General features: G+C 47.9%; 1 protein-coding gene across 2 annotated transcripts; it reads right to left on the bottom strand.

Moving 5' to 3' along the window:
• Nucleotides 1–13,952: 13,952 nt before the first annotated feature.
• On the bottom strand, nt 13,953–64,253 carry LOC141201585 (uncharacterized). 2 transcript variants are annotated; one of them, XM_073663576.1, is made up of 7 exons: nt 64,014–64,253; nt 27,076–27,225; nt 26,771–26,950; nt 26,559–26,682; nt 26,378–26,475; nt 18,302–18,392; nt 13,953–16,256 (listed from the first exon to the last, which is right to left on the bottom strand). In XM_073663576.1, exons 1-7 carry the CDS (start codon nt 64,041–64,043, stop codon nt 14,476–14,478), a joined length of 2,454 nt encoding a protein of 817 aa, XP_073519677.1. In that variant the 5' UTR covers nt 64,044–64,253; the 3' UTR covers nt 13,953–14,475. The 2 variants fall into 2 exon arrangements, with proteins under 2 accessions (XP_073519677.1, XP_073519678.1); XM_073663577.1 differs by having other exon boundaries at nt 13,953–16,253.
• Nucleotides 64,254–72,089: the final 7,836 nt, after the last annotated feature.

The following is a 72,089-nucleotide window of genomic DNA, read 5'->3' as shown; positions in this document are numbered from 1 at the left end:
AATGTTGTACCATCTTGGGTATTTACTGGGACTGTTCTGTTTAATGTCCGTTTTTGGTTCAATAAAATATTGCCACACTGCTTTACCCTCACACTGTGTTGTCTGAGTAGTATTATTCCAATGGAAGACCCCAGGTCTTCACAGTCCTTAGCTAAAGATAGAACTTTTTCAGTTGTAGTTTCACACAATTGTGTTCTCTTTTTATGTAAACATGTTAACTGTAGCATCGGCGTCTCTGCCCCCTGCCAGGCAGAGACGCCCTCCCCCTTACCGCCGCGGTCCTGGTCCGGCGTCTTCTGGCCTCCCTGCTGGTGCACGCGGCTTCCCGGGCTTAGGGCGCGCTCCCTCTCTCTTAAAGGGGCCACGCGCGCCGTCCTGAAGAGTCCCTGGCCGGAGGACTTCCCATATATAAGGCACCTCCTCCAAAATGGAGGTGCCTGTGCAATGGTTGTTGTTCCGTGTGCTAATACTTGCTTCAGCCCTCAGGTCCCGCTGCCTGTCAGTCCTGCTCGCCAGCCTGCCTGTCTGCCCGTCAGTCCTGCTCGCCTGTCTGCTTGTCAGTCCTGCTCGCCAGTCTGCCCGCCAGTTACCTGTTGTGCCTGCCTGCCTACCTGGAAGCACCTGCCAGTTACCTGTCGTGCCCACCAGCCTGCTTACCTGGAATCACCTGCCTGTTACCTGTTGTGCCCGCCTGCCTGCCTACCTGGAGCAGCTGCCTGTTACCTGTCGTGCCTGCTAGGTTGTCTACCCGGACCACCCATCAGTCTTCCTGCCGTGCTCATCCGCTGTATCGGTCAGTTCCTGCCATCTGACCCGTGGGAGTCACCTGCTCTCATACAAGGTCGGTCCCAGAGTGGCACCTGGTCCCCCTGCTCAGTCCCTCCTTGGTTCACGGAGTCGATTGAGCCGCCGTGCGACCTTGGTCAGGCCGAGTAGGTTCTTAGTCATGCCCCTCTGGTCCCTCCTTGCACCGCAGCACAGAGGTTCCACCACCCGGACCTGCAACAGTTTGCACAGCCCATGGAACCCGGTAGCCCCCAGGCTCCTTTGCTCTCTGACCTGTACCAGGAGATTTCACGTCAGAGATCCCAACAGGAAACTATCCTGACCTACCTGCGGTCTGTCAACTCCGGCCTGGACACGCTGTCCACCCCATCTGTGTCTGTCTCTAGCAGAGCGGCACCCGCTCCGGCGGCGCCTCAACCTACTAGCACTATGGCATCCGGCTCTGGCCCCCGGCTCTCTGCGCCTCCACGTTTTGGTGGTGACCCAGTCTTATGTCAGGGTATTCTAAATCAGTGCTCGCTGCACTTTGAACTCCTGGCACATCAGTTCCCCTCCGACCGGGCCAAGGTGGCGTTCATCATGTCTCACCTCACCGGGGAGGCATTGGCATGGCTAAACCATCTGTGGGAAAGAGGGGATCCCCTGGTATCCGATCTTCCGGCTTTCCTCACTGCCTTCCGGAAAGTCTTCGATTAGCCCGGACGAAAAACTTCTTCTGCCTCCTCAGTTCTTCGTCTCCACCAAGGGAGTCTCACCGTGGGCCAGTATGCCATACATTTCCGTACCCTCGCATCAGAGCTTGCCTGGAACAATGAGGCCCTAGTGTCCACCTTCTGGGAGGGTCTTTCTGGACGGATCAAGGATAAGCTAGCCGGTCGTGACATCCCTTCCACCCTGGACGACCCCTTGTTATTAGCTACCCGGATTGACATCCATTTTTTGGAACTAGCTAAGGAGACTACCCAGGAGAGAAGATTTCCGTGTCTCGCTCCTGTATTCCAAAAGCCTGCCTCCCAACCAGCAATTCCCCGGGCATGCTCACCTGAACCCATGCAAATTGACCAAACCAAGATGGTCAAGTCGTGCCAGGAGACGCGCAGAGCCGAGGGGAGTTGCTTCTACTGTGGCAGTAAGGAGCATCTGATCCGTTCCTGTCCGGTGAAGCCGGGAAACTCCAGTGTCTAGGACCGCTTGGAGAGGTCGTCCTAGACAAGAGTAAATCCTCTCCGTCCTTGACTCTATCTGTTTCTGTTTCCTGTGGTGAGACCCGCTTCTTTGAGACCGCTCACCTGGATTCCGGAGCCGCTGGGAATCTCATTTCTCAGGCCCTTGTGGAGCGGTATCAAATTCCTACCATACGTCTGGCTGAACCGTTGGCGGTCGCTTCCATTGATGAGAGACTTCTTCCGGAGACCATCTTGCTCATCACAGAGCCTGTAACCCTTCAGGTGGGAATGCTGCACTCGGAGAAGATCTCCTTTCATGTGCTGTCCGGTCTCTCTCACTCCCTCTTGCTTGGTCTTCCCTGGTTTCGGAGACATGAACCCGTCCTGAATTGGAGTTCAGGTGAACTGCTCTGTTGGGGGCAGGAATGCCATGAGTCCTGCCTGGTTCCGGTTCGTCCAGTTCGACCCCCGTCTACCCCGGCTAATCTACCTGGTCTGCCGGCACCTTACTGGTCCTATGTGGACGTCTTCAACAAGAAGGAAGCAGAGACTCTACCACCTCATAGGCCATATGATTGCCCCATCGACCAGGTACCTGGTGCTTCTCCTCCCCGTTGGCGAATCTACCCCTTGTCGCTGGCTGAGACCCGGGCCATGTCTGAGTACATAGAGGAGAATCTTGCTAGGGGATTCATCCAGAAATCTACCTCCCCGGCTGGAGCAGGATTCTTCTTTGTTAAGAAGAAAGATGGCTCACTACGTCCCTGTATCGATTACAGGGGTCTTAATCAGATTACTATCAAGAAAAAGTACCCCCTGCCTCTCATCTCGGAGCTGTTCGACCACCTTAAAGGCGCGAAGATCTTCACCAAGCTCGATCTTCGTGGGGCGTACAATTTGGTCCGGATCCGCCAGGGAGACGAGTGGAAGACGGCATTCAACACCTGGGACGGTCACTATGAATACCGCGTGATGCCCTTTGGTCTCTGTAATACCCCAGCCGTCTTCCAGGAGCTGGTTAACGACATCTTCCGTGATCTCCTGTAATCTTGCGTGGGGGTTTACCTGGTCTTCTCTCCGGACCTGCCCACACACCGGAGGGATGTTTGTCAGGTTCTGCTAAGGCTCCGGCAGAATCGCCTATATGAAAAATTTGAGAAATACCTCTTCGAGCAGACCTCCTTTCTTTTCCTGGTCTATATTATCTCCGAGACTGGTTTGCGGATGGATCCCGAGAAGGTTTCTGCCGTCTTAAAGTGGCCCTTACCGGAGGGGTTGAAGGCGATTCCTGGGCTTCGCAAATTATTACCGCCTCTTCATCCCACATTTCTCCTCCCGGACCGCTCCCATCTCCACACTCACCCATAAGGGAGCAAACCCCAGGGAGTGGACTTCCGAAGCGGAGGAGGCCTTCGTCTCCCTGTTTCTGCCGGTTGTACTGTCATTTGGGTGGTCGCTGACCACTTTTCTAAAATGGCCCACTTCATCCCTCTGCCTGATCTCCCATCTGCATCTGTGCTCGCTAAGGACTTCATCCATCATATCTTTCGTCTCCACGGCCTACTCCTCCACATTGTGTCTGATCACGGGGTCCAGTTCACTTCGCACTTCTGGAGAGCTACGTGCAAGCTTCTGGATGTCTCCTTGGATTTTTCCTCTGCTTATCACCCTCAATCCAATGGTCAAGTGGAACGTATCAACCAGGTCCTTACCAGCTTTCTTCGGCACTTCGTCAACGCTCACCATAACGATTGGGTTGAGCTCCTACCCTGGGCCGAGTTCTCCTATAACAATCATGAGAGCGAGTCTACTTCCAAATCCCCGTTCTTTGTGGTCTACGGTCAACACCCCCGGATTCCGTTTCCCGTCTCTTCTTCAGTGGACAATCATGCTGCAGAGTCTCTTGTCAGTGAATTTTCTATTTGGGAGGACACTAGATCTGCACTTCTTCAGTCCTCCGAGCGGATGAAGAGACATGCTGATAACAGACGTCTGGATCCACCTCAATTCCATCCAGGAGACAAGGTCTGGCTCTCCTCTAAATATGTTCGTATCAAAATACCATAGTATAAGTTGGGTCCGCGGTTCATCGGCCCATTCGAGGTTTTGAACCAAATCAATCCCATGGCTTACAAGCTAAAACTCCCGGCCACCCTACGGATTCCCAACTCCTTCCACGTATCTCTCCTCAAACCAGTTGTCCTTAATTCTTTCTCTGACGATCCAGGTACCACCCCAGCTCCGGTCTCCGCTGAGGACGTCTGTGAGGTAGAGAACATTTTGGCCACCAAAAGGGTAAGAGGAAAAACCTTTTTTCTGGTGGATTGGAAGGGGTTTGGCCCAGAAGAGAGGTCTTGGAAACCCAGGGAGAACATCCATGCCCCTCATCTTCTTAAAGAATTTCTTGCAGGCCTAAAGAAGAGGGGGCGTAAAGGTGGGGGGTACTGTAGCAGGGGGCAGAGACGCCGTCCTCCTTACCGCCACGGTCCTGGTCCGGCGTCTTCTGGTCCCCCTGCTGCTGCGGCACGCAGCTTCCTGGGCACGGTGCATTAGCCGGGGACTCTTTAGGATAGCGCGTGTGGCCCCTTTAAGAGGGAGTGACCCTCTTAAAGGGGCCATGTGCGCCGTCCTAAAGAGTCCCCAACCAATGGCCGGAGGACTTCCCATATATAAGGCACCTCCTCCAAAATGGAGGTGCATGTGCAATGGTTGTTGTTCTGTATGCTAACACTTGCTTCAGCCCTCAGGTCCCGCTGCCTGTTAGTCCTGCTCGCCAGCCTGCCTGTCAGTCCTGCTAGCCTGTCTGCCTATCAGTCCTGCTCGCCAGTTACCTGTTGTGCCCGCCTGCCTGCCTACCTGGAAGCACCTGCCAGTTACCTGTCGTGCCCACCAGCCTGCTTACCTGGAAGCACTTGCCTGTTACCTGTCGTGCCCGCTAGGTTGTCTACCCGGACCACCCATCAGCCTTCCTGCCGTGCTCATCCGCTGTACCGGTCAGTTCCTGCCATCTGACCCATGGGAGTCACCTGCTCTTATACAAGGTCAGTCCCAGAGTGGCACCTGGTCCCCCAGCTCGGTCCCTCCCTGGTTCACGGAGTCGATTGAGCCGCCGTGCGACCTTGAGTAGGTACTTAGTCATGCCCCTCTGGTCCCTCCTTGCACCGCAGCACAGAGGTTCCACCACCCGAACCCGCAACATTAACATAATGTGCATACAATTATTTAAATTAGAGTCCCATTCAAGTGTAAACGTATTTTCATTAGGAAATGTTTGTAGAACTGTCCATGTCCATAATGGATCCTTCTGTTTGTCTAATAGTTTGTAACATGAGCCGTTACCTTGATGATAGTCGATTGTAAAAGTATTCCATGATGTAGATATATAGATAATTCCCTCTGCAGCCGGGCTCTCCTTTGACAATTGCCAGACCGGGAGCCGATTCCAATGTACTGCTGCTGTATCCAAGATAAAACACTAGGGAGAAAGTAGTGCAAATAGGGTCTTACCCAACAAACATTTAAGAGTATTTGAATCATATTGTGCTAACCTGATCGGTATTCTTTTCTTTGGCGTTTTAAGTTTGATGTTCAGCTGCTGCAGATTCATGGGTTTGTCAAAACCGATGAATATCAGGATGTGGAGAAATTTGTGGATAATTCCCGTGCTGCTGGTTTATTGAAGACGTCAATTCAGAAACGTTTATTAAATATAATAATTGAATATGGAACGTGCAGATCTCTCAGATGTTTTTTTATATCAATTAATCTGTCTCTTTGTTTCTGCACTTCTATAGAATAATCTGGAAAGATCTAGATTTTGGACCCATTGATTGTTACATCTGGGTGATCCCTTGCCTGTCGCAGGATAATATCTCTGTCCAGGTAGCGTAAAACTTTAGCCAGCACAGGTCTTTGTGGAAGCCCAGGAGGAAGATGAGCACCCTATGAGCTCGTTCTACAGCTTATAGGAGGGTTAAGGTTTCAAGCCTGATTATTAATTTCAGCCAGTTTTCAAAGAATTCAGTAGGAAAGGAGCCTTCTATTTTTTCAGGTACACCAATAAGTGGTATATCATTGAGCCTTGACCTATTTTCAAGTTCATCTGCTTTGAGCAGGGGGTTGGACCAGATGACCCAGGAGGTCCCTTCCAACTCTACCATTCTATGATTCTATGTTTCTGCCAGCTGTGCTGATATTTGCTGTTCTGCAAGCCTGTTCTCCTTGCTTTTATTGGCTATCTGGTCCTCAATGGCGCTAACTCTGCCTTCCACTGCCCCTCCTCTATTTTCTGCAGTTTGTGTCTGTGACGGATCAACCCCGTACTCCAAGATTTTGCCACATGGGGGTTGTCGTAGCGCCTATGCATCTAATGGGACATAATGTTATAAAGTGGGGTGAATATTGTGGATCACATATTGTTGGACATTCTGTGATGTGACCGAAGCACTCCTGGCCCCCACCTTCCTGTGCTCACTTAGCAGTGGCAAACAGACAATGTGCTGATTAATGGGTTGTTGCATAACTGCTGTCTGGGAGCCTACTCTGGGTATTATTTGGTGAGAACAATGGGTGCTAAAAATAGCTTGTGTGATTCTCTATAAAACCTGCTTGTGAGAATAAAAGTTAGTCCATCTTGGAGACACTGTGCGATAGTCATCTTTTATATATCCCAATGTAAGAAAAGCCTTTCCATGTCAGGGGTCTGCAGAAGAAGATTGGACATCTGCAGATGGGGTAACTAGCTCCCGTCACACTGGTGGCAGCGGTGCGATGCGGTCCATCTTCTTCAGGAACCAAGGACTGAATGGAAGACATCTACCGGAAGCTAAAGAGGAATACGCTGAAGAACCTTGTGGAAGCTAGAGGGTTAACCGCCAGCAACAAAACAAAAGCGGATTTGATAGCAGCCATTATGGAGCTCGACAACGCAACAACCTCCAACGGGAACGTGGAAGAGACTGAATTCCAGAGGGAGGTAAAGAGCAGACTGGCACTTTATGCTCCCAACCCGGCAGTAAAGATCATAGATAAGGTGATGGCTGATACGTACTGATCTGGATGAAAAGATGGAGATGGAGAGGGCAGAGCGGATGGAGCTAGCCAGGATGGAGATGGCAGAGCGGACCAAGATAGAGCTAGCCAAGATGGAGATGGCGGAGCGGAGAGAGAAGATACAGCGAGCAGGGGGAGCCCTGGCTTCCTCCCCGGTACCAGCAGGAGTAAGCCACAAAAAGATCCAATACAATGCCTTCCGACAGTTGGGGGAGGCAGAGGAAGACATTGATGGCTTTCTGCAGGACTTTGAGCGGCAGTGTACCCTTCATAAAGTGGAGCCGGAGGATTGGGTCCAGATTCTGGCCAGAAAACTGACAGGCCGGGCAGCGGATGCCTATCGCACTGTATCGGATAAGGACTGTATGGACTATAAGCGAGTCAAAGAAGTGATCTTGGCCCGGTATGCACTAACACCACAGGCATACCGTCAAAAGTTCCGCAAAACCACAAAACGGGAAACGAATACCCACGCAGAATGGGCCTGTAAACTATGGTGGTCACTGCTACAGTGGGTACAAGGTAGCAAAGCAGACACGAAGGAGGATGTCCTACAGCTCATCGCGTTAGAACGATTCTTTACTGGGTTAACTCCCGAGACGCAAGAATGGCTTCGGGACCGACGACTCTTGAGGAGGCCGCACGGCTGACCGATGAACATTATGATGCCAGGAGGGCCCAATTGTCAGGGTCCAAAACTGTCTCAAGGGGCCCTCCCATGGGTCTGGAGGCCCCTAAACAGAAGCTTGGCGGGGGACCCACCAATACCCCGGCCTACCAGAGTCCTCCTGGGGTGTGATGCCACACCTGCCATCAGCTGGGTCACCTGCAGAGACACTGTCCCAACCGGACCCAGCGCACCCAGTGGCCAAAACCGGAAATGGCTACCTTCAACCAGGCCGCTGTACACTGCTACCAAGGCGAAGCCAACCCGGCATCGGTGGCTATGGCTAATTATGGGATGGAAGAGATAGAGGGAGTGCTGCATGAAGTGGACCCTGTGCAGGCAGCCCAGGCAGATAATCGACAACAACATCGACAGTCGGTGTGGATTAATGGGAAACGGCTGCAGGGATTAAGAGATTCTGGAGCTACTCTGACCCTTGTGAAGTCACATCTCGCCCAAGGCCAAAAGACGGGTCGGACAGTGGCGGTCCGAGTAGCTGGGGGAGCCATACATCGACTGCCCACGGCCAAGATTCACCTGAACTGGAGGGGTCGGGGATGGCCTTGTCGAGACCGGCATGAAGAAGGATTTGCCTGCAGATGTCCTGCTGGGAAATGACTTGGGGCCCATGTTGTCTTCCTTCTCGGTCGCCCCCCTGGCTGAGACATATCCTGTGACTACCCAGAGACAAGCTCGAGCTGCGGAGGCGGAATCACACTCGGAGGAGGCCCAGGTAAGACACTACAGCCCTTCGCGTATTCCCATAGCCAGACACATTTCATGGGACACCCCAGCAGAATTTAGGAGGGAGGTACTAGAGGATCCCTCATTGCAGGGTTATCGCGGGAAGGCACAGGAGGGGAGAGGGGTACTGGAAGGTGAACAGTTTATATGGCATCAGGGACTCCTCTACAGGGGTTACAGAGCAAACTCACTCAGGGACGAGCCCCACTATAAAACGACAGCTGGTAGTTCCCAAAAAGTATAGGCAGGAGTTGCTGCGAATTTCTCATGACATACCCTTGGCGGGGCACCTCGGAGTTAGCCACACCAGGCATCGTCTGACACAAAACTTCTTTTGGCCAGGGTTATCCCATGATGTTCGTCAGTACTGCCAGACCTGTGACAGTTGCCAGCGCATTGGCAAGAGGGGAGATCGCTGCAAGGCCAAATTACATCCCCTTCCCATTGTGGAGGAGCCATTTAGCCGAGTAGCGGTCGATCTGATAGGGCCGTTAGCCAAACCCAGTCCATCAGGGAAAAGGTATATATTGACAGTGATAGATTACGCCACGCGGTATCCAGAGGCGGTTGCCTTACCTAACATACTGGCAGAGACGGTGGCGGCTGCTCTGCTCCAGGTTTTCTCACGGGTTGGATTTCCCCGGGAGATTATCTCGGATGAGGGCACCCAATTTACGGCAGAGGTGACCAACCAACTGTGGAGACTGTGTGGTGTAAAGTCCATTAGAAGCGCCCCATACCATCCGCAGACCAATGGGTTGTGTGAGTGCTTTAACGGAACGTTAAAACAACTCATTGGGACGTTCACCAGGACCTACAGGGACTGGGAGAAATTCTTGCCGCACCTCCTGTTCGCCAATCGGGAGGTGCCCCAAGAATCTACGGGGTTCTCCCCAATTGAACTGTTATATGGGAGGCGGGTGAGGGGGCCTCTAGACTTAGTGCGGGAACTCTGGGAAGGGGAGGAAACCATAGCAGGAACCATTATCGTGCCCTTCGTGCTGGAACTCCGGGACCGCCTGCAGGAGTTGACTCAGGCTGTGCGCGTGAACATGCAGGCAGCCCAATGGCGCCAGCTCGTATGGTAAGATCAGAGGGCTAGAGAACGCACCTTCGAGATAGGACAGAAGGTCCTGGTATTAGAACCGGTTAGGCAGAACAAATTCCAGGCCGCATGGCAGGGGCCTTACCGGGTAGTGGGGAAAATAGCCGACACCACTTACAATGTCGCCGATTGTGACGACCCCAGGGTTATCCGCATGTTCCACGTGAATATGCTGAAGCCCTACCGGGAGCGCCCTGAAAAGGTAGCTGCCATCTGCGCACCCGAAACAGAGGATTTAGCCGAACTCCCCTTGCCTGATGTCTTAGGTGAGAGGACTCAGTCGAAAACCTGGGACCAGGTACACTTAGGAGAAAACCTAGGGGCCCGGGAGAGCAGGCCGAGGCATTGCTGAGGCAGCGGCAGAGGATGTTCTCAGAGAGACCGGGATTCACCCGACTTGCACAACACAAGGTTGAGACACAAGATCAGACCCCCCTGAGACAACCCCCCCTTCCGCGTCCCGGAGTCTGTACGAGAAGGGATGCGACAAGAGATACAGGAGATGTTGCGTTTAGGGGTCATTGAGGAGTCAGATAGTCCCTGGGCGTCCCCTGTAGTGTTAGTGCCTAAGAAAGATGGGACTACCAGGTTTTGTGTAGACTATCGAAAGCTAAATGAGAAAACTGTGATGGATGCGTATCCCATGCCGCGTGTGGACAAGTTGTTAGACCGGCTGGCTGGGGCAAAGTATTTGACCACCATCGATCTATGCAAAGGCTATTGGCAGATCCCCCTAAGTCCTGATGCTATTCCCAAGTCTGCATTTCTCACCCCGTTTGGCTTATTCCAGTTTCGGTTTATGCCATTTGGGATGAAGAATGTCCCCGCGACCTTCCAGAGGCTGGCTGACCGGCTTCTGGTCTCCAGGACTATGCTTGTGCCTACCTGGATGACATCGCCGTCTACAGCGCGACATGGGATGAGCATCTAAATCACCTAGAGACAGTATTGGATAGGATCCACAAAGCCGGAATCACCCTGAACCCCAACAAGTGTCATGTAGGCAAAGCAGAGGTGCAGTATTTAGGACATTGGGTGGGGGGTGGAAAACAACGACCGGAACCCGCCAAGATTGAGGCCGTAGCCAAGTGGCCCACCCCACGTATTAAAACCCAAGTCATGGCCTTTCTAGGGACAGCAGGGTATTATAGGAAATATGTCCCCAATTACAGCAGCATTGCCAAGCCCCTCACTGATCTGACACTTAAGAACCTCCCCCGCCAGGTAACCTGGACCCCCGAGTGTGAGGAAGCCTTCCGCCAGCTAAAAGACGCTTTCACAAATACCCCGATATTGGCCGCACCCGATCCAACTAAACTTTACCTGTTCACACAGACGCATCTATGTTTGGGTTGGGGGCAGTACTGAGCCAAGTCGGGCCGGACGGCCAAGAACACCCAATAGCTTATCTGAGTCGGAAATTACTGCCTCGAGAAGTCAGCTATGCGGCCGTCGAAAAGGAATGCCTGGCAGTAGTATGGGCTGCCACGCAGCTCCAACCATATTTGTATGGAAGACAGTTTTCCCTCATAACGGACCATAACCCCCTGGTATGGCTTAATCGGGTCTCCAGGGACAATGTCAGACTACTACGGTGGAGTTTGGCGCTACAACCGTTAGACTTCACCATCCACAATAGACCCGGCAAGCAAAATGGTAACGCCGATGGACTAAACCGACAAACTGACCTGCTACCAACCTCATGAATCGTGGACCTCCTCCAGCTGATCCGTCGGGGAGTAGACTGGGCAGGCCGATCCTGTCCGGGAAGGGGGAGCATTGTGACGGATCAACCCCGTACTCCAAGATTTTGCCACATGGGGGTTGTCGTAGAGCCTATGCAGCTAATGGGACATAATGTTATAAAGTGGGGTGAATATTGTGGATCACATATTGTTGGACATTCTGTGATGTGACCGAAGCAATCCTGGCCCCCACCTTCCTGTGCTCTCTTAGCAGTGGCAAACAGACAATGTGCTGATTAATGGGTTGTTGCATAACTGCTGTCTGGGAGCCTACTGTGGGTATTATTTGGTGAGAACAATGGGTGCTAAAAATAGCTTGTGTGATTCTCTATAAAACACTGTGTGATAGTCATATTTTATATATCCCAGTGTAAGAAAAGCCTTTGTCAGGGGCCTGCAGAAGAAGATTGGACATCTGCAGATGGGGTAACTAGCTCCCGTCACAGTGTCGTATACCTGCTATCTCATCTTTAAGACCACCAAAATGTACATTGAAAGCAGATGGAGAGAATTTACAATGTACCACTGCAATGAAAACGTCTTTTAAAGTAGGTTCCTCAGGTACATGTATGTCCCATTGGTGCAGATTAGGCCGTCGGGCAGTGAGTATTGTACCACATGCAATTTTGTGGTCTTTTCATCCCCTTCAATGCGGCTGCCTCTCCCATCTCCTGCACACCCAACTCCTCCACTTGGAACCCATGCACAGGTGTGGGTAGCTGCTATAAGAAGGCCACTGTCACCTGATGAGACCTGCGTTTCTGTTCAAGCAAATTGCTACAGCCTGGCCACCACTTCCCTCCGCCTCGTCTCCCCTGCTCAATCTGTCTCCAGCATGACAACCGTGGTGTCATCTTTGAGCTGAGAGCCTGCTTGTCCCACAGTCTTTGTGTGGCTTTTCCTGGTCATTTTTTTTCCCTGGAGCAAAGTACCTCCACACTCAGAAAGTTAACTGGTAGATGTATGACAATTTTCAGGACGGTCGTCAGGTCTTATATAGGATAAATAGCTAGATGCTCGGCAGGAGCTCTGTGAGGAGCTGCCCACTTTCTAAAGACTATAATACTTTTCCAGCAACGGACCACCATTTTTGTTAATATTATTATTGTGTATTAGTGATTTACTTGTTATGTTTTATATAGTTCTGCTAACTTGTCTGTATGTGCACTAGATTCACTTGTAAAATGTCCAGCATTCCACTAATCTCATCTTTATCTCAGGAGTCCATTGTCTCAACAGCCAATAATCTCATTAGGGGACTGTAGATTGAGACACAGTGGAGCAGTCATCACAGGGGGTCTTACATGCAGTATCAGATGAAGGCTTCTAGACTATTTTTCATTGTTTTTAGCTAACAGTGAATGTTTAAGGGGGGAGCATGTGATCACTTCTGACCTGGGAGGGGACTGAGCCCAGTGGAAGAAAGGACAGACATGTTTGAGGGAGAGTTGTGTGGAAGGATTGAAAGGAAGAGGATGGAGACCGTGGACTTGGAAGGAGGAATGGATAAACATGTTACCATTATGGATTATGTTCTTTGGATTTACACTTTCTTACAAGGACTGCTGCTACGGGATACATGTGCTTTCATCGTTTTATCTGTCGTCTAGAGGATCATGGACTGTGGCTACAGACTATAGTGGCTGGAGATACGAAATCTGTGGGCCAACCTAAAGTTGGGAGACAGTGAGTATGGCCTTATACAAAGCCAGTGGAACTACTGAACCCAGATTGGGAATTTGAGGACTGAGAGAACGGTATTTTGGCCATTTTCTTGGAATTGCTTTGTTACCGTGGCTGTGATCAATAAAATGTTGTTGCATCGTTAACCTGCCTAGGTGATTACTTACAACCTACAACCTCAGATCTTTACAAGCTCCTACATCTGCTTGTTCACATATGTCGTCAGGGTTGTTGCATGAAAGTACTGCTGCTTTCTGTGTGAGTGGGATAGTCATGCAAGAGAATATTGCTACAAAAAAAAGGGACTGGCCTCTCTGACATTTACTTCAGAAAGGGAGTAAACTGTCCTGCATCCAGAAGTTGAGGATCCACCTAGGCAATGGTGGTAACAAAATCTTATCAAGTTGGGCCTAATGAAGAACTTTGCAAAGGCTATGGATAAAAATGTAAAAGCATTCATGCATCTGATTGATAATTTTCCAAGGTTAAGTGAAGCAAATATAAAAATAAAAGAAGGAGTCTTTATTGGACTTCAGATTTTTAAGCTTTTTCAAGATGAGGAGTTTCTTCAGTTGTTGCAGGGCAAGGAAAAGGCTGTATGGTCTAGATTTGCATTTGTGGTAACTAACGTTTTGGGAAACTCAAGGGCAGATACAGTAACTATGAAGAGTTGGTGTCATTTCTCCTCAAAACATATAAGGATCTTGGCTGTAACATGTCCTTAATGATTAATTTCTTACATTCTAGACTTTTCTTACACCAAACTGTGGAGTAGTGAGAGACGAGGGTTGTGAGAGATGTAACCAAGATATTGCAGCTATGGAGAAAAGATATCAAGGAAAAAGGAAATCCATCAACACTTGCAGATTACTGTTGCATAATTTTAATAGATGATTCGATACAGGAGTACAAGAAACAAGCAAAAAACAGTTGTCACTGAATGAGGACTAATTTTGTAGTGCAATTTCTGTAACTGTTTAAAATTCGCAATAGGGTTTAGACAGGTTTTAGTTATTTGAATTGTTCTAAGTTTTCTCTAAATAAATATCAGGAAAGTGGCATAACAAAATATTCTGCATCTGTATATTTACAAGAATAATAATGTTTCAAAGTACTGAAGCTTTTATCATTAATTATATGTAGCAGTAAAAGGAAAACTCAATTGTCCAATTTAAATTCAGGAGGTCAAACTCATTAAGAAATGGCTCAGTTCATAGCAGAACCTGACAACTTTTAAAAATATGTAAAACAGTGTTACATAATCTGAAAGGTCATTGAGCTAGGTTCTTCAGCTGCTCAGTAAGGAAGTGCAGCCTCTGTACAGGTCCCAGTACCTTCCTCTCCTCTGCACCAATCAGCTAAGTGTGGGGCTGGAGGAGAGAGCAGTTCTCTCACTGATCAGGAAGGACACTGTCTCTCATTGTTCTCGGTCAAAGGAAGCTACCTCCAGTCTATAGTATGCACTCATTTATTAGCAAGATTTTTTCTTGCTAAAAGTGTGTCTTTTCAAGTAAAACATTTTCCACATTAAGGATATAAAAAAGGCTTCTCCCCTCTATGACTTCTCTGATGTCTATCAAGATGCGCTTTCCGGTTAAAACATTTCCCACATTCTGAACAGGAAAAAGGCTTTTCCCCTGTGTGAGTTCTCTGGTGACTAAGAAGATTTGATTTCTGGTTAAAACATTTCCCACATTCTGTACATGAAAAAGGCTTCTCCCCTGTGTGAGTTCTCTGATGTGTAACAAGATCTGATTTCTGGGTAAAACATTTCCCACATTCTGAACATGAAAAAGGCATCTTTCCTGTGTGAGTTATCTGGTGTCTATCAAGATGCGTTTTCCGGTTAAAACATTTCCCACATTCTGAACATGAAAAAGGCTTCTCCCCTGTGTGAATTCTCTGATGTGTGATAAGACTTGATTTCACTGTAAAATATTTCCGACATTCTGAGCATGAAAAAGGGTTCTCTCCTGTGTGAGTTCTCTGGTGCTTAACAAGATTTGATTTCCCTGTAAAACATTTCCCACATTCTGAACAGGAAAAAGGCTTTTCCCCTGTGTGAGTTATCTGATGTCTAACAAGAGCTGATTTGTTGTTAAAACATTTTCCACATTCTGAACATAAAAAAGGCTTCTCCCCTGTGTGAGTGCTCTCATGTGTAACAAGATCTGATTTCTGGTTAAAACATTTCCCACATTCTGAACATGAAAAAGGCATCTTTCCTGTGTGAGTTCTCTTATGTCTATCAAGATGCGCTTTACGGTTAAAACATTTTCCACATTCTGAACATGAAAAAGGCTTCTTCCCTGTGTGAATTATCTGATGCTTGGTAAGACTTGATTTCTCTGTAAAATATTTCCCACATGCTAAACATGAAAAAGGCTTCTCTCCTGTGTGAGTTCTCTGGTGCCTAACAAGATTTGATTTCCCTGTAAAACATTTCTCACATTCTGAACATGAAAAAGGCTTTTCCCCTGTGTGAGTTCTCTGATGTCTAACAAGAGCTGATTTGTTGTTAAAACATTTCCCACAGTCTGAACAGGAAAAAGGCTTCTCCCCTGTGTGAGTTCTCTGATGTGTAACAAGATCTGATTTCTGGTTAAAACATTTCCCACATTCTGAACATGAAAAAGGCATCTTTCCTGTGTGAGTTCTCTGATGTATATCAAGATGCGCTTTCCGGAAAAAACATTTCCCACACTCTGAGCAGGAAAAAGGCTTCTCCCCTGTGTGAGTTCTCTGATGTCTATCAAGATGCGCTTTCCGGTTAAAACATTTCCCACATTCTGAACATGAAAAAGGCTTATCCCCTGTGTGAATTATCTGATGTTTGATAAGACTTGATTTCTCTGAAAAATATTTCCCACATTCTGAACATGGAAAAGGCTTCTCCCCTGTGTGAGTTCTCTGGTGACTAAGAAGGCTTGCTTTCCTATTAAAACATTTCATACACTTGAAACAAGGAAATCTATTCTTTGCTGTGTGAATTTTTTGATGTTTAAGAAAAAACTTTTTGAGGGGAAAACTATTTCCATATACTGACCGTGAAAATGGCTTCTTAGCTTTAGGAGCAGTTAGTTTTTTAATGCTTATTGTGTGACTTTGATTTTCCTTAGTAGTCGGTAATGAATCAGAAGATAGGACCTGTTTGAAAGGATAAGATGACAGATCTTTGCTGTGAAGGGATGATGGTAAATTTGGAGTAACAGCATTCCCTTCAATTGTATCCTGTGAGATCTCCAGCTCATCTGATTTGAAAATTGAAGATGTCAGCCGTCCCTCTGATCTCCTAGTACAGTTATCTGCTAAGTAAATAAAAATTATATTTGTATAAAATATTCTTGAAATTTATATTTTTGAACAGTTCTACTTAAACTGTTGGTACAAATGGCAAGTTATGTAAAAATATTGAATTATTCACCAAGACAGTCTGATAGAAAATCTCATAGCATGAACCAGTAGAGCTTGGTGTTCAACTGTTTGTTCATTCTGCCTCCCAAATATGAAATATGCGAAAATAATACCAATAAAAATTTCTACTCATCTCACAAAAAACAAGCCTCCACTCAGGCCCTTCATCTGTCAATGGAAAAACAGAGGTTTCCACATGATTAGTGGCTCAAAAACTCTTGAAAAGAAACATGGCTTCCATAAACCAATACAGCAAAATCCGCTCTTCCAAAGTCAAATATGATCCCTACTTAACTCAAATGGAAAGCACCACACCCTATTAAAGCTCACGCATAATGCCGGAAGCAGCCTGATACAGCCTTGTTCTCCGCTGGTTAGGTCCTCTGTGTTCAGCTCCCGTGTTGTGTATTTTCTTCTTAGTTTCTTCTTGTGATCCCAGCCCGTTTACTGACTACTGTCTTCTGATTTCGCATTTTCTCTGCCCTCCTTGTTCTCATCCGGCAACCTGACTATTCTTCTTGTCATCTCACACCACAGAACAGCAGGCAACATTAAGTCCAATCCTAGGGGTCTTTGTGTAAGTACAGATCAATGTAGAGGGGTTAAAGGGTGATGGGCAAAACTTTGACTATAGACAATAACACATCTAATGGAAAGATAAAAAAAAAAGCAACTAGTGGTGAAACCTCTCTGGGATAATTAAGAGTATGCATCTTGGTAGCTCCTGGCAATTTAAACTATAGTAAGGGCCAATATTTTCTGTCAGATGAGTATCAAGAAGAAATATACATTTAATGCAAACTTTTTATAATAGTGCAGAGCTGAGGTGTCTTAAATGTAAAACTTGGGCATTTGGAAGAGACAATGGAGACCTTTTTTGGAAGACTACCATTGAGTTACAGACTCACATAAGTGAGGCAGGCCAATCCCAACACAATCAAACTATCGTACAGAATGAACCTGTATAAAAAAAGAAGACAGAATAAAAAAAAAACACTTTACATCCCCAGCAAGAATGTATGTTTGGGAGAGGGGGACTCCAACACTAAATCAGAGTTGCACTTATTTATGGTAGACCGTTGGAGCTACTATGAGTCCTGACCAGAAGAGTAGAGAAAGTAGTAATGCTCCCCATTTCAGGATAAATTGTATGTAAATTCTTTAGGATCGATAATATAATTTATGACGTGGAGTGAATCCATGAAACCAGGGCTCGAGTCATGCCAACATATCTCCTGCAAGCATGAATACATTTTTTACAGCCATCAGCCACTCACAGCTTAGAGATATATCATGGCAAAGTTGTGACGTTTTTGTATACTTTATCTATTTGAAGTTATTTGGTTTAAAAATAAATTGAAAAGTCAGGGTAAAGGGAAACTCCGTTGTTATTATACAGAAATTCACACTTGGCCCTCACTGCACGTTTAATGTTGCCTATCATAAAAGCGAGGTTTGGTCATAAAGACTGGACCTGGTCTTGTAGGGACCATATGAGCACATTCAGCAGCACAGAAGGGAGAGAAGGAAGATTCATCTAATAAGATATCAGGGTTCTAAGAAGCCAACAGCGTCATTACCCTCTGCTTTCTCTCACAGGCCCATCATAATATTTTTCTTCAAGTGATTTTCTAACTTGTCAGCACTTTCTACATATGCTGTCATTTGCATTGGTAGTTTACAGATCTGGGCAGGTAACAGTCAGGATCTTCTAATTTCAGTTGGTAGGTGGATCTTCCAGGTTGTAAGTTCTATAGAAAAGGGATTTCAATGCCCAAAGTCATTTGAACTGTTTTTGGTGGAGGACAATGTTTTGGTCTAGAGGCAAAATGGTGATCACACGATCGTGATACAGCTGGACTACATGACCAGTAAACCAGCCACAGCCGGTGACTGAGAAGAATCTGTGACTTCTCAGCGTTTAGTGGTCACTACTCACCTGGGTAGCCATATGTAGGAATCTCCTCTTTACACCGCTCATCACCCCTCACATATGTCTTTGTAGTTTTAATATGGTTCAGATCTTCACCCTGAAACAAATATTGTACAAGTCACAGACAGATGGAAAAGTCACATATATGATCAGTAGTGATGAGCGAGTACCGTAATATCCGTAATCGCTATACTCATAATGAGTACTTTGCAATAATCGCGTATTCATTCCAAATAGCGAGTACAATGTAAGTCAATGGGAAATGCTGGACCCTACAAAGAGGTCTGGGGGCCTGAGGAAAAGGCAGGAATGGATAGGAAAGTGATGAAACAGAATGGGAAGAGCCTGGAGAATATGCCTGCATTTCTGACTCACATATGGTTTCTGGGAATAAGTTTGTCGCAGTATTACGCCACTTTACAGACACATAAGAACAACTACCAAACCTAACCTAAATTGCATTTAACAGGCCAAAAAGATTATGAAACAGTTTTTCCTGCACAATCACTTGTATATAAGGCTATATAAACTAGAGAAACCTAAAAAATATCCTTTTAGCCTTTGTTCACACATAATGTTGTGGCTTTTTTTCGCCTTTTACAATTGGGAGGGCCCTGAGTTATACATTTTGTAGGTCCCTCGGACATAAATCATTTTTCAGTTCGCTATTCCCCAGCACTTTACAAGCACAGCTAGAAAGTACTAGTAGGTATGTAGATCTTTTACTTGAGAGGCCTCAGGTGGCTCTGTAACATGCGACTTGGAGGGACAGCTGTTACTTAGACATTTGGGCGGTCCCTCCATCATTGACACTCAGATAGTGGAATACATATTCAATAGCAGTTTACAATGTGCCCATTGTAGCGTTGGGCTTGACCCTCCTCCTCCTCTTCCACCACCACCACCATGTGATACTGCGGCCCTAAATTCAAATGTTCAGAGGCCTTTTAGTAGGCAGGAAAGCTGAGTTTTGTGAGAGCCCTCGTGTGGCCCTGTAACATACATTTTGAAGTGCCCTACTCTAGAGATTTTGGAGGTCCCTCGTGTACATCTGAGAGTGCCATCACTTACTCATATTGTAGGGCCCTCACTGTATTATTTAACTCATTTAGGGGCAGAGACTACAGAGAAAATATCCAAGAGAAATGGAGTACTAGTAGGTAGCAGTGAGTGCAGCCTGCGATCTTCAGGTATGGCTGAACTTAGTGAACCGGAAAAATAAAGCTGCACTAGTTAACTGGATGACGAGCTCAAATACAGTGCCTACAAGTAGTATTCAACCCCCTGCAGATTTAGCTGGTTGACACATGCGGAATTAACTTGGCATTGTGACATTTGTACTGTAGATCAGCCTGGAAGTGGGAAATGCACTGCAGCAAATTTTTTTTTTTTTTTTTTTTTTTTTAAACGTAAAAAGTTAATTCAGAGTGTCATTTATTATTCAACCCCTCAAACCACAAGAATTCTGTTTGGTCCCCCTAAAGTATTAAGAAGTAGTTCAGGCACCAAGAATAATGAGCTTCACATGTGTGGATTAAAGATCTCTTTTGCCAGCCTTTCCTGACTATTTAAGACCCTCCCCAAACTTGTGAACAGCACTCAGACATGGTCAACATGGGTAAGACAAAGGAGCATTCCAAGGCCATCAGAGACAAGATCGTGGAGGGTCACAAGGCTGGCAAGGGGTACAAAACCCTTTCCAAGGAGTTGGGCCTACCTGTCTCCACTGTTGGGAGCATCATCCGTAAGTGGAAGGCTTATGGAACTACTGTTAGCCTTCCACGGCCAGGACAGCCTTTGAAAGTGTCCTCCCGTGCCGAGGCCAGGCTTGTCCGAAGAGTCAAGGCTAACCCAAGGACAACAAGGAAGGAGCTCCGGGAAGATCTCATGGCAGTGGGGACAGTCAATACCATAAGTAACGTACTCCACCGCAATGGTCTCCGTTCCAGACGAGCCCGTAAGGTACCTTTACTTTCAAAGCGTCATGTCAAGGCTCGTCTACAGTTTGCTCATGATCACTTGGAGGACTCTGAGACAGACTGGTTCAAGGTTCTATGGTCTGATGAGACCAAGATCGAGATCTTTGGTGCCAACCACACACGTGACGTTTGGAGACTGGATGGCACTGCATACGACCCCAAGAATACCATCCCTACAGTCAAGCATGGTGGTGGCAGCATCATGCTGTGGGGCTGTTTCTCTGCCAAGGGGCCTGGCCATCTGGTCCGCATCCATGGGAAGATGGATAGCACGGCCTACCTGGAGATTTTGGCCAAGAACCTCCGCTCCTCCATCAAGGATCTTAAGATGGGTCGTAATTTCATTTTCCAACAAGACAACGACCCAAAGCACACAGCCAAGAAAACCAAGGCCTGGTTCAATAGGGAAAAACTCAAGGTGTTGGAGTGGCCTAGTCAGTCTCCTGACCTTAACCCAATTGAAAACTTGTGGAAGGAGCTCAAGAATAAAGTCCACATGAGACACCCAAAGAACCTAGATAACTTGGAGAAGATCTGCATGGAGGAGTGGGCCAAGATAACTCCACAGACCTGTGCCGGCCTGATCAGGTCTTATAAAAGACGATTATTAGCTGTAATTGCAAACAAGGGTTATTCCACAAAATATTAAACATAGGGGTTGTATAATAATTGACCCACACTTTTATGTTTAAAATTTAATAAAATTCAACTGAGCAACATAACTTTTTGGTTTGTAAGATTTATGCTTCTGTTCATAAAACCTACTCTCGTTTGCAGTTTGAAGGCTCTAACTTATTTGCATCTTATCAAACCAGCTAAATCTGCAGGGGGTTGAATACTACTTGTAGGCACTGTATATCACTTGTGCAAGTCAATGGACAAAGGATATATGGTGCTTCCCTCGAGGATGGATTGGTGAAGCTTCTCCAAATGGCTCAGTTATTTTTGATTGTTAATATTCCCCAGATTATATAGGAGGAGAAGACTTCTTGATATTGTACTACTTGGTCCAGTGCAGAATGTGCATCGTACTTCCAAAAATTACTCCTGGGGGCTGTGTCATAAGTGCAGGGACATTCCTTGACAAGGGCATCCCTTGTCAAACATTATCTACAATGGAGTACTGTAGTAGTTATGGCCCTCAATTCAAATTTTCAGAGGGCCATCAGTCGGTCATCAACAGTCAGTGTAAATTTCTATTGAATATGTATCCTCTATCTCAGTCACAATGTGGCACAAGCCAGGCATGTTTTTTGCCAAATGGGGTGACTGACAGTACATTTCTATTGAATATGTATTCCCTATCTCAGTCACAATGCGGCACAACCTGTGACTAGGGCCTCAAACTTACAATGACAAATATTAGTTTGGTAGGACCACTGTACAATGTGCATAGGGTTTGTAAAAATTAGCCCAATGGGCTGAATCATGGTTGACGCAGGAAGCCACCATCCCAAGGGTCTCCAATCACAAATAGTAGTTAGGCTGGAGTAGGAATACTGTCCTGGTTTGTCCACTGCACAATGTGCATAGTTTGTAAAAATTAGCCCTATGGGCTGAGTCATGGTTGACAAAGGAAGGAATCTGGTTTTTATGAGAAGGGGGTGAGGTTAACAGCAGTAGCATGAATCTGCATGTTTGGTGAATTTAGGTTGGCTTGCTGTCATCTGGAGGGATTACAAACTGTGGAGATATCCAGTCCTTGTTGAATTTAATCAGAGTAAGTCTGTCTGCATTTTCCATGGAGAGGCGTGTGCGCCTATCAGTGATGATTTCCCCAGCGGAACTGAAAACACGCTCAGACACCACACTAGCAGCCGGGAAGGCCAGCACCTCCAAGGCATATAAAGAGAGGTCGGGCCAAGTGTTCAGCTTAGACACCCAATAATTAAAGGGAACTGAAGCGTCAGAAAGGACACACGTATGGTCACTTAAAAGTAATCCTTGACCATGTTCTGCAACTTATCCCTCCTTGGCATTTTTATAGGCACAGATAGCCCTTGCAGTTTTGCTGGTTTATTTAAAATTGGCCAATTTGGGCACATTTTCCCCCCACCTCCGTTGGAGCTTGGGTTCGTGTATCTCCCCATTATCCCTTGGTGTTGAAAAGAGCTGGTACCTATGCCACCATCATTATCTGAAGGTGATATTTTCAGCAACTGATCCACAAAGGCCCCCTTAAACGATTCCATTGTACAACCCCTGGCAAAAATTATGGAATCACCGGGCTCGGAGGATGTTCATTCAGTTGTTTAATGTTGAAAAAAAGCAGATCATAGACATGGCACAAAACTAAATTCATTTCAAATGGCAACTTTAGGCTTTTAAGGAACACTAAAAGAAATCAAGATTAAAAATGTGGTACTCAGTAAGGGTAATTTTTTTCAGACCAAGCAGAGGGAAAAAATTATGGAGTCACTCAATTCTGAGGAAAAAATTATGGAATCACCCTGTAAATGTTCATTTCCAAAACTAACACCTGTATCAAATTAGATCTGCTCGCTAGTCTGCATCTAAAAAGGAGTGATCACACCTTGGAGAGCTGTTGCACCAAGTGGACTGACATGAATCATGGCTCCAACACGAGAAATGTCAATTGAAACAAATGGGTGGATTGGACAACCTTTCAGGGTAGGATCTGGTGTCCGTCAGTGCTGTCCTCTTAGCCCTTTGCTTCACGCCTTTGCAATTGATCCCTTCCTCAGAAGGATCGATTGTGGATCGTTGGCAGGGGTGCGGATGGGCAGGGCGGCGCCGGAGGCTATCTTGAGGGTAGTGGCCTATGCGGACGATATCACCGTATTTGTTTCTTCGCAAGAGGAGGCAATGGTGGTGATGTCAGAAGTGGAGCGCTACTCTGAGGCATCCGGGTCCAAGGTCAACCAGGATAAGTGTGAAAGTCTCTGGCTGGGAGGCGGAGATCCCATGTTTGATCTTCTGGCCACCCTCCCCGAACCCCAAGAACACGCCAAAGTCCTGGGCACTGAATTCGGCAAGGGTGATTACCTCATGAAAAACTGGGAGGCCAGAATCAAAGATGTCGCCCAAAGAGTGGACCAATGGAAGGGTTGGTCTTTGAGCCTGAGGGAAAGGGTTGACCTGTGCAAAGCTTTCCTGCTCCCCTTGCTAATCTACCTGGGCAGCGTCTGTGTCTTGCCAAAGCCTCTCTGGACACGGGTCTACAGTCTGTTCTTCCAGATGTTATGGGGGAATAGACTGAACCTAGTCAAGCGGGAGGTCACTTACCGCACAAGGAGACTAGGGTGGTTGGATATGGTGAACCCCATGGTGTTCCTAGTGAACACCTTCTTGAAAGTTAACGTGGCAAACCTCTGGAAGGAGAGGGCTCCTCCATGGGTATTATCCTGCAAGGGATGGTTTTAGCCATCAATCTTCAGGGGGAAGATTGAAAGATCCTCGCACACTGCATGGGCATCTCCCGGCTTATGTTATCCCGGTTCTCAAAATGATCCACCGGTGGGGTCTGGGAATATGGGGAGTGAGGTCCCTCCCGAGGAAACTCCTTGATAGGAGGGTCTTGCTTTCTCATTTTCAGAGTCCATTGGTCCTCAAGAACTGCCCAAGTCGGGATCTGGAGGTTGGGTTGAGTTTGTTAAATTCTAGCAGGATCCCCAAGAAGTACTGGGACTTGACTTGGTGCTGCTTCCAAGGTAAGCTGTGTGTAAGGGGCAATTTGAAGTACAGGAGCTCCGAGGAATTGCCCCCTGTGAGGCTTGTGCTAACATGCTGGAAAGCATGGAGCACTTCCTGCTTCATTGTCGCTTTAATACAGAGGTGTACAACAGGGCAGGAGATCCATTGGTTGGTCACGGCTGGCTACTCTGTCCTATGCCGGGTGGGCCTATGGAGCGTTCGGAGACCATGGGAGAAGGTACCGAACCACTTTATTCATAATAAGTGTAGTGGTCAAGTATTTCACGTGGAAAGCACGAGTTTTAGTTTTGACGCAGAGTAAAATCCTAAGTGCAGATGAAGTTTGTAGGAACATCCTAGGTGACCTGGTGAAGGTACGTTCTCTGGAGTATGAAAGACTGGCTTCCCAGAGGGCGGCCCGTCTCTGGAGGGGCTTTTCCTTCAGGGTGCCTTAGTCCGGTAGTACTCCTATATCCAGGTGGTGGGCTGATGTCTTTTGTTTTGTATTTATGTCTCCTGAATAGGTTTGCAAGCATCGAACTTGAGCCTTGTGAGAATGTAGGTTGCCTTTGCCCTGGCCTCTGCTCAACTTGGTATGGCAGATGCTACAGCCTACAATGTTTTTCTCTGAAGGACTTTCAGAAAAAAAAATTCCACACAGCAGCTGAACACCCCCTTACCCTGACTTGGCGGACAGCGGGGGTGCTCTTGGGAACAGTTGACCCAGTTCTCACTCTGGGCAAACCATGACCCCTTGGTGCCTGTGTTGGTGCTACATATCCATCTTCCTCTGTGTTGCTGTCATGGCTACGCATGCCAATGGTCCAGGTCGGATCAGTGGACTCATCATCGACTACCTCGTCTTCCATCTCATCCTCCTTCCCAGTTGACATTGTAGGCTGACCTGATAGCAACTGTGTCTCATCATCATCAGCCTCCACCTCTGGAGACAAAAAATAATGTTCCGCCAAGTGTCTTTCTTCTGGCCATAGGTCCTCAAATACATAAGCATCAATGCACGCCACCTCCTCTTGTCCCTCTTCAATGCTGCACAGTGATAGTCCAGAGCCAACCAAAGGATACATACCAAACAGATCCTCGGAGTGGCCAAGCTTGGGGTCATATGTCTCCTGTGACTGATAATGGTTGGAGGAAGGAGAACCAGCTTCAGGATTGGATGGGCCAGTCTTCTGTGTATCCACAGTAGACTGTGTGGTCGTGGAAGATTTGTTGTTGCCTGACAAATGCTTAGAGGCCTTTTCTGCTATCTGCTCTCTTTTCAGAATCTGCTCTCACTCTTGTGGCTTCCACACACGTTTACGTTCCAAACTGGGAAATTTTTCCAGGAACATAGTGGATGCATCAAGCTGCTTCTGACCTGACACAGACTGAGTGCCTTCTCACGCACCATTGACACATCCCTTAACAACAGACTTTTTTGGCATTTTGGGTTTTGTTGACAGATTTTCAGATGTTGATGGCACAAGCCAAGCTAGCTGTCACAGCCAAAATAGTGGTTCAAATGGCCTGGTGCGTGCTTTGTTGCAGGCAGTAGGAAATGTTTGGACTACTGCTTTGTGTAGGGCACAAAACACTTTTTTTAGTGGACTAATATGGACAGAAGGCAGGCTCTGACCCCTAAAACAGCAGGGAAAACAGACTGGTGCTAAAAAAAAAAAAAAAAAAAAAGGCAGCACAAAATGCTACTTCTGTGTGTGCTGGCAAAATATTGCTTTGCCTCTGACAGGAGCTGTTTTAATATGGACACTGGTAGAACGCTACTTAATACACTCCCTACCTAATACACAATCTCTCCCTCCTTGTACTCTGACTTTGTTGTGTGTCTTCAGTTCTGAAAAGAGCTATTTTTTGGTGGTATTATGGAGCTAGTGAGCGGCTACTTTAAACACAGAACTAGCATACACTGCAGGTAGCCCTTAAAAGGGCTTTTGTTTTATCAAGAGGCCTAAACACTCTCCCTAGCAGCTCAGCAATCTCTCCGCATGCTTATAGAATGCAGGCTCCAGATGCAATGTGCACAAAATGGCGACGACAGGGCTTGAATAGACCCTATGAAGCTGGGTGGCCAGCCAATCACAGTAATGCCACAACCAAGATGTCTGAAGAATTACTGTGATTGGTTATGAAGCCCAGAATGTTTAGTGGCTGCAAAGGAGGCGCCAAAACTGCAGAGCAGGACATTCGAATATAGCGAGGCGAACACAAATGCTCGCAATATAACAAGTAACCTGAACACTGTACTATCCGTGCGTATAGCGAATACACTCACTCATCACTAATGATCAGCTCTAATCCAGCCATCTCCACCATTCTCATTATACAAGTACAAACCATACAACTCTGGTGGATAAAACAAGACCGAACACAAGACCTTCACAGCCGTATACACATCACAGGAGAGATCTCATGACACCTTCTCTCCATGTACCTGATAATCCTGAGGAATATTGGGATCTTCTTGTTTACAGTCCTGTGGAAGAAGAGGATGTGGACATCTCTCTGGTGTTGTCCTCTTACTGGATAGATCTAGAGGAAGCACATACAGGGACTGAATTCATTCTTTACATATAGACAATTAAAGGCTGTGTGTATTCAGTCCTGTCTATTACCCGGTGATGTGAGGGGCTGGGGAACCTCCGTCTTGACGTCCTTGTACAGATCTTTGTGTCCTTCTAAATACTCCCACTCCTCCATGGAGAAATAGACAGCGACATCCTGACATCTTATAGGAACCTGACACATACAATGATAGTTATCCCTCCAATCCCTTCATAGCTTTACTATAAAATGTCCCAGCATTCCTCATTCCTAGCAGTGTCACCTCTCCAGTCAGCAGCTCAATCATCTTGTAGGTGAGTTCTAGGATCTTCTGGTCATTGATGTCCTCATGTATCAGGTGGTGAGGTGGAAGCTCCGTGATTGGGCTCAGGGGTCTTCTCCATCCCTCAGACACAGGGTCCTGACAGCGTTCACTAGAGGTCTTCTTCACTACTGTGTAATCCTGATTATGGAGAGACACATTCATAAATCTCACTACGAATATTTCCAGAATCCTCACCTCTCCAGTTCTGTCTGTTATTTCCATACATAAGAATGATGTAATGTGACGTCATCAGAATCTCTCACCTCTCCAGTAACCCAGAAGAGGATCTCTAGGGTGAGGTGCATTATTTTCTCAGCCATCTTGTCTGTGTCCATATTCATCTTTGATGCGTAATTCTGGAAAATTCTCTTATATAGAAGATATTCACTGAGAGGATCCGATATTGTAGAGACCTGAATGTGAAGTTGAGCAGATGTAACGGCACAAAAACCCTGTGTAATAATACAATTACTGGAGATAATAAGGGAAACATTTGAGGAGATTTATGTTTTACAGTATCTAGTTTTCTTCTTTACATCTACTAATAAAGCCTATATATTTTAGGCCACAGACAACAAGTAGTTTCTTCCTCAGAATCTGCAAGTGAATACCTTTCCCATAGACTCATCTTCCTTATTGCTAATTCTAATCTCATTTACCAACACTGGAATCGGCATTAGCAATACTGCAGGAGATATTGATTACACGTGATATGAGAAATAACTACTTTATGATTAAGACAAAATCTTCATCTTCCACTACGGCTCTAGATACATATTTGGCCAGAGTCTGTCACTGACTACATCACAACCGGCCGTCTATATGTTTCCCGTCTTCACCGGACTGTCATCTTCTATCACGTTAGATCTCAGGTCTGATTCACACTTCGAAGTTTGAGGCATTTATAAAAGCTTGTTTGTAAGACCACAAAGACAGGAGTTATTTGATACCAAAATTTCCATATACAGTGTTTTATGGGGTTTCAAAACAAAGTGTGAATATCAAATTGAAATCATTGCTGTTGAGATTTTGTGCAAATTTCAACGCCTCCTCCTGTGTGCCTCCCCATATCAGGAGGAGTTCGTCGATAAATCGACCGTACCATATGATTTTTTGGGCTGTAAATATTGCTCTCAAGGTAAATGTGTTGCTCCTCCCATTTGGACATTAATCCAATGACGGTGAAAATTTGCTGCCCATACTTACTCCCCTCCTTTGTAAGAAAAAAAAAAAAATTTGATTGTCAAAGCAGAATAATTATGATCCAGAAGAAATTTAACTGACATGTTAATGAAATCTTTTATTTCTACTGTATACGTGCTATAGGTATCAGAGTATTAGCTCAGGCTAGTTAATGCTACACTGTGTGGTATGGATGAATATAGAGCTACACATGTGGTCAAAATTGTTAGTACCCCTCGTTTAACCCCTTACTGGCCTGGGGTATATGAGTACGCCCCAGGCCATCACCCCCGGTTCAGCACGGGCTTCGGCGTTGAGCCCGCACTGAACCGGGCACATTTCAGCTGATTCTTACAGCTGACATGTGCCCGCAACAGCCTCGGGTGGAATCGCGATCCACCCGCGGCTGTTAACCAGTTAAATGCCGCTGTCAATCTCAGACAGCGGCATTTAAAAGGGCCGCGCCGGAAGTGTGTCACTTACCAAGCCCATTGGTGACCCCGTCATGTAATCGCGGGTCACTGATGGGTGGGCATGGCAACCCAGGGTCTGCAGCAGACACCAGTGGTTGTCATGAAAAGATTGCCATAAGTGCCACCTAGTGGTCGGCGCTAATAGCACAGGAGCATTTCTGCTACATAGAGGTGATCTGCTCATCGCCTCTATGTAGCAGAGACAATCAGACAGTTGCTGCTTCTAGTCTCCTATAGAGACTATAGAAGCAAGCAAGAAGTGTAAAAAAATGTTTTTAAAAATATAAAAAGTTTAAATCACCCCCCTTTTGCCCCATTCAAAATAAAATAATAAAAAATAAACCCCACACACACATATTTGGTATCGCCGCGTTCAGAATCGCCCTATCTATCAATATAAAAAAATAATTAATCCGATCGGTAAACGGCTTAACAAGAAAAAAATTCCAAAAGCCAGAATTACGCTTTTTTGGTCGCAGCAACATTGCAATAAAATGCAATTATGGGCGATCAAAACATCGGATCTACCCCAAAATGGTATCAATAAAAACGTCAGGCAAAAAATAAGCCCTCGCCCGGCCCCAGATCCCGAAAAATGGAGACGCTACGGGTCTCGGAAAATTGCACCTTTTTTTTTTGGAATTTGGAATTTCACTACTTAAATAAAAAAGAACCTATACATGTTTGGTGTCTACTAGTGTTGAGCGAACATGCTCGACACTGCTCGGTACTCGCCCAAGCATCACGCTACTCGGGATGTTCGGCGAGCACCGAGCATTTCCGGGTTACTCGGGCGGGAGCTCGGGTCTCCGCCCAGCATGTTTGGCGCTCTTTACAGAGCCAATGAACATGCAGGGATTGCCAGCCAGTCACTGTAATGCCGCAGCCATGTTGTTTGTGGGCATTACAGTGATTGGCTGGCCGCACAACGTCACCTCGAGTATTTAAAACCGGGCGCTGCCATCTTGGACACAGACGCCCGGGATTAGCTAGTGTAGGGAAAGTGCTGCTGAGCTAGGGAGAGATTTATACTGCAAAATAGTTAGTGTAGGGTCTCTAAAGGCTGCCAGATCAAACAAACAGTCCTTCTCAGGACTAATATCCATCTCAGATATCAGGCAGGCAGGCTGTATAGGAGACGGAGTGGTTATACCAGCTGCATTACAGTCCTGTGTGCTCCTGTTGCTGAAATTTCTGGACTTAGCTCCAGGTCTCGGGGGGCCAGGAAAAATCCTTTTTTCTCATCTAAATCCTCTTTTTTTTCCCTCCTTCACACTGTACAAATACCCGTCTTATTAACCTTTTGGTGTCCCCCCCAAAAAAAAAAAAGTGTGTCTGTGACAGTTCAGACACAAATATATCTGTTTAAAAGAGTCTGGTGTAGGCCAGAGAAACAGAAGTGTGGTTTTGCAGTTCCACAGTTCAAACCTCTGTATTATCCACTTTTGGGCCATTTTTACATAAAAAAAAAACCGTTTGAGTGTGTCGCACACTGTTCAGCCGCAAGTATATATATTTAAAAAAGTCTGGTATACACCAGTAAATTATAACTGTTGTTTTGCCGTTCCATGGTAAAAAATCTCTATTATCCAGCTTTTGGTATTTTTTCCGTTAAGAAAAACAGTAACGGTTCCTCCCTGATTGTTCAGATTGTTTAAAAGAGTCGGGTGTAGGCCAGAGAAATAGAACTGTGGTTTTCCTCTTCCACGGTTGTAATCTACTTTTTATTACCCTTTTTCCATTGATAGGTGAAAATGTGCCACAACCAACAGCCACATCTTCTCACTCCCAGTTCTTGACCGAATTACTAGGGAAACACAGAACAACACCAGTATTGCGACCTGATCAGTGTGAACAGGTTATTAATTGGATAGCAGATAATACTTCCAGTTACCTGGCCACCACCAGCTAAGGTCGGTCTTCCACACGGTCAAATGTTAGTCGCCGTGAGTCTCGACCGCATACTCCTCCTCACCCTGATGCTCCTTCCTCCCACCATGCCGAGTGTCGTCAGACAGCAACTGATCCCACACTGGGACACTCTGAAGAGCTGTTCACTGGTCCATTTCCAGATTTGTGCCCCTCGCCTGCTCCGCTTGAAGTTGTGGAAGGGGAGATCCCATTTAGCGATGCCCAAATATTTGAACAGCCACGGCCACAGGAAGTCGACGCTGGCAATTTGTCACAAGAGGTGGACGATGACGAGACAATTGCCAGGAAGTGAGGAGGAGGATCGTGGTGCGCAAGTGGAAGAGGAGGAGGTGGTGGATGATCTAGTAACTGACCCGTGGCAGGAGGACATGCAGAGCGAGGCCAGCAGCACACAGGGTGAGGGAGGCAGAGTACCCCAACAGGCAGGAAGAAGCAGTGTGGTGGCCGCATACAGAAGGCAAGCAACAGTTCCCCATAACACCAACATAAAGGACGTTGCCAGTACAACCTGTAGGTCTTCCAGAGTCTGGAATTTTTTTAAAGACTCTGCTGATAACCCCAAAAAAGCCATTTGTACCACCTGCCAGGCCAGCATCAGCAGGGGTGACAAAACTACCCCTCTGACCACCACCAGCATGATCAGGCACATGGCAGCAAAGCACCCGACTTTGTGGGGTGAACCCCAGGGTCCACGACCAGTGTCAGCTGGTGTCACCACTGCTTCTTCCACTGTTGTGCGTGCAATAGAACCCCCTGTTGTGTGTGCAAGGCAATCCCCTGTCCATACTGCATGCAAAGATGCCCCCTACTCTCAGTCTTCACTTGTTATGGCAGTTTCTCAAGAAACAGCATCAACGTCCACGTCCCACCGCAGCGTTCAATTGTCCATATCCCAGACCTTTGAACGTAAGCGGAAATTCGCAGCCAACGCCCCACAGGCCACAGTCCTAAATTTGCACATTTCACGACTGCTTGCGTTGGAAATGCTGCCTGTTAAGCTGGTGGAGACGGAATCCTTCCGCAACCTTATGGCGGTGGCCGTCCCTCGGTACTCGGTCCCCAGCCGACACTATATTGCCCGGTGTGCCATCCCCGCAATACACAAGCACGTGTCCCAAAACATCTGCCGTGCCCTGAACAACGCAGTTACTGGGAGAGTCCACCTGAAAACGGACACGTGGACAAATGCTTGTGGCCAGGGACGGTACATCTCCCTGATGGCATACTGGGTAAACATAGTGGAAGCCGGGACCCAGTCGGATCTTGGGACGGAACACATCCTCCCCACACCGAGGATTGCGGGCCCTATGTCAGTCAGAGTTGCCCCCACAGTGTACAGCTCCTGCGCTTCATCATCCTCCTCCTCATGTTCAGCCTCCATCTCAGATATCACCACATCAGTTACAAGCTGGAAGCACTGCAGTACTGCCTCCGCCAAGCGGCAACAGGCTGTGCTGAAACTCATAAGCTTAGGTGAGAAACCTCAAACTGCTTGTGAGTTGTGGACAGCTGTGAAAGAGCAGGCAGATCTGTGGCCGAGACCGCTGAACCTACATCCAGGCATGGTCGTGTGTGACAATGGCAGTAACCTGGTGGCGGCTCTGAGGTGAGGCGAGATCACACACGTACCATGCCTGGCTCATGTGCTTAACCTCGTGGTTCCACGGTTTCTTAAATCGTACCCAGAGTTGCCAGATCTGCTCGTCAAAGTACGCCGCCTGTCAGCTCATTTTCGCAAGTCAGCTAAAACTTCCGCCGCCCTTGCTGTATTGCAGCAGCGTTAGCAGCTTCCGGCACACCGACTGGTGTGTGATGTCCCCACACGTTGGAACTCTACCCTCCACATGTTGCAAAGGATTTGTGAGCAGAAGAGAGCAGTTGTGGAGTACCAGCTGCAACAAGGCCGTCGATATTCAGGTCAGACTCCACACATAAGACCTCAGGAGTGGACCTGGATGTCTGACATATGTATCATCCTAGAAAGAGAAATCTGACAGATTTGGGCAGTAAATATGTAATACACTTATTATATATGTTATATTCCATTGTATTGTATCACCCACCTCGGACCAAACAATGACATGCATAAAAGGGGAAGAGCGAGAACTCAAAAAATTGGTGATCCATCACAATTGTATATAAAAGGTATAAATTTTATTAGAACATCACAATTGGGGTGAATAAACACATACAAAGTCACACTGTGGATTAAAATGATGCACACAGTGGAGACAGAAATTTCATACAACTATGATTGTCATGAGATGTACAATAATCAGATTACCAATATTCATAGTGTAGTAGGTATTCCTAACATGGTAGGCATCTGTTCACATTGCCCTGCACACTAATGCTATGAAACATATATCACATTACAGTACTTAATATAAATCATGTCTATCACATATATCATATTACAATAATCAGCCTGTGGGCAGGTGGATATCACCATATACAGCAGGAATTACCTCAGAATAGACTGTCACGTGCGCACCAACCCCGACGCGCGTTTCGGCGACCAGCCTTTGTTTATTCACCCCAATTGTGATGTTCTAATAAAATTTATACCTTTATATACAATTGTGATGGATCATCAATTTTTTGAGTTCTCGCTCTTCCCCTTTTATATATGTACCATCCTGACAAACTTTGAGGAGTCCACCAAGATGGTGAGTGGCGATGACGCCATCATTAGCGTCAGCATCCCACTTGTCTGTCTTTTGCAACGCTCTCTGCAGAGAATTAAAGAGGAGGCATTGCAGCCAGAGTATGATGAGATGGATCAAGAAGCTGTAGCGGGCGATTACACACAGCCCAGCCTCATCTCATCCCAATGTGCATTGGGGGACAATGAGGGAGAGGAGGAGGAGGAAGAACAGGAGCTGGTATCATGCGCTGTAGATGGTAGTACCTGTACAACTGTCATACCGTCGGTTCAGCGTGGGTGGCCTGAGGACAGGGGGAGGAGGAGGAGGAGAGCATGGTCAGTCGTCAACTTGGTGAGGTCACGGAAGTCTTGCCCGTTACCAGTCTGGCAAGCATGGCTGACTTTATGTTACGCTGCCTTAACTGTGACCCTCGCGTTGTCAAAATGTTGGGTGACAGTCATTACTGGTTGGCGACACTTTTAGACCCCCGCTACAAGGAGAACAAGGAGAACTTTTACTCTCTTATTCCTGAGGAGGAGAGGTCTACAAAAATGGGGCAGTACCAGAAGGCCCTTGCTGCAGAACTGTTAAAAAAATTCCCATCTGAACACGCTAGCGGCAGAGGTCACAGTTCGTTGCCCAACCAAGGCGTACATGCGAGAGAGAAGCAACTCCAATCCAGCAGAGGCAGGGGAACACTGTCAACATTCTGGGACAGTTTTCTCAGACCCTCCCTTCGGACAGACCCTGAGGCGCGGGGTACTCTCACAAGGAGTGGAAAGTTTCAAAAGATGGTGAGGGAGTACCTTGCCGACCGTACCAGCGTCCTCCGTGATTCCTCTGTGCCTTTTAATTATTGGGTATCCAAGCTGGACACTTGGAATGAACTTGATCTGTACGCCTTGGAGGTCCTGGCCTGCCCTGCCGCTAGCGTGTTATCGGAGCGTGTTTTTAGTGCAGCTGGGGGAATTATAACTGATAAGCGTACTCGCCTGTCAACTAACAATACTGACAAGCTGACCCTTATCAAAATGAACAAGGGCTGGATTGGGCCAGACTTCTCATCACCACCAAATGACAGCAGAGTAACATAAAGTCAAATCCACGGTGTTATTTCGGGAGGTGTATTCTCATGCACCACTTCACACCCACACATGGGTATACGCTTCCTCATTTCAGCTGTTTTTTGCTCTTCTCCTTATCCTCAGCCTCCACCACCACTATACCACCAGGGTGACAGTGGTCCGTGTTGCCAGCATTGCGAGTTCCTCCGTCCTAATTTTTGGCAGCTTTTGTTTGGAAGGCATAAGCAAATACTATGGGAGACCCACTCCCCAATAATGGGAATAATATTTTTAAGATGCTGTACTGTATGGCTCTTGTAAGGGGCATTAAAACCGTCTTGTTAAGCTACTGCGACCTCCACCACTCTTCCATGGGGCATTAAAACAGTCTTGTTAAGCTACTGTGACCTCCACCACTCTTCCAAGGGGCATTCATATTGTGTTTATATTCCACTGCGACCTTCACCACTCTTCCAAGGGGCATTAAAACCGTCTTGTTAAGCTACTGTGACCTCCACCACTCTTCCATGGGGCATTAAAACCGTCTTTTTAAGCTACTGTGACCTCCACCACTTTTCCAAGGGGCATTAAAACCGTCTTGTTAAGCTACTGTGACCTCCACCACTCTTCCATGGGGCATTAAAACCGTCTTGTTAAGCTACTGTGACCTCCACGTCTCTTCCACGGGGCATTGATATTGTCTTTTTATTCCACTGCGACCTCCACCACTCTTCCAAGGGGCATTGATATTGTCTTTTTATTCCACTGCGACCTCCACCACTTTTCCAAGGGGCATTAAAACCGTCTTGTTAAGCTACTGTGACCTCCACGTCTCTTCCACGGGGCATTGATAGTGTTTTTATTCCACTGCGACCTCCACCACTCTTCCAAGGGGCATTGATATTGTCTTTTTATTCCACTGCGACCTCCACCACTTTTCCAAGGGGCATTAAAACCATCTTGTTAAGCTACTGTGACCTCCACGTCTCTTCAAAGGGGCATTAAAAGCGTCTTGTTAAACCACTCTGAACTCCACAGCTCTTCCAAGGGGCATTGAAATGTTGTTTTTAATTACCTCTAACCTCCACGACTCTTCCAACGTGCATTGCATTTGCTCCTAATTTTAGTCAGCTTTTGCTTTTCAATGCAAAGGCGAAAACTAAGGGAGACCCACTCCCCAATAATGGGTAGAAGGTTTTTAGCATGCTGTAATCCACGTGTTTCAAGGGGCATTGCAGTTCCTCATAATTTTTGGAAAGCCTTCCATGCACTGCTTAGGCCAACAGTGTACAGGAGACCCAGTTGCTATAAATGGCAAAAACGGTTTAGTTAAGGCCCTCTGACCTCCATGTCACTTCAAAGGGGCATTGGAGTGCCTCGAAATTTTTGGTAGGCAATGGGCATTGCACTCACTGTATGCCCTATAACTGTGTAGCCGAACAGCTCAGTTTGTTACAGAAACATATCCTACAAGACATGTGTGGTTGACTGGCCTGATATTGATGTGAATGGTCCCTGTTCGTCCTGCTCTTTCTCCTTTGCCACCACCTCATCCATCATTTATCACCTGAAGCTTTGTTTTAACGGGAGTCATAGAACTGGGATAGTAGCAGGAAAACATCCAGCAATCCTCGGAGGAGGTAAGATATGCGCCAAAACGCTGACCACCTCAGGCCTAGCCGCTGCTACATACATGCGCTTGCATTCCAAGAAAACAAAGCAGATGCTAACTTCTATCATCATCATGCTCCTCACCTTGGCACTCTCAACTCCTCTGATGGAGAAGCAAGGGCCCACAGGAGGAGTCGGGTTCTCTGGTGGGCTCGTCCAATGCGGCCCTAAAGCAGGCCAGTCTAAGAAAAGTGTGTGGGTCGGTAACAGGAGAAATAGGGGCGGCTGGGGACCGTTTATGGTCAGTGAGATGGACCATCCCTGGCCACATTCACTTGTCCACTTGTTTGTGGTTAGGCTGTCCTTCCCACTAAATGCACTGGGGAGGGCACAGGTAATGTTTTGGTATGCGCTCTTGTGTATAAGGCGCACCGGGACAAATAGGGGCGGCTGGGGACCGTGTGTGGACACCCGGCCGCGGGGCGGCTGGGGCCTGAGTGTGGACACCCGGCCGCCGGGCGGCTGGGGACTGAGTATGGATAAAAGGGCCGCTGACGCAGCCATGACATGGTGGCCGGTGTCTGTCTCCACATGCCTAAAAGGCCCAATTTCAAGTGCAAGCAAGCTAGCAGTATGGTATTGCAGCATGCGAGTGGGTGGGTGGTTGGCTGCATATTTGTGCTTGCATTGCAAGGAATGTGGGAGGTACAACTGAACACTGCCCTGGGACAAGGACTTGCACGGGGATAGTTGCAAGTCTGCATCTTCTGATGCGGCAAGGATGACTTCTGATGGGCACACTTTTAGGCAGTGACATGGGTGTCAGAGATGCTTCCAGGGGTCTTCTCCATGCTGTTCCCATGTCTTTTCAGCACTGTATGCATGTGTCACACAGCACATGGCCAGATAAGGTTGTAAAATGTTAAAATGACATTTCCCGGTGAATGCATTTGTCACGGTTGAAAGCAATGCAAAAGTGCAAAACCGCATGAAAAATGCTACTTGTGAACATAGCCCAAGGTGTGGAGGAGTATTTTTGTCTTTGGTTATTTATTTTACCTTATACACAAGTCTTTACCCTGGAAAGGAAATTCCTTAACATATTTCACAGGAAAACCGTTTGAGTTTAGTTTTTGAACGTTTTATTGTGAGCCCGTAAAAGTGGCTTAATACCTCTGACCACGTTATTGACAGCAGTGACCTGGGGGTCAGAAATGCTTCCAGGGACGATCCCCTTGCTGCCCCCCTGTCTTTTGAGCACGGTCACTATCGTTTTGGTCACTTTTTAGGCTTTCTACAGACTGCCGGGGGTGCCGCCGCAAAAAATGCTCGGGTCTCCCATAGACTAACATTGGGCTCGTTGCTCGGGTCGAGTACCTGAGTATCACGGTGAGCTCGGCCCGAGCTTCAAGCACCCGAGCATTTTAGTGCTCGCTCAACACTAGTGTCTATGAACTCATAATGACCTGGAGAATAAGAATGGCAGGTCAGTTTTAGCATTCAGTGAATGTGGAAAGAAAAAAAAGAAAAAACAACTGTGGAATTGCATTTTTTTTGCAATTTCACCTCACTTGGAATTTTTTTCCCCGTTTTCCAGTACACAATAGGGTCAAACTAGTAATGGTGTTTAAAAGTACAACTCGTTCCCAAAAAAATAAGCCCTCACATGGCCATATTGACCGGTCATGAAGGGGTTAATGAAAGAAAAACCCACAATGGTCACAGAAGTAACTTGAATCTGACAAAAGTAATAAATTAAAAATCTCTGAAAATGAAAGTCAGACATTGTTGTTCAACCCTGCTTCCACAGAATTAAAAAAAATTAAACTCATGAAATAGGCCTGGACAGAAATGATGGTACTCTTCACTTATTATTTTGTTGAACAACCTTTTGAGGCAATCACTGCAATCAAACGATTCCTGTAACTGTCAATGAGACTCCTGCACCTCTCGACAGGTATTTTGGCCACTCCTCATGAGCAAACTGCTCCAGTTGTCTCATGTTTGAAGGTTGCCTTTCCCAGACGGCATGTTTCAGCTCTTTCCAAAGATGCTCAATAGGATTTAGGTCAGGGCTCATAGAAGGCCACTTCAGAATAGTCCAATGTTTTCCTCTTAGCCATTCTTGGGTGTTTTTAGCTGTGTGTTTTGGGTCATTATCCTGTTGCAAGACACATGACCTGCGACTGAGACCAAGCTTTCTGACACTGGACAGCACATTTCTCTCTAAAATCCCTTGATAGTCTTGAGATTTCATTGTACCCTGCACAGATTCAAGACACCCTGTGCCAGATGCAGCAAAGCAGCCCCAGAACATAACAGAGCCTCCTCCATGTTTCACAGTAGGGACAGTGTTCTTTTCTTGATATGCTTCATTTTTTCGTCTGTGAATATAGAGCTGATGTGCCTTGCCAAAAAGTTCATTTTTTGTCTTATCTGTCCATAGGACATTCTCCCAGAAACTTTGTGGCCTGTCAACATGTAGGTAATAGTAGAGAAGATATCTGGCACCACCTCTGCTTTAAATACACTTTTCCTTCAATATGGTGAAACTCCTGGATATATGGTGGTGCATGTCCAAGTGAACAATCAAGTAGTGCAAATGCAGAAATAAAGGTAGCACTCACCAGTGGTTCCAAGGATGTCCTTTATTTGTACTCACAGTACATATTAACTAGCGGCATCGGACGGAGATTCCTGAGGGTGTGCGGGGGAGTGAGAGAGAGGACGATGGCCGTTTCGCTCCCTTCCGGAGCTTCAAAGGGTTCGCTAGTTAATATGTACTGTGAGTACAAATAAAGGACATCCCTGGAACCACTGGTGAGTGCTACCTTTATTTCTGCTTTTGCACTACTTGATTGTCAACATGTAGTTTGGCAAATTCCAGTCTGGTTTTTTTTATGATTTTTTTTTTTTTTAACAATGGTGTTCTCCTTGATTGTCTCCCATGAAGTCCACTTTGGATCAAACAACGACGGATGGGCCGATCTGACACTGATGTTCCTTGAGCTTGAAGTTCACCTTTAATCTATTTAGAAGTTATCCTGGGCTCTTTTGTTACCATTTGTATTATCCGTCTCTTTGATTTGTCATAAATTTTCCTATGCTTGTCAACTCTTTCCTTTGCTTCCTCTAGTCCATGTTGAATGTGGTGCACAACATGTCACCAAACAGCACAGTGAGTATCTGTAGCCCTATATACAGGCCCACTGACTGATTACAAGATTGTAGACACCAGTGATGCTAATTAGTGGACACAACTTGATTTAACATGTCCCTTTTGTCACATTATTTTCAGGGGTACCATCATTTCTGTCCAGGCCTATTTCAAGAGTTTAATTTTTTTCAAAATTCTGTGGAAGCAGGGTTGAAAAGCAATGTCTGACTTTCATTTGTTCATTTTCATAGATTTTTAATTTATTATTACTTTTGTCAAATTCAAGTTATTTCTGTGACCTTTGTGGGTTTTTCTTTCATTAAACGAGGGGTACTAACAATTTTGACCACGTGGGTATTACATCGCATGATAGCCAGTGATAATTTTCTTGCTATAGAAAAATCTTCAAATACAGTAGCCACAAATTTAGAGTCCCTAATGTAGCTGGGAATTTCGTGCACTAGTGGTTGAAGATAGAAATCTATCCACACACCCAGTCTCTAAGTCTCTAACCTAAGCCCGCTACTATTGGTCTGAGTGGCGGTGGAAATATGTTTTTGTGGATCTTAGGAAATTGATATATAGGTATGAAAGGTTGTTCCACATAGAGCTGTTCCGCAAGTTTTTTTTATCCAAGGCTCCTGTACTCAATCCTTCTTGTAGCAATATATATAATTCCATATTGAAATCATTGGTGTGGTCTCTGGTTAGTTCCAAATACACATCCGTGTTTCTTTTTTCTTAAATCAATCAAATTGAGCTTGAGCTAAATAGATTTTAATACCACTATTGTGCCCCACTCGTCTGCTTGTCGCACTGTCAAATTCATATTAGTTTTGAGTTCCTTCAGGGCAATTTTTTCTTTTCTAGTTAGATTGTTATTTTTATTTCCCTTATGAGTGATTTTATTTTTTAAGAGAAACCAAATCGTTTTCAATAAGATCCTGAAAGTGGTCTAAAACCATGGAACGTGATTGAAGTGGATTAAAGGATGGATTTCCCCTATGAAACAGACTATTCAGAGAGGTATCAGACTTCATAGATTCCCTCTCCAATGATTTCAATTATAATAACACCTTTTGTTCTGAAAAAGATTTGTTAGGAGTAATATCAGAATTAACTGTTGCAACATCAGTAATATTTTCAACATCATTATCAGAGCTATCAAAATGACATTTCACAGTAAGGGTCCGCGCCAGTCTATTAACATCCAAAATTGCTCTAAATACATCAAACTCATTGGTAGGGGCAAAACTTAGGCCTTTCACTAAAAGTCAGAATTGTTCCTCTGATAACACAAAACTGGACAAATTCCAAATTGGTAGCTTAAATAGCGGTGGTTTCTGTTCCGGGTGGTATATCTGTTTCCGCTTGTGTTTGTGGACCCCCTTCCTCCGTTTTCTGGCATGCTAGTAGATGTATTTTGTGGATGTTCAGAAAAAAATCTTCCATCTTCGCTAAATTAGCTTTCAGTTTGTCATTGTGGCTAGTCAAATCCTTGTTGTGCACAAATTTTTCCAATGAGGATTGGATACAAAAACTAAAACAGAAATAAAAAGTAAGTTCCAGCTCCTCATATTTCAGGATTAACCCATCAACTTCAATGAACAATCGCTAAGGATGCAGTTCCACTCTGCTTGAAATGTCTCATCATACAGGGTTGAGGCCATTTTTTTTAGCCTTAGTCCCCTCTGTATCATCTCCTTTTTCACATACATTTCCAATTCTTGTAATTAGAAAAAAAACATGCAAAAAGCACAAGACACATTTTGTTACTTTTTAACATGTTAAAAATTTGCCTTTTGAGCACCAGAACAGATGTACACCGCAGGGATGGCACAGGTATGGCTGCTACACCAACCCTGGCAGTTTAACCACTTGCTGCAAATGCAAACATGGCATCTAAGAATGTTTGACAGAGTTCGGCTCAATGCCCCTCCTCTCCAAGTACTCAATAGTATGGGGCTGCCTCGTTACTACGATACTTAAATGCCTAATAATGGTGTCTGGGCCTGCAATGTACGAAAGTCTAATAGGCCGGGTCAGAGGCAACGTCCAATAAGTTACTTTTTAACGCCTCCAAACACATTAGACTAAAACACACACCCCCAGGAAGAAGAAGGTGCGCATCGGGGCTTCCTCCTACCCAGTGGCTGCGACTATCCTAGATACATTTATCTATGCTCTTATAGATTTATATGGTAGTTCTTTTAACCCCTTCAGCTTTTTAGCTGGTATGTCTATTGCACGCAAGACACTTTATGCATTTATCTATATGCTGTATTATAAGCATTTACTTATTAATATATACATATTCCTTATAGATTTAATTCTGTTTTTTTGTTACTTAAACTACTCTAGTAGTGCATGATCCATTGTCCTGTTACCATTGTGGGTCTGATTAATTTTTATATATTTCATTGTACTAGGAATATGTTGTAATAGAACCACAATGTTATATACTATCCACTTGGTGGCTACACTATAATTATTTATTATTTAATCGGTCGACCATGACAGCACCACGAGAGAGGGAATCCGCCCACCAAGGACAGGAAACCTACAGGCTTAAAAGGGGGCGGCCCTCCCTCTCGCCTCAGTTTGGTTTCCTGTCCTTGATGGAGGAAGCCGGTCGCAGGCGAAAGAACGTGGATAGCGACGGCTGTCGATCCTGCGCCCCTGTCTGGGGACGGCAGCTCCAGCGTTGGCCTATGCTCGTGCGCCCCTATATGGGAGAGGCACAGCATCCTGAGCACTGGGGGTTCCTTTTGCAGTGGGGCTGCGCCCCTGTCTGGGGTGGCATCCCCTTTTCTGCCTCAAGCCAGGTGCGCCTCCAGTGGGAGTGTAGGCCCTGGCTGAGCCCCAAAAGTGCGGTGGGGTCTGCATCCCGAGTGGGGGTGACAGCCCACCATCACCCTCCGTAAGTATGGGGAGGGGGGGCGAGGGCCAAGGCGATTGTGTCCCCTCGCCCTGCCCTGGGTGAACGCAGCGCGGGGCATCGCTAAAGCGCAGCTTACCTGAGGGAGCGCTGACAGCATGCGTCCTTGCGCGAAGCTCGTGCGGCGCGTACTTCCGGGTTTCGGTAAGTCGCGGCCCGATGACGTCACCGCGACTCGGCGAACATGTGACGGTGGCAAAAGAGCGCGAAATTCAAAAAAAATAAAAATTGGAAAAAGTGTGCTGATGCGCTGCTAGAGGGGAGGAGTCAATACCTATTTAAACTATCAGGTAACATGGCTCAGTGCTTCCCAAAGCTTCACTCTTTCATTATGGAGTCTGAAGGTGTCCAGTTGCAGCAGCAGCAGGTGGAGCAGCCGCCATCTTCACCATCTCAGCGGCTGTCTGGGAAGCCCCAAAAAACGCATCGCGCACGTGGTTCTGGTAGCCGGTCCTCAGGAAAACGGAGCTCGGGGGCAAGGTCTGGTCACCATACCTCCGGTAGAACGGACGAATCTGCAGCCTCTAGGGAAGGTCCCCCGGCTGAGAAGGGTCCTTCCTCCAATCAGGTACCAGCTGTTTTTTCTTCCTGAGCCGCCTGGGTAAGTGATCTTCGAGTAGGTTCACTTAGTAATATGGTATCCCTTCTCCCCTTCTAAATTTTAACAGGGGAAGAAATGTAAAGCCAAGGCAAGGCATATACAGTGTGCGCTATGCAAGTCTCTTCTTCCTGACGGATACCCTAAAAAGCTATGTCAGTTATGCATAAACCAGACACTGGCAGAAGAGGGTCTTGCTCTAACTTCTGGTTTAAAAACCTTAGTTAAAACAGAGATTTGCAAGGTCCACTCCAAGAGAGTTAAAGAGAAAGTGAACTCAGACTGTCAGATCCCCTTAGTCTTGGATGACCCCCTATCCTCTCCCTATGAGTCGGATTCAGATAATGCAGCCTTTTCCTCAGCTTCCTCCTCGGATAGTGGTGTGGGACAAAATTGCTTCCCCCTTGGTGAAGTGGACGGATTGATTAAAATGGTTCGGTCCACTATGGGCATCACAGAGGCCAGGCAGGAGAAGTCAGTCCAGGACGTTATGTTCGGGGGGCTGGGTCAAAGGAAGATAAGGAGTTTTCCGTTGAACGAAAAGATTCAGGGCTTAATCCTTAGTGAATGGAAAAAAACGGAAAGGAAGGGCGCTCTACCTCCATTCTTCAAAAGGAAGTACCCCTTTGAGGAATCGGCCTCTTCCTACTGGGAAAAAGCCCCCAAGATAGATGTGGCCATTTCCAAAGTCTCTAAGAGTTCCTCCCTTCCGTTTGATGATATGGGAGCTCTTAAAGACCCCCTGGATAGAAAGGCTGATTCTTTCCTTAGAGGGACCTGGGAGACTTCGGCGGGAGCCCTAAAACCCGCGGTGGCAGCTACTTGTACCGCCAGGTCCCTAATGATCTGGCTGGACCAGCTTGAAGCCCATCTTAAAAACAATACCCCCAGGAAGGAAATCTTGGCGGACATGTCTCTTCTTCAGGGGGCGGCAGCCTTTCTAGCGGACGCATCGGCAGATTCTGTCAAGATTAGCAGCAAGGTCGGCCGCCATGTCTAACTCGGCCCGGAGAGCCTTGTGGCTAAAATGTTGGCCGGGGGACATTCATGCGAGGACAAGACTCTGCGCTATCCCTTGTGAAGGGGGACATCTTTTTGGGTCGGTTCTGGATGAGCTACTCGATAGAGCAAGTGACAAAAAAAGGGGCTTTCCTAACCTATCTGCCCCCACGTACAAACGTCCTTTTCAGAAAAGACGGTTTCTATGTAATAAGCGCCAGAAGGGTCAGGATAAATGGGAAGACCGTAGACCGAAAGGTAAAGGGCTCCTGTTCGGATCCTCTTCTGCTAGCCAAGGCCCCCGAAAAGCGAGCCAATGACTCGCGGCCCAGGTAGGGGGGAGGTTATTGGGCTTCTTATCTGCCTGGACAAATATTTCTTCTAATAATTGGATCCTTGGTCTGGTAGGTTCCGGCCTGAAACTCGATTTTCAGCGAGTCCCTCGTGGGAGGTTAGTCCTGACCCCAAACCGGTCCTCAACACGGGAGCAGATGGCCCTACAAGTGGAGGTCCTGAATCTGGTCCATAAGGACGTCTTAGTCGAGGTCCCGATAGCAGAAAAGGGACTGGGGTTCTACTCACCGTTATTTTTGGTCACTAAACCTGACGGATCCTTTAGGTGTATTATTAACCTTAAGGCCCTGAATAAATTTTTGTTAATTCCCACCTTTAAAATGGAGTCCATTAAGTCTACTAGAAAACTATTGTTTTCAGGCTGTCACATGGTAGTTTTGGATCTAAAGGATGCACATTACCATATACCTATACACAGAAGCTTCCAAAAATACCTTAGAGTGGCCTTGGTCATAGGGGATGAAATCAGACATTTCCAATTTGCGGCCTTGCCATTCGGTCTCGCTATAGCCCCTAGAGTATTTACGAAGGTGATAGCGGAGGTGATGGCTCATGTACGGGAACATAATGTATTAATTATCCCTTACTTAGATGATTTTTTGATCATTGGGGACTCAGCCTCTCAATGTGTCTCCCATCTTAAATTGGTCTCCTATATTCTGGAAGACCTGGGCTGGATTCTAAATCTGGAGAAATCCAGGGTAGTCCCTTCGAGAGTACAGCAGTTCCTAGGTATCATGCTAGACTCAGACCTCCAGATGTGTTTCCTTCCAGAAGCCAAAAAACAGAAGGTCAAAAGGCTGGTGGAAGGAGCTCTTGCGAACCTGGTCATGTCCCTTAGGGCTGCAATGTCCTTACTTGGTACCCTAATATCTTGTCTGCCGGGGATAATGTGGGCACAATACCACTCCAGAGTTTTACAGTGGGACGTCCTGCAGAATGAGGTCTCGTTACGTGGGCACTTGGAGAGACGGATGTTCTTATCTCCTTTGTCTATTGACTCTCAACAGTGGTGGGTGAATTTAGAAAATTTATCTCAAGGAGTTCCCTGGGTGGTCAGAATATCTGAAATAATTACAACTGACGCAAGTCTACATGGACGGGGAGCTCACTTGGGGGATATGATTGCCCAGGGGTTCTGGTCGGACGCTGAGAGAGCTCTTTCCTCTAATACCAGGGAACTACTGGCAGTTGATAGGGCTGTTAATCATTTCTTACCATTCCTTCACAATAAGAACATTAGGATCCTGTCCGATAATAATATAGCAGTAGCTTATATTAACCATCAGGGGGGTACTCGTGCTGGATCGCGAATGAGAGTGGCGGATCATCTCTTTCAGATCTCGGAACGCCATCTCCTCTCTTTGACAGCCCTCCACATCAAAGGGAAAGAAAATTCAAAGGCAGACTTCTTAAGCCGTCATTTTTTAAGGCAAGGCGAATGGGAACTAAAACAGGACATTTTTTCCCTATTAGTCCGGAAATGGGGTCTTCCGGTGGTGGATCTCTTCGCCACAAAGCAAAACCGGAAGACAAAGGTTTTTTGCTCCCTAGATCCGAGAGAAAAGCCCCTGACAGAAGACGCTCTCCAAATCCCTTGGAACTTCAGTCTGGCCTATGCCTTCCCACCGTTAAACCTTCTGCCTATGGTGCTAAGAAAGATCAGAGAGGACAAGGCAAGGGTCCTCTTGATCGCCCCCTTTTGGCCCAAAAGGCCCTGGTTCTCATGCCTGAGGATCATGTCCGTCTCGGACCCTTGGGTCATGCCCCACGTTTCGGATCTCCTCAGCCAGGGTCCAGTGCTCCATCCGCGAGCTCCGGGCCTCCACTTGATGGCGTGGAATTTGAGAGGTCCCTGCTAGAACTAAAAGGTTTTTCCCAGAGTCTAGTATCTACTTTATTACGTAGTAGAAAGCCTGTCACTACCAAAATTTATGCAAAAATTTGGAACAAGTTTTTATCCTTTTCTAAATCTTAAGTGGATAAGGGAGCGCCAATTGGGAAGATTTTAGAGTTCCTACAAAGGGGCTTCGAGCTGGGGTTAGCAACGAGCACCTTGAAGGTCCAAGTGTCGGCACTAGGTGCTCTCTATAACTGTGTCCTCGCAGAAAACTATTGGATTTCCCGCTTTATAAAAGCAGTAGGTAGGTCCAGGCCGGTTACCAAAACTAATGTCGTTCCATGGGACCTAAACCTGAGATCTATTACCCTCAAAACAGCACTTCTTGTAGCCCTAACATCTGCTAGGAGGATTGGTGATATTCAGGCTCTGTCCTCTGGCCCTCCCTTCACCCAGGTCCTGGACGACAGAATAATTCTTAGAGCAGATCCAGCATACTTGCCTAAGGTAGCTTCCCGGTTTCATAGACTTCAGGAAGTAATATTACCCTCTTTTTGCCCGAACCCTAGTAATCAGAGAGAAGCAGATTTCCATGCTTTAGATGTGAGAAGGTGTGTGGTTAGGTACATTTCTGTCACTCAGCCCTTTAGGAGAGATAGTTCCCTGTTTATCTCCTATCAGGGGGTTAGGAAGGGGCTTAAGGTCTCTAGATCCACCATAGCTAGATGGACTAGGGAGGCCATTACACTAGCCTATGTATCCAGCGGAGAGGAAGCACCGCGTGGCCTGAAAGCTCACTCTACCCGGGCGGTGGCAACCTCATGGGCAGAGAGGTCTGGCGTCTCGATGGAGGACATATGTAAGGCTGCTACCTGGTCTTCTCCATCTACCTTCTATAAGCAATATAGACTAGATCTGGGTGCTTTGTCTGACCTCACATTTGGGAGAAGGGTGCTCCAAGCAGTGGTCCCTACCTAGAATCTTCATCTCTGCAATTCTCTCGTGGTGCTGTCATGGTCGACCGATAAAGAGATTAGTTACTTACCGGTAACGGGATTTCTCGGGAGACCATGACAGCACCCTTATATTCCCTCCCTTCACCCCTTTTTGGGAGCACTTCTTATCTGTTTTCATTCTTTATTCTCACACATTGGTGTTGTAAGAAAATGTATATACTGTTTGTTTCATGATTATATTGCTATGTCTACTAACCGGGCGGTCCTCTCAATGCTCTGTAATCCAAACTGAGGCGAGAGGGAGGGCCGCCCCCTTTTAAGCCTGTAGGTTTCCTGTCCTTGGTGGGCAGATTCCCACTCTCGTGGTGCTGTCATGGTCTCCGAGAAATCCCGTTACCGGTAAGTAACTAATCTCTTTTTATATCACATGAATTTTTGTAATTGTGACATACTCAGGGGTACCATTTCTAATTTATACTGGGTGAGGTGTCACTCTGTTTTGTATCCCCTACTCTTGAATTTTAATATATTTTTGTCTTTGTAAAGTTTGATTCATAAACATTTACGTTTTACTCTATTGGGTTTATATACGCTCTGTCTTTTTGGATGTCTATGTAATTTGGCAGTACCCAATTAATATACAGTAAAGACCAAAAGTTTGGACACACCTCATTTAAAGATTTTTCTGTATTTTCTTGACTATGAAAATTGTACATTCACACTGAAGGCATCAAAACTGAATGAATTAACACATGTGGAATTATATACTTAACAAAAAAGTTTGAAACAACTGAAAATATGTCATATTCTAGGGTCTTCAAAGTAGCCACCTTTTGCTTTAATGACTGCTTCGCACACTCTTGGCATTCTCTTGATGAGCTTCAAGAGGTAGTCACCGGAAATGGTCTTCCAACAATCTTGAAGGAGTTCCCAGAGATGCTTAGCACTTGTTGGCCCTTTTACCTTCACTCTGCGGTCCAGCTCACCCCAAACCATCTCAATTGGGTTCAGGTCTGGTGACTGTGGAGGCCAGGTCATCTGGCGTAGCACCCCATCACTCTCCTTCTTGGTCAAATAGCCCTTACACAGCCTGGAGGTGTGTTTGGGGTCATTGTCTTGTTGAAAAATAAATGATGATCCAACTAAACGCAAACTGGATGGAATAGCATGCCGCTGCAAGATGCTGTGGTAGTCATGCTGGTTCAGTATGCCTTCAATTTTGAATAAATCCTCAACAGTGTCACCAGCAAAGGACCCCCACACCATCACACCTCCTCCTCCATGCTTCACGGTGGGAACCAGGCATGTAGAGTCCATCCGTTCACCTTTTCTGAGTCACACAAAGACACGGTGGTTGGAACCAAAGATCTCAAAGTTGGACTCATCAGACCAAAGAACAGATTTCCACTGGTCTAATGGCCATTCCTTGTGTTCTTTAGCCCAAACAAGTCTTTTCTGCTTGTTGCCTGTCCTTAGCAGTGGTTTCCTAGCAGCTATTTTACCATGAAGGCCTGCTGCACAAAGTCTCCTCTTAACAGTTGTTGAAGAGATGTGTCTGCTGCTAGAACTCTGTGTGGCATTGACCTGGTCTCTAATCAGAGCTGCTGTTAACCTGCGATTTCTGAGGATGGTGACTCGGATAAACTTATCCTCAGAAGCAGAGGTGACTCTTGGTCTTCCTTTCCTGGGGCGGTCCTCATGTGAGACAGTTTCTTTGTAGCGCTTGATGGTTTTTGCAACTGCACTTGGGGACACTTTCAAAGTTTGCCCAATTTTTCGCACGGACTGACCTTCATTTCTTAAAGTAATGATGGCCACTCGTTTTTCTTTACTTAGCTGCTTTTTTAATGCCATAATACAAATTCTTACAGTCTATTCAGTAGGACTATCAGCTGTGTATCCACCAGACTTCTGCACAACACAGCTGATGGTTCCAACCCCATTTATAAAGGCAAGAAATCCCACTTATTAAACCTGACAGGGCACACCTGTGTAGTGAAAACCATTTCTGGCAACTACCTCTTGAAGCTCATCAAGAGAATGCCAAGAGTATGCAAAGCAGTCATCAAAGCAAAAGGTGGCTACTTTGAAGAACCTAGAATATAAGACATATTTTCAGTTGTTTCACACTTTTTTGTTAAGTATACAATTCCACGTGTTAATTCATAATTTTGATGCCTTCAGTGTGAATGTACAATTTTCATAGTCATGAAAATACAGAAAAATCTTTAAATGAGAAGGTGTGTCCAAACTTTTGGTCTGTACTGTATGTGGTCAAATATAAGCACATTAGACTGAAGTTGCATGAAAGCACTGATTTCGGGGTTTGGTTGACTATATAATGTATTTGGGGGCCTCCTGACAGCTGATGTCAGGGCAGAGAAGGATTTGGCATCCTGAATTTCAGAGGCTAATCCGTTTGTTCTTCCTGTAAAAAATCCTCCACTAGAGGAGTCTGGAGGCGACTCTGATACAGATCACAGGAAAGCTGGAATATTTGTGTGTATGGGAGAGTCAGGAGAGATAGCCGTCTGCCAAATGACCATTCAGCCAACACTTATCTCTTGTGTATGGGGCCGGTAGTGTTACATGACAAGCAGTGATAGTACACAGCACTACAGTAGAACAGTGCATCATCTGAGAAAGCAGAGGCTTGTATGTTGTATGATCGCACTAAAGAGAGTTGTTTAACTCCTTAGTGACGGAGCCAATTTTGACCTTATTGACCAAGCCAAATTTTACAATTATGACCAGTGTCACTTTATGAGGCATTATCTCCGGAACGCTTCAACTGATCCTACTAATTCAAAGATTGTTTTTAGCGACATATTGTACTTCATGATAGTGGTAAAATTTATTCGATATGACTTACGTTTATTTGTAAAAAAAAATTGGAAATTTGAAGAAAATTTTGCAATTTTCAAACTTTGAATTCTTATGCCCCTAAATCAGAGTTATGTCACATGCTTCACAGGAACTGAAGCAACGTGGAAGTAAAAAATAAACATTTAACTTTTTTCACATAAATTTTACTTCAGACCCAATTTTTTTTTATTTTCACAAAATAATAATAGAAAATGGACCACAAAATGTGTTGTGCAATTTCTGCTGAGCATGCCGATATCCCATATGTGGAGGAAAACCACTGTTTAGGTGCACGGCAGGGTTCGGAGGGGAAGGAGCATAGTTTGACTTTTTGAAAGCAAAAATGGCTGGAAATAAGACCGGACACCATGTTGCGTTTGGAGAGCCCTTGATGTGCCTAAATAGTGGAAACCCCCCATAAGTCCCCCCATTTTGGAAAGTACACCCCTCATGGAATGTATCTAGATATGTGGTGATCACATTGAACCCCCAAGGTGCTTCACAGAAGTTTAGAGCATAGAGAAGTGAAGATAAAAAAATTAAACTTTTTCAACAAAAATATAATTGTAGCCCCAAATGTCTTTGTTTTCACAAGGGTAACAGAAGAAATTGAATCCCAAAATTTGTTGTTCAATCTCTCAAGTATGCTGATACCCCTATATAGAGGAAAACTATTGTTTGGGCGCACGGCAGGGCTCAGAAAGGAAGGAGTGACGTTTTGGAATGCAGACTTTGATGGAATTGTCTGCGGGTGTCATTTCGCGTTTGGAGAGCCCCTGATGTGCCTAAACAGTGGAAAAGCCCAACAAGTGGCCCCATTTTGGAAACTACACCCCTCAAGGATTTTATCCATGGGTATAGTGAGCATTTTGAACACACAGGTACTACACATAATTTGATAACATTAGGTCGTCATATGGAAAATTGTCATTTTTTTCACGAAAATATTGTTTTAGCCCCAAATCTGTAATTTTCACGATGGATAATAGGTGAAAATGGATCCCATAATTTGCTACATAATTTATTCCGAACGCAATGATACAACACTGAAACATGGAAATTATATTTTAGTGGTAAAAATATTATTATTGTATTTGCTTCAAATTTTCAGGTACACAAGGGTTAATAGGTGAAACTGGACCCCATAATTTATTGCACAATTTCGTCCGAACACAGTGATGCCCCATATGTCATCAGAAATACTTTAAGGCCACACGTCAGGGCTGAGAAGGCAGGAGTGCCATTTGGCTTTTGCAGCACAGATTTTGGTAGAATAGTTTACAGGCGACATTTGCAGAGACCTGAAGGTGTCAGAACAGCAGAAAAACCCCAAAAGTAACCTCAATGTAGAAACTGCACCTCTCAATGAATTCATCTACGGCTGCAGTGACTATTTTGTAAAATCCAAGTCAGGCTTTTTTTGGAGAATTGCAAATCTTCCAGTTTAATGCCCACACATTGTGCCCCCATACAGTGTAGTGCCTCCATATATTGTAGCGCCCTCATACATTGTGCCCAGCTTGTGCTTCTGGCGATACGCACCCATAAACTGTTAAGTGCTCTCCCCCCACTATGACAATGTCAAACATGTGGCCGCTTATTGTGGTTTAGGCACAGTGTGGCTCAGAAGGAGGGGCATTTGGATTTGGGAGAGCAGAATCCAATGGATTTTAATCGAGGGGGAAGGGAGCCATGTCGCTTTTCAGAGTTTGTTCTACCAGTAACGTGGGAACCCCCTATTAGTTCCAGTGACAGATAATGGACCTCAGTGGGGCTGGATTTGTGCGGGATAAATTAGGGTTTTTTATTGGTAACATTTTGGGACACATAATAGATTTTTTGATAGCTTCCAGAATAAGGCTGTAATCACAAACTTGTGCTCAACTCTGAGCACTTACCGCGGGGTTTCCGTGTAAATTCCACAAAAATGCGATTCAAACGAAACCCTTAATAGACCCACCCACCATAAAGAGGCAGATGGAGACACTTTGCGCTCTGTTTGGCATCAGCTCCGGTGGTATCCATCTTTTTAGGTGTGCACAGATCTGTGGTCGCCCACACTTGTGCGCTAAAAAGAAGCTTAAAATAATGGAAGACCACTGGTACAGAGACGAGTCCAAAGTGACTTCATCGGCCTCATAAGTGAGTGGTTCCGTCCGGGGTTTTGTCTGAATCTCAGTTTTGGGTAATTTACATGGACATCCCGACGTAAGGTCTCAGTGGAGAGCGCAGGATAAATGTGAGTTGAACATTATTCCGATTTTTGTAAGGTAGAATGAACAAACAGACAGCAGTACAAGAATAGTTCTTATTTTTATTTTTGCACCGTTTTCTGTAACATAGTTTTTTTGTTTTTTTTGTTTAAGGTTGAAGGAAGACTAGGTCCATCTAGTTCAACCCATAGCCTAACATGTTGATCCAGAAAAAAAACCTGCGAGTCTGAACTGAAATGTAAATTGATGTGCATGCAAAATGTAAATGCATGTTCACATAAGGCCACTAGACAGAGAAAAACCAAAAACAAGCAAAATACCCAAATAACTGAAAGTAAATGGATAAATCGCACAGTGCAAAAAAATAATAAATAATAAAGGGTATTTAGTTAACATAATTTTGATCAAAATAATGTAAAAGCTATCCCGCCATTTTAAGGCAACCCTTAAGGGACAGTCCTAACTAATATTAAAAACCTTACCATTTGTCAAGTGACATACATATGGATAAGGGTAGAGAGACTGAACCCCTAGTAGAAGCATAAGACTAAGTCCATCTAGTTCAACCCATAGCCTAACATGTTTATCCAGAGGAAGGCAAAAAAAAAAAACATGTGGCAAACACTAAGCTCGACATTAAAAAAAATTTCTTCCTGACTCCATACGACAATCAGACTAGTTCGCTGGATCAACGCCCTATCAAGGAATCTAGTATATATTGTTGAGGGAGGGCAATGGCCCATCACGGTTGACCAAGTGAGTGTCAAATTATTATGTTGATTGCGCAAATCAACAGGGAACCAGACGGAGACAACAGTGCTCTGTATGGGAGGATTCAAAAGAATCTCTGATCCCGTTTATTTTGCTTAGTATTTTATATTGTTTTGAGTTTATCAATAGCCAATCCCCTTCAGCCATACTACAGTACTACAGGCTGTTAGTGCAACCTGTAATATTATACTTTTCAAGAAAGGGATCCATGCCCTTCTTAAATTTTAGTAGTGAATCACTCATTACAACATCATGCGGCAGAGAGCTCCATAGTCTCACTGCTCTTACAGTAAAGAATCCGAGTCTGTGATTATGATTAAACCTTCTTTCCTCCAGACGTAGAAGATGCCCCCTTGTCTCTGTCTCAGGCCTCAGAGTAAACAGATCAGTAGAAAGTTCTTTGTATTGTCCCCTCATATACTGGAACATAGTAATAAGATCACCCCTAAGCCTTCGTTTTTCCAAACTAAATAACCCCAAGTGTAATAACCTGTCTTGGTATTGCAGACCCCCCAGTCCTCTAATAACCTTGGTCGCTCTTCTCTGCACACGCTCTAGTTCAGCTATGTCTTTCTTATACACCAGAGACCAGAACTGTACAAAGTATTCTAAGTGTGGATGCACTAGTGACTTGTATAGAGGTAAAATTATGTTCTCCTCATGAGCATCTATGCCTCTTTTAATGCATCCCATTATTTTATTTGCCTTTGCAGCAGCTGCCTGACACTGGCCACCAAACGTGAGCTTGTCGTCCACCAATACACCCAGTGTTTTACAATTAAGCATATAATTATACATTTTATTTCCTCTGCCCAAGTGCATTACCTTACATTTATCCAAATTAAAGCTCATTTGCCATTTATCAGCCCAAGCTTCAAGTTTACATAGATCCTCCTGTAATATAAAATTGTCCTCCTCTGTATTGATTACCCTGCAGAGTATAGTGTCATCTGCAAATATTGAAATATTACTCTGTATGCCCCCTACAAGGTCATTAATAAATATGTTAAAAAGAAGCGGGCCCAATACTGACCCCTGTGGTACCCCACTGTTAACTGAGACCTAGTCTGAGTGTCTTCCATTAATAACCACCCTTTGTTTCCTATCACTGAGCCAGTTCTTAAGACACATACATAAAATGAGAACAATGGGGATAGGGGAAAATATATGTATCAACTTTTGGTGTGGAACCATATCAAAAGCTTTTGAAAAGTCCATATACACAACATCCACTGCATTTCCTTGGTCCAGTCCAGAACTTGCCTCCTCATAAAAGCCGATCAGATTAGTTTGACAGGAACGGTCCCTCGTAAACCCATGTTGATATTGGGTCATAAGGTTATTCTTCTTCAGATACTCTAGTATAGCATCTCTTAGGAAACCCTCCAGGATTTTACCCACAGTAGAGGTTAAGCTTACTGGCCTATAATTTCCAAGTTCAGTTTTTGTCCCCTTTTTGAATATTGGCACCACATTTGCTATACGCCAGTCCTGTGGTACAAATTCAGATACACGTCACTCCGGAAAAAATGGTGCTCGGAAAGGATACCACTCCTGACTAAATATAAAAATTTATAATCCGGCACTCGTATAATGATATGAAAAATGAATTCTTTAATGAAATGTTCATTGTTCTTAAAGGTAATTTTTTCACAAATAGCAATCCATACAATGTGTAGATAATTTTTTCACAAATAGCAATCCATACAATGTGTAACGTTTCGGTCGTCAAACTACGACCTTCATCAGACACGAATTGCTGGTGTATTGTGTTATGCAGAGAACGCCCAGGGTAACGGTCACCCAGACCTCATGCAGTAAGAGCGCTATATATCAAAAAATTATCTACACATTGTATGGATTGCTATTTGTGAAAAAATTACCTTTAAGAACAATGAACATTTCATTAAAGAATTCATTTTTCATATCATTATACGAGTCCTGTGGTACAGACCCTGCTATTATGGAATCTTTAAAGATTAAAAATAATGGTCTATCTATGACATTACTTAATTCCTGCAGTACTCGCGGGTGTATCCCATGCGGGCCCGGGGATTTGTCAACTTTAGTGATTTTTAGACGCCGCCGTACTTCCTGCTGGGTTATCCAAGTGACATTTAATGGAGAATTTTTGTCAATACTGATCATGTTTTCTGTCATGCGATTTTCTTGTGTAAATACGGTTGAAAAAAAATAATTTAGCATATTGGCTTTTTCCTCATCCTCATCCACCATTTCACCCAGACTATTTTTAAGGGGGCCAACACTATCATTTTTTAGTTTTTTTACTATTTATGTAGTTAAAGAATATTTTGGGATTATTTTTACTTTCTCTGGCAATGAGCCTTTCTGTCTCAATCTTTGTTGCCTTGATTTGGTTTTTACAGAATTTATTTAATTTTCTGTATTTACTGCCTCATCACTACCTACTCGCTTTAGTTCTCTAAATGCTTTCTTTTTGTCACTTATTGCGCCCCTTACAGCTCTATTTAGCCATAGTGGTTTCCTCCTATTTCTAGCATGTTTATTCCCATAGGGTATATATTGTGCACAGGTCCTATTCAGGATGCTAATAAATGTCTCCCATTTGCTTTGTGTGGTTTTATGTCTCAGGATATCATCCCAGTTTATTGCACTAAGATCATCTCTCAACCATTGGAAATTTGCCTTCCCGAAGTTTAGTGTCCTTGTAACCCCTCTACTACACATCTTATTAAAGGATACATGAAAACTTATTATTTTGTGATCACTATTACCCAAGTGACCCCCAACTCGTATATTTGATATGCGGTCTGGCCTGTTGGTTAATATTAGGTCTAGCAGTGCCCTCCTTCTAGTTGGGTCCTGAACCAGTTGTGAAAAGTAATTATCTCTCATGGTTGTCAAAAACATATTATCTTTGCTTGAACTACAGGTTTCTGTCCCCCAATGTATTTCAGGGTAGTTGAAGTCCCCCATAAAAATGACTTCTCCTTAAGTCGCTGCTTCATCTATTTGCTTTATGAGGATATTCTCCGCTGCTTCCATTAATTTTGGAGACTTATAACAAACCCCTATCAGCAATTTATTAATTTTTCCCCTTCCCCTTATCTCCACCCACAGGGACTCTACATTTCCATTAGATTCACATATATCCTCCCGCAAGAAGGGTTTTAAGGATGATTTTACATACAAACACCTCCCCCCCCCCTCGCTTGTTTGTATGGTCATTTCTGAACAGACTATAGCCCTGTAAATTAACTGCCCAGTCATGGCTCTCGTCCAGCCATGTCTCAGATATCCCCATCATGTCATAATTATTTTCCAACAAAATTAATTCTAATTCCTCCATTTTGTTGGTGAGGCTTCTGGCATTAGTGTACATGCATTTTATGTATCTCTCTGTACCTCTATTCCTTCTTACTATACTGACTGTCCTAACCCCACCCCCAAATTCTTTATTTGTGCCCAGGTCACTATCTGCACTATCTTCCCCACCAATAAAATGAATCCCCCCCCCAATCCCTAATTTAAACACTCCTCCAACCATCTAGCCATTGTCTCCCCCAGCACAGCTGCACCTTCCCCATTGAGGTGCAGCCCGTCCCTAGCGTAGAACCTGTAGCCAACTGAGAAGTCGGCCCAGTTATCCATGAACCCAATGGGGGCATTACACTGTGTTGGGGCATCATACATACTGTATAAGGGGCATAATGGGGGCATTACACTGTGTGGGGCATCACACATGCTGCATAAGGGGCATAATGGGGGCATTACACTGGGGGGCATCATAAATCCTGCATAAGGGGCATAATGAGGGCATCATACATCCTGCATAAGGGGCATAATGGCAGCATTACACTGTGTGGGGGCATCATACATCCTGCATAAGGGACATAATGGGGGCATTACACTGTGTGGGGCATCATACATACTGCATAAGGGGCATAATGGGGGCATTACACTGTGGGGGCATCATAAATCCTACATACGGGGCATAATGGGGGCAATACACTGTGTGGGGGCATCATACATCCTGCATAAGGGACATAATGGGGGCATTACACTGTGTGGGGCATCATACATACTGCATAAGGGGCATAATGGGGGCATTACACTGTGGGGGGCATCATAATGCATAAGGGGCATAATGGGGGCTTTACACTGTGTGGGGGCATCATACATCCAGCATAAGGGGCATAATGGAGGCATTACACTGTGTGGGGGCATCATACATACTGCATAAGGGGCATAATGGGGGCATACACTGTGTGGTGCATCATACATACTGCATAAGGGGCATAATGGGGGCATTACACTGTGGGGGGCATCATACTGCATAAGGGGCATAATGGGGGCATTACACTGTGTGGGGGCATCATACATCCTGCATAAGGGGCATAATGGGGGCATTACACTGTGGGGCAGTAAAGGGGTCCTGTACTATGAGAACAATACGTTTCCTTCCTTCCTGTCTCCATAGTTGGGTCGTATGTATCTATTACAGGAAACAGAACAAAAACCTTATGATTCTTATAAAGGGGCAACACAAGACCCAAAAAGGGTCTTCGTGCTGAAGGGGTTAATGCCCCCTGCGCCCAGTAATGGGGTCTCCACATACCTCCACCTGCAGAGCCGCCACCACATATATGGCTGCTCTGTGCGCACAGGACCTGTGATGAGGTCACAGGAGGGGAGGAGTCACGGGTCACATGATCAGGGGCCTCAGTGGATGCAGGACTCTGCTGTGCTGGTTGTCATGGTGCTGGATGAGCTGAAGTTTATGTGTGGGGTCAGGAAGGGTTTACAGTGTGGATGTAGCAGAGCCGCGTGTGTACGAGGTGTACGGAGCAGAGCCGCGCGTGTACGAGGTGTACGGAGCAGAGCCGAGCGTGTACGAGGTGTACGGAGCGGAGCCGCGTGTGTACGAGGTGTACGGAGCGGAGCCGCGTGTGTACGAGGGGTACGGAGCGGAGCCGCGTGTGTACGAGGGGTACGGAGCGGAGCCGCGTGTGTACGAGGTGTACGGAGCGGAGCCGCGTGTGTACGAGGTGTACGGAGCGGAGCCGCGTGTGTACGAGGTGTACGGAGCGGAGCCGCGTGTGTACGAGGTGTACGGAGCGGAGCCGCGTGTGTACGAGGTGTACGGAGCGGAGCCGCGTGTGTACGAGGTGTACGGAGCGGAGCCGCGTGTGTACGAGGTGTACGGAGCGGAGCCGCGTGTGTACGAGGTGTACGAAGCAGAGCCGCGCGTGTACGAGGTGTACGGAGCGGAGCCACGCGTGTACGAGGCGTACGGAGCAGAGCCGCACGTGTACGAGGCGTACGGAGCAGAGCCGCACGTGTACGAGGAGTACGGAGCAGAGCCGCGCGTGTACGAGGCGTACGGAGCGGAGCCGCGCGTGTACGAGGCGTACGGAGCGGAGCCGCGCGTGTACGAGGCGTACGGAGCGGAGCCGCGCGTGTACGAGGCGTACGGAGCGGAGCCGCGCGTGTACGAGGCGTACGGAGCGGAGCCGCGCGTGTACGAGGCGTACGGAGCGGAGCCGCGCGTGTACGAGGCGTACGGAGCGGAGCCGCGCGTGTACGAGGCGTACGGAGCGGAGCCGCGGGTGTGCGAGGCGTACGGAGCGGAGCCGCGGGTGTGCGAGGCGTACGGAGCGGAGCCGCGGGTGTGCGAGGCGTACGGAGCGGAGCCGCGGGTGTGCGAGGCGTACGGAGCGGAGCCGCGCGTGTACGAGGCGTACGGAGCCGCGCGTGTACGAGGCGTACGGAGCAGAGCCGCGCGTGTACGAGGCGTACGGAGCGGAGCCGCGCGTGTACGAGGCGTACGGAGCGGAGCCGCGCGTGTGCGAGGCGTACGGAGCGGAGCCGCGCGTGTGCGAGGCGTACGGAGCGGAGCCGCGCGTGTACGAGGCGTACGGAGCGGAGCCGCGCGTGTACGAGGCGTACGGAGCGGAGCCGCGCGTGTACGAGGCGTACGGAGCGGAGCCGCGCGTGTACGAGGCGTACGGAGCGGAGCCGCGCGTGTACGAGGCGTACGGAGCGGAGCCGCGCGTGTACGAGGCGTACGGAGCGGAGCCGCGCGTGTACGAGGCGTACGGAGCGGAGCCGCGCGTGTACGAGGCGAGCGGAGCCGCGCGTGTACGAGGCGAACGGAGCGGAGCCGCGCGTGTACGAGGCGTACGGAGCGGAGCCACGCGTGTACGAGGCGTACGGAGCAGAGCCGCACGTGTACGAGGCGTACGGAGCAGAGCCGCACGTGTACGAGGAGTACGGAGCGGAGCCGCACGTGTACGAGGCGTACGGAGCGGAGCCGCGCGTGTACGAGGCGTACGGAGCGGAGCCGCGCGTGTACGAGGCGTACGGAGCGGAGCCGCGCGTGTACGAGGCGTACGGAGCGGAGCCGCGCGTGTACGAGGCGTACGGAGCGGAGCCGCGCGTGTACGAGGCGTACGGAGCGGAGCCGCGCGTGTACGAGGCGTACGGAGCGGAGCCGCGCGTGTACGAGGCGTACGGAGCGGAGCCGCGCGTGTACGAGGCGTACGGAGCGGAGCCGCGCGTGTACGAGGCGTACGGAGCGGAGCCGCGGGTGTGCGAGGCGTACGGAGCGGAGCCGCGGGTGTGCGAGGCGTACGGAGCGGAGCCGCGGGTGTGCGAGGCGTACGGAGCGGAGCCGCGCGTGTACGAGGCGTACGGAGCCGCGCGTGTACGAGGCGTACGGAGCAGAGCCGCGCGTGTACGAGGCGTACGGAGCGGAGCCGCGCGTGTACGAGGCGTTCGGAGCGGAGCCGCGCGTGTACGAGGCGTACGGAGCGGAGCCGCGCGTGTACTAGGCGTACGGAGCGGAGCCGCGCGTGTGCGAGGCGTACGGAGCGGAGCCGCGCGTGTACGAGGCGTACGGAGCGGAGCCGCGCGTGTACGAGGCGTACGGAGCGGAGCCGCGCGTGTACGAGGCGTACGGAGCGGAGCCGCGCGTGTACGAGGCGTACGGAGCGGAGCCGCGCGTGTACGAGGCGTACGGAGCGGAGCCGCGCGTGTACGAGGCGTGCGGAGCGGAGCCGCGCGTGTACGAGGCGTACGGAGCGGAGCCGCGCGTGTACGAGGCGAGCGGAGCCGCGCGTGTACGAGGCGAACGGAGCGGAGCCGCGCGTGTACGAGGCGTACGGAGCGGAGCCACGCGTGTACGAGGCGTACGGAGCAGAGCCGCACGTGTACGAGGCGTACGGAGCAGAGCCGCACGTGTACGAGGAGTACGGAGCAGAGCCGCGCGTGTACGAGGCGTACGGAGCGGAGCCGCGCGTGTACGAGGCGTACGGAGCGGAGCCGCGCGTGTACGAGGCGTACGGAGCGGAGCCGCGCGTGTACGAGGCGTACGGAGCGGAGCCGCGCGTGTACGAGGCGTACGGAGCGGAGCCGCGCGTGTACGAGGCGTACGGAGCGGAGCCGCGCGTGTACGAGGCGTACGGAGCGGAGCCGCGCGTGTACGAGGCGTACGGAGCGGAGCCGCGGGTGTGCGAGGCGTACGGAGCGGAGCCGCGGGTGTGCGAGGCGTACGGAGCGGAGCCGCGGGTGTGCGAGGCGTACGGAGCGGAGCCGCGGGTGTGCGAGGCGTACGGAGCGGAGCCGCGCGTGTACGAGGCGTACGGAGCCGCGCGTGTACGAGGCGTACGGAGCAGAGCCGCGCGTGTACGAGGCGTACGGAGCGGAGCCGCGCGTGTACGAGGCGTACGGAGCGGAGCCGCGCGTGTGCGAGGCGTACGGAGCGGAGCCGCGCGTGTGCGAGGCGTACGGAGCGGAGCCGCGCGTGTACGAGGCGTACGGAGCGGAGCCGCGCGTGTACGAGGCGTACGGAGCGGAGCCGCGCGTGTACGAGGCGTACGGAGCGGAGCCGCGCGTGTACGAGGCGTACGGAGCGGAGCCGCGCGTGTACGAGGCGTACGGAGCGGAGCCGCGCGTGTACGAGGCGTACGGAGCGGAGCCGCGCGTGTACGAGGCGAGCGGAGCCGCGCGTGTACGAGGCGAACGGAGCGGAGCCGCGCGTGTACGAGGCGTACGGAGCGGAGCCACGCGTGTACGAGGCGTACGGAGCAGAGCCGCACGTGTACGAGGCGTACGGAGCAGAGCCGCACGTGTACGAGGAGTACGGAGCGGAGCCGCACGTGTACGAGGCGTACGGAGCGGAGCCGCGCGTGTACGAGGCGTACGGAGCGGAGCCGCGCGTGTACGAGGCGTACGGAGCGGAGCCGCGCGTGTACGAGGCGTACGGAGCGGAGCCGCGCGTGTACGAGGCGTACGGAGCGGAGCCGCGCGTGTACGAGGCGTACGGAGCGGAGCCGCGCGTGTACGAGGCGTACGGAGCGGAGCCGCGCGTGTACGAGGCGTACGGAGCGGAGCCGCGCGTGTACGAGGCGTACGGAGCGGAGCCGCGGGTGTGCGAGGCGTACGGAGCGGAGCCGCGGGTGTGCGAGGCGTACGGAGCGGAGCCGCGGGTGTGCGAGGCGTACGGAGCGGAGCCGCGCGTGTACGAGGCGTACGGAGCCGCGCGTGTACGAGGCGTACGGAGCAGAGCCGCGCGTGTACGAGGCGTACGGAGCGGAGCCGCGCGTGTACGAGGCGTTCGGAGCGGAGCCGCGCGTGTACGAGGCGTACGGAGCGGAGCCGCGCGTGTACTAGGCGTACGGAGCGGAGCCGCGCGTGTGCGAGGCGTACGGAGCGGAGCCGCGCGTGTACGAGGCGTACGGAGCGGAGCCGCGCGTGTACGAGGCGTACGGAGCGGAGCCGCGCGTGTACGAGGCGTACGGAGCGGAGCCGCGCGTGTACGAGGCGTACGGAGCGGAGCCGCGCGTGTACGAGGCGTACGGAGCGGAGCCGCGCGTGTACGAGGCGTGCGGAGCGGAGCCGCGCGTGTACGAGGCGAGCGGAGCGGAGCCGCGCGTGTACGAGGCGAACGGAGCGGAGCCGCGCGTGTACGAGGCGTACGGAGCAGAGCCGCGCGTGTACGAGGCGTACGGAGCAGAGCCGCACGTGTACGAGGCGTACGGAGCAGAGCCGCACGTGTACGAGGAGTACGGAGCAGAGCCGCACGTGTACGAGGCGTACGGAGCAGAGCCGCACGTGTACGAGGCGTACGGAGCAGAGCCGCGCGTGTACGATGCGTACGGAGCAGAGCCGCGCGTGTACGAGGCGTACGGAGCGGAGCCGCGCGTGTACGAGGCGTACGGAGCGGAGCCGCGCGTGTACGAGGCGTACGGAGCGGAGCCGCGGGTGTGCGAGGCGTACGGAGCGGAGCCGCGGGTGTGCGAGGCGTACGGAGCGGAGCCGCGGGTGTGCGAGGCGTACGGAGCAGAGCCGCGCGTGTACGAGGCGTACGGAGCAGAGCCGCGCGTGTACGAGGCGTACGGAGCAGAGCCGCGCGTGTACGAGGCGTACGGAGCGGAGCCGCGGGTGTGCGAGGCGTAAGGAGCGGTGCCGTGTGTGTACGAGGTATACGGAGCAGAGCCGCGTGTGTACGAGGTGTACGGAGCAGAGCCGTGTGTGTACGAGGTGTACAGAGCAGAGCCGCGTGTGTACGAGGTGTACGGAGCGGAGCCGCGTGTGTACGAGGTGTACGGAGCGGAGCCGTGTGTGTACGAGGTGTACGGAGCGGAGCCGTGTGTGTACGAGGCGTACGGAGCGGAGCCGCGTCTGTACGGAGCGGAGCCGCGTGTGTATGAGGTGTACGGAGCAGAGCCGCGTGTGTACGAGGTGTACGGAGCAGAGCCGCGTGTGTACGAGGTGTACGGAGCAGAGCCGCGTGTGTACGAGGTGTACGGAGCAGAGCCGCGTGTGTACGAGGTGTACGGAGCGGAGCCGCGTGTGTACGAGGTGTACGGAGCGGAGCCACGTGTGTACGGAGCGGAGCCACGTGTGTACGAGGTGTACGGAGCGGAGCCGCGCGTGTACGAGGTGTACGGAGCGGAGTCGTGCGTGTACAAGGGGTACGGAGCGGAGTCGCGTGTGTGCGAGGTGTACGGAGCGGAGCCGCGTGTGTACGAGGTGTACGGAGCGGAGCCGCGCGTGTACGAGGTGTACGGAGCGGAGCCGCGCGTGTACGAGGTGTACGGAGCAGAGCCGTGCGTGTACAAGGCGAACAGAGCGGAGCCGCGCGTGTACGAGGCGTACGGAGCGGAACCGCGTGTACGAGGCGTGCGGAGCCGCGCGTGTACAAGGCGTACGGAGCGGAACCGCGTGTACGAGGCGTACGGAGCGGAGCTGCGTGTGTACGAGGCGTACGGAGCGGAGCCGGGCGTGTAGGAGGCGTAAGGAGCGGAGCCGTGTGTGTACGAGGCGTACGGAGCGGAGCCGCGCGTGTACGAGGCGTACGGAGCGGAGCCGCGCGTGTACGAGGCGTACGGAGCAGAGCCGCGCGTGTACGAGGCGTACGGAGCAGAGCCGCGCGTGTACGAGGCGTACGGAGCGGAGCCGGGCGTGTACGAGGCGTACGGAGCGGAGCCGGGCGTGTACGAGGCGTACGGAGCGGAGAAGTGTGTGTACGAGGCATAAGGAGCGGAGCCGTGTGTGTACGAGGCGTACGGAGTGGAGCCGCATGTGTATGGAGTGGATCAGCGCGTGTACGAGGTGTACGGAGCGGATCCGCGCGTGTACGAGGTGTACGAAGCGGATCCGCGCGTGTACGAGGTGTACGGAGCGGAGCCGCGCGTGTACGAGGCGTACGGAGCGGAGCCGCGCGTGTACGAGGCGTACGGAGCGGAGCCGCGCGTGTACGAGGCGTACGGAGCGCAGCCGCGAGTGTACGAGGCGTACGGAGCGGAGCTGCGCGTGTACGAGGCGTACGGAGCGGAGCCGTGTGTACGAGGCGTAAGAAGCGGAGCCACGTGTGTACGAGGAGTACGGAGCGGAGCCACGTGTGTACGAGGAGTACGGAGCGGAGCCGTGTGTGTACGAGGCGTACGGAGCGGAGCCGCGTCTGTACGGAGCGGAGCCGTGTGTACGAGGCGTAAGAAGCGGAGCCACGTGTGTACGAGGAGTACGGAGCGGAGCCACGTGTGTACGAGGAGTACGGAGCGGAGCCGTGTGTGTACGAGGCGTGCGGAGCGGAGCTGGGCGTGTACGAGGCGTGCGGAGCGGAGCTGGGCGTGTACGAGGTGTACGGAGCGGAGCCGCGTGTGTACGAGGCGTGCGGAGCGGAGCTGGGCGTGTACGAGGCGTGCGGAGCGGAGCTGGGCGTGTACGAGGTGTACGGAGCGGAGCCGCGTGTGTACGAGGAGTACAGAGCGGAGCCGGGCGTGTACGAGGCGTGCGGAGCGGAGCCGGGCGTGTATGAGGCGTGCGGAGCGGAGCCGGGCATGTACGAGGCGTGCGGATCGGAGCCGGGAGTGTACGAGGCGTGCGGAGCGGATGCTGCCCCTCTCCAGGAGCGATCACAGCAGCATGCTCGGCATGAGACATTCTTGTACTACACTGACTGTCCTGACAGAACACAGCTCGTCAGGACATAGCCCCGACCTCCAGCGACAGCCGGACAGTCCCATTGGATCTGGGACGGTTGGGAGGTTTCTGTATATAAGTTGTGTGTGATAATTGTAGAATTATTAATGTCTTAGCATAAAAGGATGTACCTGAGTGTTTGTGCCGGGGTCCACATGCATGGAGGGGGTTGAGGCGGTGCTGGCTGTATTATGCAGACGGCATCTGCCTGTAACAGTAGTAACCAGAAACTACTAGAAACTCTGCACCAAAATGAAGCAAATCCTTATTCTGGGACCTTCGCCTTGTACGTAACACCCCCGGATCCGGTACAAGCCGGGCAGATGTTCTCATTCATGTCACTTTCTGCTTAAGGTTCTGTGGTTTTCTGGCCAACTATAAAAAAGAAAAAGCGTAAAACAATATTTGTTTCTGCTGCATTGACATAAGTACAATCTTTCATTATATATAAATCTATTACACGTCGGGTCAATGCTGTAAAGGACATTAAAGTGCCATGGTTGTGTTTTTTGGGTCACTCTACTACCCTCCCAAAAATGCAATCAGAAACTTGTAACTACTGATCTCTCCACAAGAGAAAGCCGACAACTCCATCAATGGGATCATTTTATAAAATTAGGTCTTCGCAAGATGAAAATGGTCTCACAAACCACATTTTTTTTAAATGTTCATAAAAAAAACCCAAACAAAAATAATAACCTTACTTTGATTTTTTTCCCCATTTTTCAATACTTTATGTGGTAAATTGAATGTTGTCATTCCAGACAACAACTAGTCCCACAAAACACAAGCCCTCAGTCTGTTAATGAAAAAAACAAAGTTATATTTTTTGGGAAAAAGGGGAGGAAAAAACAAAAAATTGGTCTTGTCAGAATAATATAATTGCTATATATATTTTTTTAAAATTGAATAATTTTACCCAAAAATTGTGATCTGTTATAATATTATCATTCTTCATGCGAGATTAATCATTAGTCTGTAGATAAATCCAAACATCTGGAAGATGTAGAACAATATATCTCTGATTCTCTTCTGCCAGGATAAGCGCCTCCTTTCTGTCCTTTCTGTGATGGAGAAAACGCTTGAAAGATTCAGAAAGTCCGATGAGTTTTTGGAGCTTATTGTAAAGGGCCTTAATGACGACATGGGAAAGAAACCACCAGAAACAAAGGATCCAACCAGGTAAGTTCTAATGATCCCATCTGATAAAATGATCAGCTTTATTTCCATGGGATTGTTCTGTAGAAGAGATGGGACCTGCAGCATTTTGATCCTGAACTTCACTATGTATAGATGTAGCAAAGCTTAATGTGACAATTCACACAGCGCATTGATAAATTGTCTCAGATTAGCTCTCATAAGAGAATTAACATCACTTATAGTGGAACTAAACTTACAATTTTTTTTCAGAATTGTGAAAATTATGGCACTTTGCAAAGCACTTCATTAGTTTCTTTGGCGTCATATCCATAAAATGATCATATTAAAGTGGCCTCCAGACCCTGCTTTTCCCCAGTGCAGGAGCGTTGCTGGGGTCCTAAGAGATCAGGGACCCCAGCCCCAAAGTACATGTTTCCCCATATAACCTCCCTGCCACTTAAAAGAGGATTTATCTTATTAAAGGATACATGAAAACTTATTATTTTGTGATCACTATTACCCAAGTGACCCCCAACTCGTATATTTGATATGCGGTCTGGCCTGTTGGTTAATATTAGGTCTAGCAGTGCCCTCCTTCTAGTTGGGTCCTGAACCAGTTGTGAAAAGTAATTATCTCTCATGGTTGTCAAAAACATATTATCTTTGCTTGAACTACAGGTTTCTGTCCCCCAATGTATTTCAGGGTAGTTGAAGTCCCCCATAAAAATGACTTCTCCTTAAGTCGCTGCTTCATCTATTTGCTTTATGAGGATATTCTCCGCTGCTTCCATTAATTTTGGAGACTTATAACAAACCCCTATCAGCAATTTATTAATTTTTCCCCTTCCCCTTATCTCCACCCACAGGGACTCTACATTTCCATTAGATTCACATATATCCTCCCGCAAGAAGGGTTTTAAGGATGATTTAACATACAAACACCTCCCCCCCCCTCGCTTGTTTGTATGGTCATTTCTGAACAGACTATAGCCCTGTAAATTAACTGCCCAGTCATGGCTCTCGTCCAGCCATGTCTCAGATATCCCCATCATGTCATAATTATTTTCCAACAAAATTAATTCTAATTCCTCCATTTTGTTGGTGAGGCTTCTGGCATTAGTGTACATGCATTTTATGTATCTCTCTGTACCTCTATTCCTTCTTACTATACTGACTGTCCTAACCCCACCCCCAAATTCTTTATTTGTGCCCAGGTCACTATCTGCACTATCTTCCCCACCAATAAAATGAATCCCCCTCCCAATCCCTAATTTAAACACTCCTCCAACCATCTAGCCATTGTCTCCCCCAGCACAGCTGCACCTTCCCCATTGAGGTGCAGCCCGTCCCTAGCGTAGAACCTGTAGCCAACTGAGAAGTCGGCCCAGTTATCCATGAACCCAATGGGGGCATTACACTGTGTTGGGGCATCATACATACTGTATAAGGGGCATAATGGGGGCATTACACTGTGTGGGGCATCACACATGCTGCATAAGGGGCATAATGGGGGCATTACACTGGGGGGGCATCATAAATCCTGCATAAGGGGCATAATGAGGGCATCATACATCCTGCATAAGTGGCATAATGGAGGCATTACACTGTGTGGGGGCATCATACATACTGCATAAGGGGCATAATGGGGGCATTACACTGTGTGGTGCATCATACATACTGCATAAGGGGCATAATGGGGGCATTACACTGTGGGGGGCATCATACTGCATAAGGGGCATAATGGGGGCATTACACTGTGTGGGGGCATCATACATCCTGCATAAGGGGCATAATGGGGGCATTACACTGTGGGGGGCATCATACATACTGCATAAGGGGCATAATGGGGGCATTACACTGTGTGGTGCATCATACATACTGCATAAGGGGCATAATGGGGGATTACACTGTGGGGGACATCATACTGCATAAGGGGCATAATGGGGGCATTACACTGTGTGGGGGCATCATACATCCTGCATAAGGGGCATAATGGGGGCATTACACTGTGGGGGGCATCATACATACTGCATAAGGGGCATAATGGGGGCATTACACTGTGGGGCAGTAAAGGGGTCCTGTACTATGAGAACAATACGTTTCCTCCCTTCCTGTCTCCATAGTTGGGTCGTATGTATCTATTACAGGAAACAGAACAAAAACCTTATGATTCTTATAAAGGGGCAACACAAGACCCCAAAAGAGTCTCCGTGCTGAAGGGGTTAATGCCCCCTGCGCCCAGTAATGGGGTCTCCACATACCTCCACCTGCAGAGCCGCCACCACATATATGGCTGCTCTGTGCGCACAGGAGCTGTGATGAGGTCACAGGAGGGGAGGAGTCAGATGTCACATGATCAGGGGCCTCAGTGGATGCAGGACTCTTCTGTGCTGGTTGTCATGGTGCTGGATGAGCTGAAGTTTATGTGTGGGGTCAGGAGGGGTTTACAGTGTGGATGTAGCAGAGCCACGTGTGTACGAGGTGTATGGAGCAGAGCCGTGTGTGTACGAGGTGTACGGAGCAGAGCCGTGTGTGTACGAGGTGTACGGAGCGGAGCCGTGTGTGTACGAGGTGTACGGAGCAGAGACGCGTGTGTACGGAGCGGAGCCGCGTGTGTACGAGGTGTACGGAGCGGAGCCGCGTGTGTACGAGGTGTACGGAGCAGAGCCGCGTGTGTACGAGGTGTACGGAGCAGAGCTGCGTGTGTACGAGGTGTACGGAGCGGAGCCGCGTGTGTACGAGGTGTACGGAGCAGAGCCGCGCGTGTACGAGGTGTACGGAGCGGAGCCGCGCGTGTACGAGGTGTACGGAGCGGATCCGCGCGTGTACGAGGCGTACGGAGCGGAGCCGCGCGTGTACGAGGCGTACGGAGCGGAGCCGCGCGTGTACGAGGCGTACGGAGCGGAGCCGCGCGTGTACGAGGCGTACGGAGCGGAGCCGCGCGTGTACGAGGCGTACGGAGCGGAGCCGCGCGTGTACGAGGCGTACGGAGCGGAGCCGCGCGTGTACGAGGCGTACGGAGCGGAGCCGCGCGTGTACGAGGCGTACGGAGCGGAGCCGCGCGTGTACGAGGCGTACGGAGCGGAGCCGTGTGTACGAGGCGTAAGAAGCGGAGCCACGTGTGTACGAGGCGTACGGAGCGGAGCCGCGTGTGTACGAGGAGTACGGAGCGGAGCCGCGTGTGTACGAGGCGTGCGGAGCGGAGCCGGGCGTGTACGAGGCGAGCGGAGCTGGGCGTGTACGAGGTGTACGGAGCGGAGCCGCGTGTGTACGAGGAGTACAGAGCGGAGCCGGGCGTGTACGAGGCGTGCGGAGCGGAGCTGGGCGTGTACGAGGTGTACGGAGCGGAGCCGGGCGTGTACGAGGCGTGCGGAGCGGAGCTGGGCGTGTACGAGGCGTACGGAGCGGAGCCGGGCATGTACGAGGCGTGCGGATCGGAGCCGGGAGTGTACGAGGCGTGCGGAGCGGATGCTGCCCCTCTCCAGGAGCGATCACAGCAGCTCGGCATGAGACGTTCTTGTTCTACACTGACTGTCCTGACAGAACACAGCTCGTCAGGACATAGCCCCGACCTCCAGCGACAGCCAGACAGTCCCATTGGATCTGGGACGGTTGGGAGGTTTCTGTATATAAGTTGTGTGTGATAATTGTAGAATTATTAATGTCTTAGCATAAAAGGATGGACCTGAGTGTTTGTGCCGGGGTCCACATGCATGGAGGGGTTGAGGCGGTGCTGGCTGTATTATGCAGACGGCATCTGCCTGTAACAGTAGTAACCAGAAACTACTAGAAACTCTGCACCAAAATGAAGCAAATCCTTATTCTGGGACCTTCGCCTTGTACGTAACACCCCCGGATCCGGTACAAGCCGGGCAGATGTTCTCATTCATGTCACTTTCTGCTTAAGGTTCTGTGGTTTTCTGGCCAACTATAAAAAAGAAAAAGCGTAAAACAATATTTGTTTCTGCTGCATTGACATAAGTACAATCTTTCATTATATATAGATCTATTACACGTCGGGTCAATGCTGTAAAGGACATTAAAGTGCCAGGGTTGTGGTTGTGGTTTTTGGGTCTCTCTTCTTCCCTCCCAAAAATGCAATCAGAAACTTGTAACTACTGATCTCTCCACAAGAGAAAGCCGACAACTCCATCAATGGGATCATTTTATAAAATTAGGTCTTCGCAAGATGAAAATGGTCTCACAAACCACATTTTTTTTAAATGTTCATAAAAAAAACCCAAACAAAAATAATAACCTTACTTTGATTTTTTTCCCCATTTTTCAATACTTTATGTGGTAAATTGAATGTTGTCATTCCAAACAACAACTAGTCCCACAAAACACAAGCCCTCAGTCTGTTAATGAAAAAACAAAGTTATATTTTTTGGGAAAAAGGGGAGGAAAAAACAAAAAATTGCTCTTGTCAGAATAATGTAATTGCTATATATATATATTTTTTTAAAATTGAATAATTTTACCCAAAAATTGTGATCTGTTATAATATTATCATTCTTCATGCGAGATTAATCATTAGTCTGTAGATAAATCCAAACATCTGGAAGATGTAGAACAATATATCTCTGATTCTCTTCTGCCAGGATAAGCGCCTCCTTTATGTCCTTTCTGTGATGGAGAAAACGCTTGAAAGATTCAGAAAGTCCGATGAGTTTTTGGAGCTTATTGTAAAGGGTCTTAATGACGACCTGGGAAAGAAACCACCAGAAACAAAGGATCCAACCAGGTAAGTTCTAATGATCCCATCTGATAAAATGATCGGCTTTATTTCCATGGGATTGTTATGTAGAAGAGATGGGACCTGCAGCATTTTGATCCTGAACTTCACTATGTATAGATGTAGCAAAGCTTAATGTGACAATTCACACAGCGCATTGATAAATTGTCTCAGAAGGTTAGCTCTCATAACAGAATTAACATCACTTATAGTGGAACTAAACTTACAATTTTTTTTCAGAATTGTGAAAATTATGGCACTTTGCAAAGCACTTCATTAGTTTCTTTGGCGTCATATCCATAAAATGATCATATTAAAGTGGCCTCCAGACCCTGCTTTTCCCCAGTGCAGGAGCGTTGCTGGGGTCCTAAGAGGTCAGGGACCCCAGCCCCAAAGTACATGTTTCCCCATATAACCTCCCTGCCACTTAAAAGAGGATTTATACATATTTAATTACAGTACACCACTGTTGCTAATCTAAAATACACTATACAAAGACCAATATTCCCAAAATTACTACTATACAAGGCCAAAATGATCCTGCTACACAATGTCCTCTACCATCACCACCACACAGCGAGTCCATATATGAAAGAAAACCCCGCAGGGTAAAAGACCATCAAAGGAGTCCAGGGAGTATAAAATCTATCCTATTTATTCAGCAATAGAACAATAGGATGATGGGGGATGGGACACAACACATATGTGATTGTTAGACATGTAAGCCAAAAAAAGCACGGCACGCAAGGAAGGGGCCATTCCAGGTATAATGGCTGTCTATAGTATCATCATGGGTGTACTAAAATATCCCAAAATAGACACCGCATATATTCCACTGGGGGCAACAGTCATCATATACAGGTGCATCTCACTAAATTACAATATCATCAAAAAGTTAATTTATTTGAGTTCTTCAATACAAAAAGTGAAACTGATATATTATATAGAGTCATTACAGACAGAGTGATCTATTTCAAGTGTTTATTTCTGTTAATGTTGATGATTATGGCTTACAGCCAATGAAAACACAAAAGTCATTATCTCAGTAAATTAGAATAATTAACAAAAAACACCTGCAACGGCTTCCTAAGTGTTTAAAAATGTCCCATAGTCTGTTTCAGTAGGCTCCACAATCATGGGGAAGACTGCTGACTTGACAAATGTCAAGAAGGCAGTCATTGACACCATCCACAAGGTCCCAGAGTTCCAATTTTCCTTTGGAAATCAAGGTCCCAGAGTCTGGAGGAAGAGGGAGAGGCCACAATCCAAGCTGCTGGAGGTCTAGTGTGAAGTTTCCACAATTAGTGATGGCTTGGAGAGCCATGTCATCTGCTGGTGGAGGTCCACTGTGTTTTATCAACACCTAAGTCAGCGCAGCCGTCTACCAGGAAATTTTACAGCACTTCATGCTTCCCTCTGCCGAGAAGCTTTTTGGAGATGGAAATTTCATTCTCCAGCAGGACTTGGCCCCTGTCCACACTGCCAAAAGTACCAATACCTGGTTTACACACAACAGTATCACTGTGCTTAATTGGTCAGCAAACTCAAATGACCTTAACCCCATAGAGAATCTATTATAGAGAATCTATGGGGTATTGTCAAGAGGAAGATAAGAGACACCAAACCCAACAAAGCAGACGAGCTGAAGGCTGCTATCAAAGCCACCTGGGCTTCCATAACACCTCAGCAGTGCCACAGGCTGATCGCCTCCATGCCACGCCGCATTGATGCAAAAGGAGCCCTGACCAAGTATTGAGCGCATTTACTGAACATACATTTCAGTAGGCCAACATTTCGGATTTTAAAAACATTTTTCAGGCTGATGTTATAAAGTATTCTAATTTACTGAGATAATGACTTTTGTGATTTCATTGGCTGTAAGCCATAGTCAGTGACGTACCGCCAATGGTGGCAGGCCACACCACTGCTATGGGGCCCGTGAGCCTCGGGGGAGCGAGGAGGATAGGTGAGTATTGGGGGAGGGGGGTGGCAGGCTGCGGCAGCGGAGGAGCGGGTACACGCAGTAGCGGCTGCTGTAGCTACCACGTGTGCCCGCTGCTAAAGGGACATGAATATTCCCTCTTCTCCACTTCCATGGGCGTGGAGAAGAGGGAATATTCATTCTCTTTAGTAGCGGGCATGGAGGAGCGCTGAGCCGTGGCTCCTGCTTACAGTGCCCGCTACTAAAGAGAATGCATATTCACGCTTGTCAACGCTCATAGTCCCGGCGTGGAGAGAAGTGAATATGCCGGCAGCAGCAGCAGCTCACCTCGACAACTGAGAGCGCGCGCTGCTCAGATACCAACATGAGCTGCTGGCAGACAGAAGACAG

Source organism: Phyllobates terribilis, unplaced genomic scaffold (assembly GCF_046119375.1).
Source record: "Phyllobates terribilis strain yellow unplaced genomic scaffold, ASM4611937v1 Scaffold_119__1_contigs__length_5224398, whole genome shotgun sequence".
Taxonomy (NCBI): domain Eukaryota; kingdom Metazoa; phylum Chordata; class Amphibia; order Anura; family Dendrobatidae; genus Phyllobates; species Phyllobates terribilis.
Note: the sequence above shows the minus strand (reverse complement) of the source record. Positions and strands in the feature narration are given on the sequence as shown.

Excerpts from the sequence above, each read along its gene's own strand:
- LOC141201585 (XM_073663576.1), bottom strand. The coding sequence starts at position 64,043 with ATGCATGTGGACCCCGGCACAAACACTCAG. Across the intron at positions 27,226-64,013 it reads ACCCCGGCACAAACACTCAG|GTCTCTACAATATCGGATCC; the intron begins GTACATCCTTTT and ends CTTCACATTCAG. Across the intron at positions 16,257-18,301 it reads TCCTACATATGGCTACCCAG|CAGATAACTGTACTAGGAGA; the intron begins GTGAGTAGTGAC and ends TTATTTACTTAG.